The sequence below is a fragment of the Lactuca saligna genome, chromosome 5, assembly GCF_052625555.1.
Source record: "Lactuca saligna cultivar CGN05327 chromosome 5, ASM5262555v1, whole genome shotgun sequence".
In the NCBI taxonomy this organism is placed as follows: Eukaryota; Viridiplantae; Streptophyta; class Magnoliopsida; order Asterales; family Asteraceae; genus Lactuca; species Lactuca saligna.
In genome coordinates this window covers 293474783-293546871 of record NC_136421.1, presented here as the reverse complement: position 1 = coordinate 293546871, position 72089 = coordinate 293474783, and the positions used below count along the sequence as shown (strand labels likewise).

Here is a 72089-nt window from a genome sequence, read left to right as displayed (position 1 = left end):
AAAAGAGTTTTAAGGATATCCTTTTATCTTCGCTCCTAACTCGCTCAAAAGTGGGTGGATGAAAAAGTATCTATTTTGCTTCCATTTTCCTTACCTTGTCCCTTAGCAATAAAAAACATAATTCCTTTGTGATTTACTTTTATTCATTTACAGTCCGTTATTATTGTATTCGAAAACAAGGTATAAAGGCTTCTTCAACCACATAACATAAAAATAATGATTGTTTAACACCAAAATTATGATTCAACTCCAACCAACCTTTAAAATTGTGTTTTTTAGAGGTTTCTAAATTTGACATTTATATTCATATTTGGTGTTAAAAGAAAGTCAACACAAAAATAGTATTAAATTTGAAAGTTGGTTGGAGGATTTATTGATCTCTAAAACACAAAAAATGTGATAAATGAATGACGTTAAATTTGCTATAAGTAAATGGGTGGTGCATTAAATAAACTAAATATTACAAAACACAAGAGAGTGTATCTAATAGTAATTAATCGTGATTTTGTTTTCATTTATGAAATTCGTATTCTATTTATTTTGTTTAGTAAATTATTATTGTATTTATCTTATTTTTATATATAAATTTTGAAATAGATAGTAAAAAGTGATTATTTCCAATAAAATCTTGATATTTTAGCCAAATTTATGAAAAGTTCCCAAAAAATTATTTTCAAAAAAACACAGAATACTTGTATTTTTTTTTTTTTTTGTTAATTTGGTCAAAATATTGTTATTTTTCTGAAAATTATCTCATTTTTAACTACTAACAAAAATATTAACACTTTTCTAAAAAATACATCCAAAAAAAGATTGGAAGACAATTCAAGAGCATTGTCACAAAGCGGGCAAAGCATAAAACGCAAATCCAAACCTCTCCTATCAAGAATGACTCTACGGGGGAGTTTATCGATCCTTAACTTTCAAGCAAAAGCATTAGTTTTAATTGGAAACTCTTTACTTCAATGAGAAGGATAATTTCAAGCAGGTAACATTTTTTGTAAATAAAATTTAGTTTTAAACCCTTTTATAAATTTAACTAAAAAATTAAGATTTTACTGAAGATTTTCTCTCAAGTGATATGTAAAAAGTAAAACATTCAAATGAATAAAAAGTTCATTTATCATTTTGATAAAACCATAATGAAATTTTTCACTTTTACAAAAAATAAATCTAAGAGGTTATTGTCGGCAAGAAAGTATTAATTAAGCTGATTATATTTTAAGCTAATATTTAAAAAAAAATGTTTTTTTTAATTAACTATTCGATACCACTTAAAAGGTTTTTTTTTCCAAAAAAGTACAATTTCGGTATGGACATCGGGATTTTATTTAAAAAAAAAAATCAAAATTTCAAGAATTGGTTTGAAATCCATAAACAATTCCAGAAATTCAAGAATAATCAAGGACAAAACCAGCATTTTTGCAAAAAAAAAAAAAAAAAAAAAGAACTTTTTGATTTTTGTTAAGAAGTCATTTTAATTATTAGTTTACTCAATCTCCCTAAAAAAATCCGAGAGGTTATTAAATTATATACAATAAATTACATGAATGGTACTTGTAGTTTAGGGTATTTTGCAATTAATCCATAACTTTTATTTTAATTCGGAGCATCCCCAAATTTGGTTTTGTTTCGTGTTTAGTCCCTAGCAAACATAAAATGATTGTAAATTATTTTCTTGTTTTTTAGATTTTTTTTTAATTATTGGTTGTAATTTTTAGAAAAATATACAAATTTATGGAATATTTAAGTAATTTGAGAAAATATTATCCCTAAAATCAACTCCATAGAACCATCAATTGATTCCTCCTCTACTTTAATAACTACTGACACACCAAATCCATCATCATCGGCAGCTTCAGCCCACCTTAAAGCTTCCCCACCTCCTCGTCAATGCTTGCGAGATCATAGCATTACCGAAAAGCTCTCTTCATCCTCGCCAGATTTCAAGCCAAAAGCCTCTCTTCATCGCTATTTGACATTTTCTTCATTCCCATCAAAGCCACCTCGTAGAGACCCTCTGAATTGAAGCCACCACCACCACTATTGCCTTCTATTTCTTACCATTTGATGTGAATCGGGTCCTCCATCACCACCACTGTTGCATGCCTTGATTTTTTTTTATAACCTCGAAAATCATTGCAGAAACCTCATAAATACGAGACATCGCCACCATGGACATGTCACCACAAATCGTTTCTAAAACCAGTGGCTGTTTTAGAAACTCCACATTTGAGTTTTGTTTTGTTTTCATACATGGTTGGTCTATTCATGTACTGGATTTTGAAATGAGATTTTGGTTTTGGTTTTATTTTATTTTCATCATGTTTGGTTTCGATTTTCTTGGTTCATCATGTTTGATTTTGATTCTCATGAGGGTTTGATTTTGGTTTTCCTGATTTCATGAGGTTTGGTTTTGATTTTCAACAGGTTTGTTTATGATTTTCATTGGTTGGTTTTGATTATGATCAACTTTGATTTGGTTTTGGTTTTTTATTATAGATATCAACTTTCAAGTTTGATTTTTTATTCCAGGTTCGTTTTTGGTTCTTGTTTTGTTTTGATTTGGTGTTGGCAATGGCAAACTGTGGTTCCCTTTGTCGGAAATCTCTCCTCCCACACCGCTGGTAATAACTTGACAATGAAGACGATCCTCGTCCAAGTGTTCAAGGCGGATGAGAGGATCGTATGAAGAAATAATGGGAAGGGAAGGGGGTGATGTCATTATTTCAGAAATTTGTATAAAAAAGAATAATATTATAATATTAAAAAAAAAAATAGATAAAAAAGAGGACATCCACTTAAGAAGTTGCACCCAGATCTAACACTCTGAACAAAATGGACTGATACAAAACTTATACTGGTCCTTCTTTACAGACACATGGTCCTCACATAAGGTGTCGCACCTTTGCTAATACACAGGAATCTATAAGAAAAGCTAAAGTAGCTTTATCGACTACATAAAGCTCCTTTCACTCACGTATGCATACTTTTTGTCAGAGTATCAAACCGAAAACAAATATATATATATATATATATATATATATATATATATATATATATATATATATATATATATATATATATATATATATATTAAAATAAAAATTATAGTAATCTTCTTTTTTGTACATAATAAATACATATAAAAACACAGAATAATGTTGTATTTTCAGTCCAAGTTCTATTGTGTATTGTGATATGTAATATTATCATTTACATCTTTTACAATAACAGTTGTTTGTTTATAACAAACAAAAGGTTCAAAAAGTCATCAATCAACCACTTTACATTACTAGACTCTACGGGTAACCCGAGTAACATGGAACCATTATTAAACTTCACATATGTTTTGCATTATTGACTATATACACAGTTCCGATGTCACCGTAAGAGTTTCAGTTCCAATATATAACGGTTTCAATGCAGAGTAATAAGCCCGATTCACGGTTTGAAACTATTTTTACCGATGGTTATTATTTAAACATTTACCCTATAAAGGACTCAAAATATGAGCCTAAATGGGTAAAGGTTCTCGATGCCTCATGTATGAGTATTTGTCTAGTCAGTGGGAAATGCGACCCAACAGTTTTAAGATAAAAGTATCTGTATACCTAAACGAATGAGACAATAAATAACAGAATGTGTAAATAATTGGAAAAAAACAAATAAAAGTCACAGAAAAGCTTAATTTCTTTGCTGTTTCTTGATAAACGATAATCAGCTACCTTTTTTTTCTTTTGTTTTTATTATACGTAAATGAAGTGGAAATAGTTTATGTGTTTAATTCGATTTACTTGGGGACAGAAAATGGGTCGCAAATTTCAGCAACTTTAGGTAGTGTCGCAATCTTTAACCTGCAACAAGTACATTTTATGACATCTGTATTGAATGAGAGCTTGGACTTGTGGTGTACTCGTTTCAATTCAATTATCACAGCATTAAATTGTCAGAAAAAATGCAAGAAACTGAATGAAATTGAGATGATGATGATGATGATGATATGTTAATGTAGAACAGAAATGAACTCAAATTAACGAACTACAAAATCTCCATAGAACGAAGGGAAATCTAGAGGCGTGTTTGTTTTTTTTGTTTTAAAACGAAACGCCCTTAATTTAGATTTTGTAGCAGAAGACTAACCTTTCTTTGAATTGATTCATCAAGTTCTTGGACTCGATTGGCTATTTTTCTCCAGCTTGAATCCATCAAGAATGAAAGATTTCAATCTGGAACCCAATTTATTTACATGTTTTTTACCTCGAATTTGAATGTTTTAACAGAAGATCCGATTTAAATGAACTTTGACTCCATTATCGATTCCCATGGTACTCAAATTCCATTGTTTTGGAACAAGATCCATCTAAAATAAGCTATGATACTGAACACTGATTCTAAACCTGGAATTTACCATCTGGACATACCATTCTGTTCGTCTAAAATCCAAGTTCTACTTCTTCTCCTGGTCATTCTACCGAAAACAGAAGTGGACAAACTCCGGCTTCTAGCCATTGATGCACCACCGGAGTTGGTGGTTGAATTTGAAGATGGCCGTAGCCTCCCGAAAAACGAGAACATGTTGCGGAACGCTCTTCCTATCCCACTTTCTCCACCTGCACTGTTCCTTCTTGATTCCCACATAATCCTCCTTGGAGTACCAGAATTATTGTTAAATCCACCGTCCATTTCCGTGTATACAACAGGAAGCTCCCTCTCACCGCCGCCGACGCCGGCTCTTCTACCGCCAGAGAACCTCCCAACTGCAAATCCGCCACCAGGTAATCTCCATATCGTTAATCCAACTGCTGATGATTCTTCCTCGGTTGGTTCAGAGCGTTCTAGATTGCTGGAATTTGAATCTGTTGAATCCGTTGGGAGTTCGTGCCGGCAAACCGGGCACGAGTTTCGGAGAGTAAGCCATGGGAGGATACAATCGGAGTGATAGATGTGTTTACAGGGCATCTCACGAGCTTCAGCTCTGATCACAAACGCTTCTTTGCAAACAGCACAGTGTGACTCCGTGCTAACGTGTACCTCTGAGATCTCGATCGTCGGCATCGATTCAATAGCTGCTTTTGAAGCCGGAGGATGACCTGCCCGACCTAACCCGTTCATCTCGATCTGCGACAACTGATCGAGCAATCGAGCAAACCCTGACCCCATCAGAAACTCCGACATCGTCGGCGGCAACGGTTGTAGACCCGACCCTGCTCCGTCGTCGTAGTACAACTCAAAACCTCTCTCTCCAACCCCCGAATCATCCACAGCGCCGTTTCCTTCTGCAGGACCACGAAGGACGATGACCGGATTGAAAGGAGACCTATCTCCGTTGTTACGCCGGGCACCACGCCGGGAGCGTAGATCTGATCGATCGTTGTTTCCAAGCATGTACATCGCCGTGGCCGGAAACCGCCGGCGTGTACCCAGCGGTGGAGGCTCGCTGGCTTCCACGGCTTCCACGAATCCTCCCTCACAGTGTGGACATAAAACGGTGTCTTCCGCCGATACTCTGACGAAGCGCGTGCATCGGTAACACCAATAAGACGCCGCCGTCGTCCTGGACATATTCTTCACGAAGGCAAGGCAAAAAAAAATGGATGATGACCTAAAACGAGCTAGTTGACTAGTAGGTAACGATTGAATTTGTCAGATCCGGTGAATCAAGAAGAAAACAAATCAGAAATGTTAAGAGGATGAGATTCTGGGAGGGGGTGAAATATGAATTGGTTCAAAAAGGCTCTGCTTTTGGAATACAGACAGGCGTGATGATGCGGTTTATTGGTCCATGTTCCGGGCGCAACTCCTATGTTAATTTCATACCGCGTATGTATTTATTTTTGTGCGATAATTTATTTTGGGTTCAGCTATTTGGATCCTTTTTACTTTCTCAAAGGATCGTTAATAATTACTTTAATAATTACTTTAATTTTTTTTAAATAAACTAATCATTACCAAATAATTATTTTTTTATTAATTATCATTGCATAATATTAAACCTTCATAATTATTTTATATTCTACTTTAAATAAAACTAATCATTACATAATAAAATAACTCAATATAAAGATTTGTTTATGGAAAAAAAATATTATTTTTATAAAAAAGTATTAAAATAACCATATATTTTTTTTTCAAATATATAAAATAAAATATTGTAAACAAAAAAATTTAATTTATTTTTGGTTTTTTAATGCAATTTATTAAAATCATTTTTATATGTAAGCATAATAATAAGTGACTTTAAATACGATATAATAATAATACTTAGTTTTCATTTAAATATTTAATATCATTTTATTTTTATTTTTTGATTTATATAAATATTAAAATATATAGAAACCGTTGATATGTTTGTATTATTATTTGATTATAAAAAAGTAAAATATATAATAAATAAAAAGTTTATAGGAATTAAATGATAAGTACGAGTTTCAAAAAAAATTAACTTTTAGTAATCATAAAAGTTATTGATATTATACATGTACGGAATTTTATGCTTAAAAAGTCATTAATGAGGGATCCTTTAAGAAAATCTGGGGTCAATTAGTAGGATCCTATTTTTTTTAAATCAATGTCGATTTTTAGAAAAAATTAAAATACTAACATTTAGGTTAATGATATCGTAACCCCATAAACTTTTGGTTCCGTCTTTTATTTAATCATCGGCTTTTTGATGTATTATAAGTTTTTAAACTCTCATTTATAGGTCCTGTTCAATTGACTAAATTAGGCCCTAAGCTATTCAATTCTAAAATATAGAAAATTTTCATGTACCTCTACGTTTTTGACTTTCTTCCATAGCTTTTCATAAAAAGTAAAAGATCTTAAAATTTGCAAGACCAACATAATATGTGACAACTCTAGAAAATATTTCAACTATTGGGAGATATGAATGAAAAAATTGATCACTAATGTTTCATGTGCGCTTTCACTCAAATGTGAAATCAAGAACCAAAAATATCCAACAACAATGAAGTGAGTATCATGAACTTATTGGAAGAAAGGGAAAAATAGAGTGCGAACTTATCGCATTACAAATTTACGACTAATATTTTATAAGCTTTTGCCCAATAACTATAAAGCATATTATAATTTAATATCCTAATTTTTGAAAAAATGAACACTAATATTCATTAGCTTTTGGCCAGTAACTATAAACCAACACTTTGCAGAATCATCAATCTTACTAAAAATACCCTGATAATTAATATTTATGCAAAAATCAAACCAAGTTATACAATAAAAAGCTTTCATTAATAGATTGTCCAAAATATAAGATTCTTCAACACCTATGGAAAAAAAACTAAATCAAAAGTTAAAAGCAATGATAGAAAATAATACAATATAATTGTAGTTTACTGGGTGGAAAAAAAAAAAAAAAAAAAACATTTGGGTTTAAATATTGCATCATTCCCATTCAAGTGTCATTTACAACCTCTTAGACTCTATCCAATATACTTTCTTATGTGATCTAAAAAGTTTTTGTACATAACTGATTGAAGGAGGCATCTGGCATATAAAATCACATAAAAAGTTACATCTAATTATGATTATAAGTCATCCAAATTTAATAAGGAATAACATAAAAATCTATGTACATGTTATTGATATAGAAGAACTAAAGTTGATAGGTGAACCCATCATTTGATTTTTTGCATTTTATCGCTTGCATATCCGCTTATGATCGAGAACCGAGGCTAGAAGGATACAAAACATCTTTATTTCATCGTTGTTGTAGTGCTATGACATGTCTATAAACCACTCCTTAATTTGATTAACCTAAAAACATTTTGGTCCTCTAACATGCTAAGGCTAAAGGGTATGGTGACCACATCGCACCATCTTCACTACATGTTTACTATCATTTGAAAGTGGTTACCACTCCATATCTTTATATTTTTTATACTTATTTTAACATTAAATTAAATTTAAAATCATAATTTTAAACTTAAATAATCATTTTACTAATAAAAGACTTAAATAAACATATTGCTAATTTTTAAAATTAAATAAACATGTATAGCTATATAGTTAAGGGTTTAACTTAATTCAAAGACAAGTGGAAAGATACAATGAGATTACGGAAAATACCGGCAATAGTAAAAATATGGGAGGTATTTTCAAATTTTAAACATGAAAATGAACATTTCCAAGTATAGACACTACCTCCGCGGAGCTCCGCGGAATCTACTGTAGCTCCGTGGAATGGAAAAATCGTAATTTATTTACAATTTTTCCATTCCGTGGAGCTACAATAGATTCTGTGGAGCTCCGTGGAATCCATGTTTATATCCAAAAATCCAATTTTTTGTGACTATATTTTAAAAATACCCCCCAATTTTTACTATTGTCGGTATTTTCCCATGATATTAAGAGGCTCAATATCAGGGACCATACGTGTAACTTCAGTTTAAAAACAAAATGAATTATTCTTTTAAAACCATTTTCATTCTTACGGGTCATTGGCCATTACCAAAATTCAAAGGTTCAATCTACCCCTTTTTAAACCATTTAATTAAATCTAAACTCTCTCCACCCAATACATTCAACGATTAAATACTCACACCCAATCAAATGGTCTGTGTACGTTCGTGAGTAACCCCACTCCACAGCACAACTACGCCCCAAGGGGGCAGTGTTCACACGTAGGAAAGGCATCCAACTTAGATTTCACGCGTAGGAAATGTCTCCATATCGTATGTCTAATATCAACGTTTTTTTTAAGAAAATGAACCCTTAAAACAAAGTGGTCATGTTCTTGTGTACCTTTTGAACTTTCTTTGGCCGACTTTGGTTAAACTAATTACACTCTTGGTACTTTTACTATAAAGAATAAGAATTACATGAAAGAATGAAAACAAAATTGTAGCAGATAATAAAGGTACAAAAAAAAATGTTGTAAAAAAGATAATTGATTTTACTGTTTTGTATAATAGAGAATTACATGAAAGAGGGCGTTGTTTTGCCCTGAGCACATGTCGTCTGAGCAGGCATGCATGAGTCGGTACTTGAGCATTTTGAGGAGGGACATCCGGGAGTTCGTGGCGAACTCGACTTATCGGATATTTGTTGAGCTCCAAGCAAATGCCCGAAAGAGGGAGATTGAGCTAGAGACGCAGGCCATGGAGGAGGCTGAGTCTCAGGGGAAGCACAGGCAGCCGGTACAATCTCAGCCAACAGTCAAGCGAGCCAAGCCCGCCGATTCAAGATCTGGAGGCAAGAAGGTTCGCACTTGTGGGAAGTGCGGCAAGGGGCATGATGGAGTATGCCGATCGGGTGCTTGCTACAAATGTGGCAAGGAGGGGCATATAGCCAAGGACTGCCCCAAAGGATTTATGGTTTGCTTTCATTGCAACCAGACGGGCCATCGGATGGTCGAGTGCCAGCAGCTGTTACAGGGATCTGCCCTTGCTGCTACACGAGCTTCTGAGAGTCGGCCAGTGAAGGCTGAAGCACCGAAGGCATGAGGGAGAGCCTTCAAGTTGAAAGCGGAGGAGGTTCACGCAGCGCCCGACGTTGTGGTTGGTATGTATTCTTTCATTTATTTATGTTGAGTTGAGATATTGTGCTTATTTTATGATATGTGTAGGTACTTTTCTTGTGAATTATGTGCCTGCTGTGGTGTTATTTGACTCGAGTGCGAGTAGATCATTTAACTCCTTAGCATTTAGTCAGCACATCGGTATTCAATAAGAGGCGTTGAGTCGGCCTTTACGAGTTTCCATAGCTGACGAGCGAGCAGTATATGCTACTGATGTGATTCGAGGATGTATTCTTGAGATCTTCGGCGTCGAGTCTCCGATAGATCTAGCCCCGATTACGATGAGGGACGCTTTGTGTTATAGTGGGCATGGATTGGTTGAGCCGATTTGGGGCGGTCATAGACTGTGAGCGGAAGATAGTGATGATACGAGACCCTAGTGGGGAGTGCTTGATATGTGCATATTTAGTGTGTATTAAGTATAGTTTTTATTCATATATTAGCTAAATTATCGCATATTATGGACAAAAGGTACTTAAAAGTGTTAAATTATGTTTTTCAGTCCGAAGATGAAGCTCGAAAGCAAAAGGAAGCAGGAGAAGCGGTTAAGAGCTCGAGAATGGAATAAAGAAGAAAAACACTAAAAAAAGGCTTCTACTCGTCGAGTCATATAGCCTACTCGACGAGTCCGGTCGAGGAATCAGATGGATAATGACTCGGAATTCCAGATAGTTATCGCAATACATGTTATGTGAGAGGGACTCGACGAGTCACCACTTGACTCGACGTGTCGGATCGCTTATTTAAAGATAACTTCACAGATCGATTAGGGAGAATTCTGGGACGATTCAGAAGTGTTTTGCTGCGATTAAGAAGCCAGAAGAACCCTAGAAGTCGACAAAGAAAGCTAGAATTCAATTCCGGAAGTAATTAAGGCACAATTTCATCATTCTACTTATTCTTTTGTTTATTCAATATGATTAAGCAACTTGAACTTGTTTGTTTGTTGTTATTTACTTTAATTATGAACTAAAATCTTTAGACTTCTGTTTGGGGATACAAAGTTGACAATATGGTTTGATTGATTGGTAGGATTAATTCCAAGTTGGTGAATTTTTGTTATTTTAGCTTGCTAAAGAACCTTATGTGTTAACAATAACTATTCTTCTGTTAATAAATTAGTAATTAAGTTGTATGAACATCTCTTAGTTATTAATTTCATATGATTTATTGTGACCACATAGTTGTATGTCTACGAAATAACGAATGTGAAACTAGAATTAACTAGAAGATAGGTAAGTTAATGTGTGAGATTGTTTGATGAACATCATCAAGAGGTTAATTGAAGGGCAATTTAATTAACCATTACAAGTCTTATTTAACCCGAATCAATAACTAGGAAATTCGTTAATTTAGATAACTGGCCACTGCTTGAGTTAATTTGTTTCCTAAGGATTAGTAATAGCAAACGTGAAACTAATCATCTTAGTCGGTAGCCAATGAAGAATTAATCCGATACATTGAAATCATCCATGGGAACAAATGAGTCGAACCTAAACAGAAGTCCTCTTTATTATTGAATTTAGTTGATTTTTATTTGCTTAGCTCTTAGTTTCTTAGTTTAAGTTTTAATTAATTGTTTAAGTTTCTAGTCTTGCAAAACTAGAGAAAACCCCCTTTCTATTATTTGTTTTATTTAGATAATATTAGCATTTATTTTAATTGTTTACCGTTCCCTGTGTTCGATACCCTACTTGCTTGAACTATATTACTAATTGATATGTACACTGCCTTTCGTGTGTTTATTTTGTGTCTAAGTTAGTAGGATTAAAACTAGTTGGTTTTACACACATCAAGTTTTTGGCGCCGTTGCCGGGGAACGGTTCTAAATAGTTAATTTTATTTGCTAATTGTTATTATTATTTTTTGTTGATTAATGTTTTTTATTTAGTTTGATTTTTTTATTTTTATTTTTATTTATTATGTATTTTCCAAATCTCGATGATTTTGATGCTTTTCTTGAGGAAGTAGTACAGGAAATTGAGCAAGGAGATGAGGAGTATGACTCAGATGAAAATTTGAAGAAATTTGGAAGATGGTTAGATAACATCTTGCCCCACACAGAAGGGATATCTGAGTTACAAGATAAAGAATTTAATCCAGAACAAGAACAAGCTGAATTGCTAGCAGAAGGGTCAGATGAAGAACAAGAACAAGCTGAATTGCAGGAACCAAGTTGTGATTTGACCATTACCACGACGTGGCCCCCTGTTCTTCCAGTTTGTGTTTCGAAGCATGGGGTGACGACTCCAACTTTGGAGAAAGTTCTGAGGCACGATCCATTTTTGATTAGTATCCAACCGGTTCCAACCCTTGTCAAGATTGTTGGGTTTCATGAATTCGAGCTTGTTTGGCCAATTTTAGAAGTAAAGAGCCAAATTTTACAAATTGGTCCACCAAAGAAAATATTTAATGCAACGGATGGATTGACATTGAATTTATTAGAAGTTTATTAAGTTGGGAGCCCAGCTAAAGACTCGCACAAAAAGAAGCGCTTGCGGGAGGCAACCCGTCATTAGAGTTTGCTTTTCTTTTTCTTTCTAAACTTCTAGTATTTAGAGATAATTTAGGATTTTTATTTTGATTTATTTTTATTATTACTTGGTATTTGTTTTTGATCTTTTCAGAATATATGGTGAGGGATAGAATGAACGAATAAAGCGTGAGGAAATAAAGTGAGTGGTCGAGTCATAGACGAGAAGATTAGAAGATTTGAGTGATTTTATAAGTCCGATGGTTTTAATGGTTAAAAAGAAGTTGTCATTGAAGAATATAAGGAGGTCTATTATCTTAATACCCTCTTTGACCTCAAAATCAAACCTGAAGCAGAAAGAAGAATTTGCACGATCAGAGCCGAAAACTCGTCGAGTGCACCCTTATAACTCGACGAGTTCCAACGAAAATACACGATTTTTGCACATATGACGATTCAACTCGACGAGTCTCCACATAAAACTTGACGAGTTGCTCATTTTTTTTATCTTTGAGTCGACAATTTGATTCAATTCAAGGCGGCAATTGGCTATATTTTTGAAGACCATTTCTAGGCGATTCCAAATGCTTTTTCCACATATTTGGAGCTGTCAACCGCACGAGACGGATGACACCCAAGGCATGGATGAGTTGTTCCCATGTCTAAAGTCAGCTGAAGATGGAGCTTTAAATAAAGAAGATCAACCTCACCACTACTATCCCAGGGGAGTTTGTTCCAATTCTCTCCTTATTTTTATTGTTCTTTATCATGCATAATATGCAATGGGGACATTGCATAAATTAAGTGTGGGGTAGGGGTTGGTTGGTTACACTAGTTAATTTTTAAAGTTTTGCATAAAATTTGCTAGGATAATTTAGAATATTTTGGTAAAGCAATTAGGGATCATGCTAATATTATATTTGATGATTGCATGAAAACCCAAATGTTTAGTTGAGCTTATATACGTTCTAGTGCATTTGTGGCTTCCTTATTCCAGTGAAATCATGGGACAAAAACACGACCTCGCTTAGTTTGAAGGATGCAATATGTTTAGCATCGTGTACCAGAAATGTATCCAGAAAAATTATTATCTTTAGTCAATAAATGTTGAAGTTGGGCGCCCCTGCTTAAGCATGTAGGGTTTTAAGTGGAAAAAAAGTGAGTTACATAAGAGAGAGAGAATTACAAGAAAAAGTTTGAAGAATTTACGGAGCATCAAAGTTAAGTATGAAATTAGAAGTTCGAAAATTCTGAAGAAATTTAAAAAGTTGAAGATACCAAAAATCAAACAACAAGGTGGTGAATTCAAAGAAATCAAAGATCAAATGTCAAAGAAGTGAAGAATTCCAAAGAGCTCCAATGTGGTATCATAAATTGTAATTGTCTAGATTATGTATGCTTGGGTTGCTCAACCAAAAATACCTTGAGGTTAAGAGGTTTTTTGAGGATGGATTCGGAGGGATGCATAAAATGAGCATTGTTCAGAAAAAGTGGGCGAATGTTTATGAGGATTGTGAGTATTTGGAGTATGGGGGGTTCTTTAGGAAAAATTTTAGACACAAATGCATGCGCAGCGGTCTTGGCATAATGGTTGGGTTCGATAGGGATTGTCTTATGTAATATTAGTGTACTAAAATTCAATTTTGCTTGGGGGCAAGCAAAAGTCAAGTGTGGGGTGTTTTGATATGGGCATATTTAGTTATCAAATTTATGCATGATCTTAATACTTTAAGTTGTTTTTGTCTCATTTAATGAACAAAATGTGCTTAATTAGTTTATAATTTCATTTTTTAGCAATGATGACATGCGCGGGTGGAAAAGGAAGCGGAACTAACGATTGGAGGCTTGGATCTTGGATTTTGAAGAAAGAAGGAGGTTGCTGGACAGCTTGACCCCTCGCCAGTGTTTTGGCCGTATCTCATGAACCGTAACTCCGATTGACGAGATTCAAAATGTTTTGAAAAAGTAGACACAATTTCGGACGACTTTCGTGTTTTGAGAAAATGCTGATTCCAAACGTACTCGGCGAGTAGGGTCGATTACTCGCCGAGTTGGTCAGAAGTTTCGCGATTCTGGACGCGCTGACTTGCCGTACACGGGTTTTAAGTGATGGACTTGCCGAGTAGGTCACTGGACTCGCCGAGTAGCCCCTGTTTTGTGAAAATCTATATAAAGGGACTTTCAGATCGATACCCTAGCATATAGATGAACCCTTGGAGGCCAATTGTCGACTAAAGGTGCTGCTGGAGCGTGGGAAGCAAGGGAATCAACCCTACATTCAATTTTAAGGAGAATCAAGTCAAAATCAAGTTTACTCTTACCTAATATCTTGTTTGAACTATGTTTTTACCAATTGATTTCGTTTTTGTGCTTGTTTCTGCTGTAATCATGAGCTAAAAACTCATAACTTCTGTTTAGGTAGATGAATTTGTGAACATGGATTGATTATTTGATTAGGATTAATTTTAATTGGTGATTATGTTTTATTAAGCTTGTTAAAGAACCTTATGTGTTAACAATAACTATTCTTCTGTTAATAAATTATTAATTTCATATGATTTATCGCATATTATGGACAAAAGATACTTAAAAGTGTTAAATTATGTTTTCCAGTCCGAACATGAAGCTCGGAAGCAAAAGGAAGCAGAAGAAGCGGTTAGGAGCTCGAGAATGGAATAAAGAAGAAAAACACTAAAAAAAGGCTTCTACTTGTCGAGTCATATAGCCTACTCAACGAGTCCGGTCGAGGAATCAGATGGATAATGACTCGGAATCCAGATAGTTATCGCAATACGTGTTATGTGAGAAGGACTCGACGAGTAACCACTTGACTCGACGAGTCGGGTCGCTTATTTAAAGATAACTTCACAGATCGATTAGGGAGAATTCTGGGACGATTCAGAAGTGTTTTGCTGCGATTAAGAAGCCAGAAGAACCCTAGAAGTCGACAAAGAAAGCTAGAATTCAATTCTGGAAGTAATTAAGGCACAATTTCATCATTCTACTTATTCTTTTGTTTATTCAATATGATTAAGCAACTTGAACTTGTTTGTTTGCTGTTATTTAATTTAATTATGAACTAAAATCTTTAGACTTCTGTTTGGGGATACAAAGTTGACAATATGGTTTGATTGATTGGTAGGATTAATTCCAAGTTGGTGAATTTTTGTTATTTTAGCTTGCTAAAGAACCTTGTGTATGAATAATAATTAATTTTCTGTTAATAGGAAGATAATTGATTAGCATGAACATCTATTGATTATCAACCTCATATGATATGCGGCCACTATACCATATGTCTAGGATTAATGAATATGAAACTAGAATTAATAAGAAAATTGAGTAAATTCATGTGCAAGCTTATAAGATGACCATCAAACAAGAGGTTAATTAAGAATAATAAATTAATTAGCTATTGCAAGTCTAACTTAACCCGAATAATTAATCTAGTAAATATAATTAAATTAAGCAATTGGCCACTGGTTGAGTTAGTTTATTTGCTAAGGATTAGGGTAGTGAACATGAACCTAATCACTTGAATCGGTAACCAACGAAAGAATTAATCCATTGCACTATTACCTTGAAATCAACCATAGAGTTAACCGAGTTGAACTAAACAGAAGTTCCTTTCCAATTATTGAATCTAGTTAAATTGTTATTTTCTAGTCTTAAATTAGTTATAGTTAGTAATTTTCTAGTCTTGTAAAACTAGAGAAAAACCCCTATTTCTTAATCAACTTAGATAGAATTAGTTTTTAATTTAATTTGTCGTTCCCTGTGTTCGATACCCTGCTTATTTAGCTATACCACAATTGATAGGTTCACTGCCTTTTGTGTGTTATTTGATAATTAAAGTAGGTTTAAAACTAAGTGAGTTTTACACACATCAGTGTTGATGGTATATGGCGAGGGTACCAAATGTGGGTCTGCATTTTGTTCGGCTGCTAAAGCGAGACAGAGTTTACAGCAGGGTTGCAGTGGGTTTGTAGCTTATGTGATGGATACGCGAGTGGTCGCAGAGAGGCCGAGTTCAGTTGATAATGTTCCGATAGTGCGTGAGTTCCCGGATGTTTTTCCCGAGGAATTGTCAGGTATGCCTCCCAAGAGGCAGGTAGAGTTTCGCATCGATTTGGTTCCGGGAGCGGCACTTATCGCCAAGGCGCCCTATCGCCTGGCGCCACCAGATATGCAGGAGTTATCTTCACAACTTCAAGAGATGTTGGGAAAAGGATTTATCAGACCGAGTAGCTCACCTTTGTAACATACCGAAATTCAGGTAAAGCTATTTAACCCTTCCCTTTTGTCAAGTTGTCAAGATTAGTCCCTTGAGTGAGTTCTTGTAGCAAGTGAGTACACTGAGCGTACTGGGGCATACGTTGTGCGTACTCATGCGCTTAAGTTGGACGCGAACTCGCCTGGGTACGCTGGGCGTAGCGGGCCCAGATGCAAACTCTAATATTTGGCTTGTGCACTATATAAAGGGTGCTAACTCTCATTTCTCAGCCTCCATATCAGAGAGTGAAACCCAAAGAGAGCCTTCCATCGTCCTTAGCTTGAGTGTGAGTGTTTTGGAGCTAAAAGTGCCTTGGTGTGTTAGTGAAGAAGAATGAGATGAGCTTGTGGAGGCTGGGGCTTGAAGTGAAAGTTTGGATCTGAGATCTTCAAAGGAAGGAGCTTCATCTAGAGGTATAAAGTTCAAAACTTTTCTCTTTATTTGGTTTGATGTTGCATGGACCATTTCTAGGGTTAAAAGTCCCAAAGGTGGAGACTTTATGAGTGTAATGGACTCCATGGACCTAGATCTGTCCCATTTCAGTGATATTTGTGTTGTAGATCCATAAAAATCCCAACATGGTCGTTGTTATGGGGTCATGCTTGAGTTATAAGCTTACTAGGGTTGGGAGTAGAATGTTATGGGTGTTAGTGACTTGTCCAGCCATGCAAAGTCTTAAAGTCACCAACTTTATGGAGTAAGAGGCTTAGGGGTGGTCAGATCTGAAAGTTGGACGTGTGTCTTAATTGTTTAAGACCCCAATAGCTAGAGAGTTTGAAACGAGGAGTTATGCAGGGCGTAATCCCAGTACGCACGGCGTAAGGGGTCGTGTACCCTGTTTTTGTGAGGACACCAGGTACGCCCAGTGTACATGTTTGGTACGCGCAACGTAACCCGGAGAGTTGACTTTTGTTAACTTTTAGGGTTTGGTCAACTTTAGGGTCTTTGAGCCGTGAGAAGGGTAAAATGGTCTTTTACCCTTCTAAGAGTACTAAGAGAGGGAATAGTCTAGCCTTGAGAGATGTATTGATTAAGAGTGTTTATTTCGTATGATTAGGCGGAGGCTATATTAGATTTTTACAGAGTTCGAGATTACCAAGTCACCCGAGGTGAGTCTTCTCACAATACTTTACCTAGAGTGGTAATTAGAGTTATATGACAGAGTATCTTGTATGTTATTTATGTGATTGTGATGCACTGCATTATTTCTATGTGATTTATGTTGTGTATGTTCCAGAGTTTACAGAGTTAGAACTGGAAGGTTCACAGAGTTAGGACTAGAGGGTCCACAGAGTTATAGCCTCGAGTGGCTAATATGTGTTATATATGGTATTTTGGGGAACTCACTAAGCATTTATGCTTACAATGTTATGTTATGTGTTTCGGGTACCAGTGAGGATCGCGGGAAGACGCCGGCATGATCAGTACACACGTGAGGAGTTTTTATACATTATGATCTTGGGTTGTGTTTCTATGGTTGATATATGATACAATGACATTTTTATAATATTTATGAATGAAAGTATGTTTTTGAAAATGTAAAAAATGTTTGACAAATTTGGGTGTTACAATTTGTTATCAGAGCCTTGGTTTGATGGATTCGGGTGCACCTTCGAGAGTATCTGAACTCAAACTGAGGATTTGAGAGATTTTCAAACAAAATTCACAAAATTTTCTCAAGGAGTAAAAAGTTTTTTTTAAAGAGCAAAGCAGAGCAGTGTGTACGATCAGCCAGCGCACGAACGGTGATTTCCCAAAATACCCTTACATTATGAGTTATGAGAAATGTTATGATATGATATGCATGCTAGAATAGGCTAAGTATTCTTATTAGGATTAGAGTGGCCTGATTTCTGATGCCTTAGCCTAGGGGATTTTCTAAGATATGCTTGAGAGCGAGTAGATTATGAGAAATTTGCTAGAGAGTAGACTATGTATAGTAAGAGTAGAGTACTTGGGATTTGTGATCCTAGGAGGAGGACTTGGGATGAATATTGATGCAGTGTGGACGGTAGTATTGGGCCCGTACTATTGAAGACATTGGAGCAGTGCGCAGCCCAAGTAAGAATCCTTGGGGTACCAGGGAACGAGTAGGGTCGAGTTATTGAGTGCAAGTATGTTCGAGCGAGTCTCTGATATGTTTTATGTTGTATTTTAGAGACATCATGGTTGGGACACGCCACAGACCAGGGACCAGCGGGGTGAGCGATGAGGAGCTCCACTAGCTGATGCATGAGGAGGTGGTTGTGGCTATCCGTGCAGAGATTCCAGAGATGTTTGGGTCTATTAAGACCACTCTGATTGAGACTTTTGATGAGAGATACACGGCGGTTACTAAGGCTGCAACTACTGCAGTTGTTGCTGCTACCAGACCTCAGGGTGGCGATTCGTTGCTGTTCCGGGAGTTCAGCAACACGAAGCCACCAGAGTTTAATGGGACGCAGGATCCGATTGTTGCAATGAGATGGTTTTCTGATATTAAGGGATGCTTCTATACGTGTTCATTTCCAGAGCATCTGAGGGTCCGGTTCATGCTGAACCAGCTTCGCTTGGGAGCGAAGGACTGATGGAAGTTTGTGACGGCGCACTTTTCGTCTGCTGAGCTTATCGCAGTGACTCGGGAGAGGTCCACCGTTATGTTTCGTGATGAGTACGTTCCCCCGGTGGAGAGGGAAAGTTTGTCCCAGGAGTTTCTGACCCTCAAGCGGGGTACTGAGTCTCTTACTGTGATCACCAGGATGTTCCATGAGACGGCAATGTTCTGCCCTGAGCACGTGTCTACCAAGCAGGCACGTATGATTTAGTATTTGAGTATTATGAGGAGGGACACACGGGAGTTTGTAGCAAACTCATCATACCAAACATTTTCCGAGCTTCAGGCAAATGCTCGGAAGAGGGAGATAGAGATGGAGACTCAGGTTAGGGAGGAGGCGAAGTCTCAGGGGAGGGATCGGCGACCGGCTCAGTCCCAGCCGACAGCCAAGCGGGCCAAGCCTGGCGATTCGAAATCAGGTAACCATAAGGCCCGTACTTGTGGCAAGTGAGGCAAGGATCATGAGGGACTATGTAGAGCAGGATCTTGCTACAAGTGTGGCAAGGAGGGGCATATGGCCTAGGATTGCCCCAAGGGATTTGCAGTCTGTTTTCACTGCAACCAGACCGGACACCGGAAGGCCGAGTGTCCGCAGCTGCAGGGATCTACCCCTGCTGCTATTCGAGCTACCAAGAGCCGGCCGGTGAAGGTCGAGGCACCGAAGGCACGAAGGAGAGCCTTCCAGTTGATCGCGGAGGAGGTCCGCACGGCGCCCGATGTTGTGGCTGGTATGTATTCTTTCACGTATTTACTATGATGTTTGAGATATGGTGTTTATATTATGTTATGCGTAGGTACTTTCCTTGTGTGTCATGTGCCTGCTTTGGTGTTATTTGACTCGGGTGCGAGTCGGTCTTTTGTGTCGTTAGCCTTTAGTCAGCACATTAGTATTCATCGAGAGGCGTTGAGTCAACCTTTGCGAGTTTCCATAGCTAACAAGAGAGCAGTGTATGCCACGGATGTGATTCGAGGATGTGCACTCGAGATCTTCGGCATTGAGTTTCCGATTAATTTGGTCTCGATTGCTATGCAAGATGTCTATGTCATTGTGGACATGGGCTGGTTGAGTAGATTTGGAGCGGTTATCGACTGCGAGCGACAACTGGTGACCATACGAGACCTTAGTGGGGGAGTTCTTACGGTTTATGGCGAGGGTACCCGTTCTGGGTCAGCATTTTGTTCAGCCGCAAGAGCGAGGCAGAGTCTAAAACAAGTCTTTAGTAGGTTTGTGGCTTATGTGGTGGATACGAGAGTAGGTGCAGAGAGACCGAGGTCGGTTGATGAGGTCCCAATAGTGCATGAGTTCCCGGATGTTTTCCCCGAGGAGTTTCCGGGTGTGCCTCCCGAGAGGTAGGTGGAGTTCCGTATCGATTTGGTTCTGGGGGCAGCGCCTATCGCCAAAGCGCCCTATCGCCTTACACCTCCAGAGATGCAGGAGTTATCCTCGCAGCTTCAGGAGCTGCTAGGAAAGGGGTTTATATGGCCGAATAGCTCGCTGTGGGGAGCGTCGATCCTTTTTGTCAAGAAAAAGGATGGTTCACACCGGATGTGCATTGATTACCGGGAGTTGAACAAGCTGACGGTCAAGAACCGTTACCCCTTACCGAGGATCAACGATTTGTTCGATCAATTGTACGGAGCGTCTTGGTTCTCGAAGATTGATTTGAGGTCTGGATATCATCAGATGAGGATGCGTGATGAGGATATCCAGAAAACAGTGTTCAGGACTCGTTATGGGAATTACAAGTTTGTGGTGATGCCTTTCGGGCTCACCAATGCACTGGCGACGTTCATGGACCTCATGAACAGAGTGTGCAGGCCGATGTTGGATTGTTCGGTAATCGTGTTCATTGATGATATATTGGTGTATTCGAGATCTTGAGAGCAGCATGAGGAGCATTTGAGGGAGATCCTCGGAGTCCTGAGATCGGAGAGGCTTTACGCCAAATTCTCCAAGTGCGATTTCTAGTTATGAGAGGTCTAGTTTCTAGGACACCTCATCAACCAGAACGGGATATTGGTAGATCCGGCCAAGATCGAGGCGGTGATGAGTTGGGAGGTGCCGAGATCCCCCTCAGAGATCAGGAGTTTTCTGGGGTTGGCCGGCTGTTATCAGTGTTTTATCAAAGATTTCTCCAAGATTGCGATTCCTCTCACCAGGTTGACCCTGAAAGGCGTAGCATTCAGTTGGGGCCTAGAGCAGCAGGCCTCATTCGAGACACTTCGCCAGAGATTATGCGAAGCCCCGGTATTGGCCCTTCCGGAGGGAATGGAGGACTTTGTGGTATATTGTGACATGTCGATATCGGGACTGAGTGTGGTGCTGATGCAGAGAGGGCATGTGATAACATACGCATCGAGGCAGTTGAAGCCTCATGAGTCGAGGTATCATACCCACGATCTGGAGTTAGGGGCTGTGGTTGTTGCCCTTAAGATCTGGCGTCACTATTTGTATGGGGTTCGATGTACTATATATACGGACCACAAGAGCTTGAAGTATCTGATGGATCAGCCCAACCTGAACATGCGTCAGAGGAGATGGTTGGATGTGGTAAAGGATTATGAGTGTGAGATCCTGTACCACCCGGGCAAGGCTAACATGGTAGTCGATGCCTTGAGTCGTAGGGCAGAGAGTTCCCCATTACGATATGTTTGTTTGAGGTTGACAGTGATGACTCTGGTGTTGGACACCATTCGGAAGACCCAGGTACAGGCCATGAGACCAGAGAACTGAAAGAGAGAGCAGGTGATCGGACAGATATCTGAGTTCATTGCCGATAGCCAGGGTCTTATGACCTTCCAGGGCCGGATTTGGGTGCCATTTGAAGGCGGGGCATGTGCCATTTTGATGGAGGAGGCGCAGAGGTCGAGGTTTTCGATCCATCCCGGGGTCACTAAGATGTATTTGGACATGAAAAGAGACTATTGGTGGCCCTGTATTGTGACATCCCCAATTTCATGGCCAGAAAAGACCGATTTGTTTATGCTTTGTTTTTAAAATCAGAGTAATCGTTTAAAGAAAATGGTTGCGGAATTTGTTCCCAAAACAAGATATGATAAAAACTTATCAAAACATTTCTCAAAGATAATGTATTTTCATTAAATAATAAAACCTCGGGATGTCATGTTCCGATACATACACATAAGCATAAACAGAACATACATTCATTTACTCTAGTGATTTACATCTTCTTTAATCTCTCAGTGCAAAGCAACTTCGTATCGATACCTGTGATACAATTAAATTGAGTGGGTCAGGCTTGGGAGCCTGGTGAGCATATAGGGTTTTCAACCCACAATATTATATCATATATATTAAATCATCAAACAATCAACCCAATTACCCATCCTCGTTATCTCCATTTATTTCTTAAGTACCTTTCCTAAGGAATTATCCTAAGGGTCATCTCCTACATCGTATTTACCTCTCATCTCCTTACATCACATTTCCTTGTATGTTTGTTCCTAAGGAATTTTTCCTAAGGATCATCGCATGAATACGTAGTCACAACATCGCCTGGACTAGTAAGTCATAATAAGGGTTAGACTATCATTGCATGAATACGTAGCCACAACATCGCCTGGACTCGTAATTCATAGTAAGGGTTAGTCTATCATCGCATGAATACGTAGCCACAACATCGCCTGGACTCGTAATTCATAGTAAGGGTTAGAGTATCATCGCATGAATACGTATCCACAACATCTCCTGGACTTGTAATTCATCACCTACAGGTTATGAGCCTGCTGGTGTTTCCACGGGGTCATCTAGAATAGTCCGTGATCGCCATCTATACTCTGGTAGATGACTACATCGCCAAATTGCCACATCGCCAGTCAAGGTTATGGTATCTCCTATCATCTCACATCACCTATTTATCATCACCTATCTATCATCACCTTTCTATCATCACCTATTTCTCATCACCTAGTTATCATCACCTATTTCTCATCACCTAATTATCATCACCTATTTCTCATCACCTAATTATCATCACACATCATCTAATTCATCTACCCATGTTCTACCCGACATATTTGTAGATATAAGATACAAATACATATTAACTCGTTTAACACCTATATAAAACATTCATTCCACACTCATATCAAATAAACAACAATATATAAACACATAGCACGTATTTCATAGCAAATACTTAATATTTATGTGTTAAAAGAAAGTGACCACACACTCACACGTATAAACAACAATATATATACACATAGCACGTAATTTATTAAATACTTCATATCTATGTGTAAGATGAAAGTGACTACACACTCACTTGATCAGAAGATGATCGGACAGCACTACGACTTGTAGAAGTAGTATTCTTCGGTGAAACCGGGATCACTTCACACACCGGGTTTCTCGCGGGCAGAGCTTCGACTCGAAAACTCTTTTCTTCTCGGGATCTTCGGGTTTCGGGCCTTGATTCGGGTCTCCGGGTTGATATCGGGGCTTCGGGGGTACTTCTTTGCATGTAAATCGATGTAATATGGGAGAGAGAAGAGAGATTTGGCAACCACAAACGGTTGGCCCTTCAAATCTATTTATAGGGCAAAACTGGCCCTTGCCACATCGTGGAACCTTTTGCCACGTCGTGGGCTTGATTGTCACTGCATGCGTCATCCCAAGTTGCATATGGGGGACTCCCGGAGGTGTCAGGAGACTTGCCACGTCGTGGCACTGCTTGCCACGTCATGGTCTCTGACAGTTTTGGGGTTTCGCGCCCCGAACTTCAGAAATTCATAACTCTCGCATACGAACTCGGTTTTCGGCGTTCTTTATATCGACGCGAAGGTGAGATTATGCTCTATAACTCTCGTTTAGACTCCATTGGCTAATTTTGACTTTATTTTTAATATTATATTACTTATATATTATTTTTAGTAGGTCGGGACAGGAAAACTCCGTTATAAACTCATAACCCCTTCATCTGAACTCCGTTTTCGTCTGTCTTTTTATAGTTGGACTACTATCGATGAGATATTCAATTCTCATTTAGATTGTTTTGGATAAATATCGCTCTAACGTAAATTCATTATTTACGTCACGTTGTGTCGTGCCGATTCTGTCGCGAGACTTCGACAGGTCATAACTTCTTCGTTATAACTCGGATTTCGACATTATATATATATATATTCGAAAACCTCATAACATATAATATAACTTAGTTAAGATTAATCCTTCTAAATAATCTTCCATCAAAAAGTCATTTTTTGATGCTTATCGTCTCTAAATTGACTAGCCATAATCTACGTCATTTTTTGATGCTTATCGTCTCTAAATTGACTAGTCATTTTTTGATGCTTATCGTCTCTAAAATGACTTTTTGATGGAAGATTATTTAGAAGGATTAATCTTAACTAAATTCATTATTTACGTCACGTTGTGTCGTGCCGATTCTGTCACGAAACTTCGACAGGTCATAACTTCTTCGTTATAACTCGGATTTCGACATTATATATATATATATATATATATATATATATATATATATATATATATATTCAGAAACCTCATAACATATAATATAACTTAGTTAAGATTAATCCTTCTAAATAATCCTCCATCAAAAAGTCATTTTTTGATGCTTATCGTCTCTAAATTGACTAGCCATAATCTACGGGCGTTACATGTATGAAGAGGGATGTGATGTGATTTGTAGAGAGGTGTTTGACCTGTCGCAGGGTTAAGGTCGAGCACCAGTGTCCACATGGCAAGTTGCAGCAACTTGAGGTTCCCAAGTGGAAGTGGGAACAGATTTCCATGGATTTTATTACCAAATTATCGAGGACTGTGAGAGGCGTCGATGCAATTTCGGTGATCGTCGACCGGCTGACAAAGAGCACTCATTTTCATGCTATCAGTGAGATCTGTTCCACAGAGAGGCTAGCAGAGATGTATGTGAGGGAGGTGGTATCGCAGCATGGTGTACCGATCTCGATTGTGTTAGATCGAGATGTGCGTTTCACTTCCAGGTTCTGGAAGAAGTTCCATTAGGAGTTGGGTACTAGGCTGCATTTCAGTACCGCTTACCACCCACAGACGGACGGACAGAGTGAGCAGACGATTCAGACGCTCGAGGACATGCTTCGGGCATGTGTGTTGGACTTCGGAGGGAGTTGGTACACGTATCTGCCTTTGGCTGAGTTTTCTTATAACAACAGCCACCATTCGAGCATTAGTATGCCTCCCTTCGAGTTGTTATATGGGAGGAGGTACCGAACTCCCATATGTTGGGGAGAGGTATGGAAGCGAGTGATGGGCAACACCGATATAGTGCTTTAGACGACTGAGTAGATTTAGCAGGTCACACAAAGGTTGCTGACGGCCCAGAGTCGTCAGAAGAGTTACACGGATAGGCGACGATCTGAGCTCGAGTTTCAGGTTGCAGATCTTGTACTCCTGAAAGTGTCTCCTTGGAAGGGAGTGATCCGATTCAGGAAAATGGGTAAGTTGGGGCCCCGGTACATTGTACCGTTTAGGGTGATCACGAGGGTGGGCAGGGTAGCATATCGTTTGGACCTACCTGCACAACTGAGCCAGATCTATGATACCTTCCACATGTCTCAGCTGAGGAAGTGTATAGACGACGAGTCGGCAGTGGTACCGTTGGCGGATATCCAGGTGGACGCGAATCTAAATTATGTTGAGAGACCGATCGTGATCTTGGACCGAAAGGTTAAGGTTCTGAGAAACAAGGAGGTGCCACTGCTTCAGGTCCAGTGGCAACATCGGAAGGGGTCCGAGCTAACTTGGAAGCCGGAGTCAGAGATGCGGGAGCAGCATCCGGAGTTGTTTTCGGCATGAGACTTCTAGGGAGAAGTCTGGTTCTAGTGGGGGAGAATTGTGACATCCCGAATTCAAGTAAATCTATTTAACCCTTCCTTTTTGTCAAGTTGTCAAGATTAGTCCCTTGAGTGAGTTCTTGTAGCAAGTGAGTACGTTGAGCGTACTGGGGCATACGTGGCATGTACTCATGCGCTTAAGTTGGACACAGACTCGCCTAGGTACATTGGGCGTACACAGGGCTATGTTGGGCGTAGCGGGCCCAGATGCAAACCCTAATATTTGGCTTGTGCACTATATAAGGGATGCTAAGGCTCATTTCTCAGCCTCCATATCAGAGAGTGAAACCCTAAGAGAGCCTTCCATCGTCCTTAGCTTGAGTGTGAGTGTTTTGGAGCTAAAATTGCCTTGATGTGTTAATGAAGAAGAAGGAGAGGAGCTTGTGGAGGCTAGGGCTTGAAGTGCAAGTTTGGATCTGAGATCTTCAGAGGAAAGAGCTTCATCTAGAGGTATAAAGTTCAAAACTTTCCTCTTTATTTGGTTTGATGTTGCATGGACCATTTCTAGGGTTAAAAGTCCCAAAGGTAGAGACTTTCTGAGTGTAATGGACTCCATGGACCTAGATCTGTCCCATATCAGTGATATTTGTGTTGTAGATCCATAAAAATCCCAACCTGGTCGTTGTGATGGGGTCATGCTTGAGTTATAAGCTTTCTAGGGTTGGGAATGGAATGTTATGGGTGTTAGTGACTTGTCCAGTCATGCAAAGGCTTAAAGTCACCAACTTTATGGATTAAGAGGCTTAAGGGTGGTCAGATCTGAAAGTTGGATGTGTATCTTAACTGTTTAAGACCCCAATAGCTACAGAGTCTGAAACAGGGAGTTACGCGGGGAGTAATCCTAGTACGCGTGGCGTAAGGGGTCGCGTACCCCGTTTCTGTGAGGACGTCGGGTACGCCCAGCGTACATGTTTGGTACGCCCAGTGTAACCCGAAGAGTTGACTTTTGTTGACTTTTAGGTTTTGGTGAACTTTAGGGTCTCTGAGTCGTGAGAGGGGTAAAATGGTCTTTTACCCTTCTGAGAGTACTAAGAGAGGGAATAGTCTAGCCTTGAGAGATGTATTGGTTAAGAGTGTTTATTTTGTATGATTAGGCGGAGGCTAGATAAGATTTTACAGAGTTCGAGATTACTGAGTCACCCGAGGTGAGCTTTCTCATAATACTTTACCTAGATTGGTAATTAGAGTTATATGACAGAGTATCTTGTATGCTATTTATGTGATTGTGATGCACTGCATTATTTCTATGTGATTTATGTTGTGTATGTTCCAGAGTTTATAGAGTTAGAATCGGAAGGTTCACAGAGTTAGGACTAGAGGGTCCATAGAGTTATAGCCTCGAGTGGCTAATATGTGTTATATGTGGTATTTTAGGGAACTCACTAAGCATTTATGCTTATTTTAAATCAGAGTCTATTTTGTAAATACGAAATTTATCCCATGAAAGTGTTTTTCGAATATGTTTTCCATTAATTATTAAAAACTTGAAATGACATAACTGATACAAGAAACACAAACATAAATGTAGTCATTACATACATTACAACGTCTTTTATACTATGACCTATATTTCCTCGAATCTCTCATCGGATCTAAACATCGTTATCATTGTATTGATTCATGTGATACAAAGAACCTGAATGAGTCAGATCGGGAAACTTGGTGAGTACATAGGTTTTCAACCTATAATAATATATTTAACTTTTGTTTAATTTTCTATTTCACATCAAACAATTAACTAATTACACATCCCTGTTTTCTTCTATATTCATATCTAAGGATCTATCTTATAGATCATAGTCAACATCGTATTTTCTTATATAGTTCAGGACCTCTCATAAGGATCATCACTAACATCGCATAAACAACACTACTTCAGAGATTCCTCCACAATATATGTTAGTAGAGTACATCTCATGAACCGTAGTTTATCACCTACAAGTTGTAAACCTACTAGTGTTCCACTATACCGTCTGAAATAGTCTATAGTCATCATCTATAGTTTGTTAGATGACTACATAGAAATCATCACTGGTAAAGTCATGACATCTCATAATCATCTCTCATCTCCCATCTCCCATTGCCCATCATCACCTGATATATATATATATATATATATATATATATATATATATATATATATATATTACAACCCCACCTAAACTTAGATACTAAACCTATAAACTATGTCATATTGACTTAGTAAATATACCGGATTCAATTTTCACTTTATAAATATACCATCCCCATAACATTTCTTTCCTCCGTTATCCTTTAATTCACGAACGATAAGTATTTCGTTATAATTCACTCTGTACACAACAATGAGTAATGAGAAAAAAAAACTTTTGGAAAAAAAATTATTTTTGTAAACCACATAGTGTTTTAGGAAGGATATGATTTTTCACATGCTCTAGAAAAATCCTTAGTTAATAAAATGACGTAGTTTCATGAGGTTTAATACCTAAACTTAGGTCAGGATGTAATGTATATTCACTCCCCCCCCACCCCCACCCCACAACACACACACACACACACACATATATATATATATATATATTGAATTTAATCATCTAAATACTTTATATCTATGTGTAAAATGAAAGTAACTATACAATCAATTGTTAAAGTGGATAACTAATGAATTTGGCAACGCTCCACCTAGCACCTTGACTTTTCCTTTGATGTGACCTAGGTACGCATGTCACTAAGTATTTAGTCATATATTCACAGTGACTAATGATAGTATAGATTCCTTAATAATCATAATTTTTACATCAAGATCTATCAAGTAAGGAGCAACTATGTAAGATTATATCGAAGGTATGGTCCGTTTGGTATAAAAGCATAGTGTTTGGAAATATCACTTTAAACACCTCACTAAATCTAACATATACATCACCCACGTAAGTAGATCAATAAGTATTTTGACATGAAATTATTAAAAAATCTTATTTATAAATTCATAATAACGACTATGAATATAAATAGAAGTTACACTGAAAGAAATAAAAATATAGCTTAACTTACATAGATTTTCCGGACAAAAGTCCAAAAATAACACTGACATCACTCTTTCCTGATAGCTTTTAATTGACCGGCTGTCAGTCCAAGGCTTCACTAAAACTTCTAGAAAATTGTTGATTTTTTTCAATTGAATCCTCCTCATCCTCCTCTCTCTCTCTCTCTCTCTATATATATATATATATATATATATATATATATATATATATATATATATACATACCTTAATCAACATTTAGCATGTTTTGCTGAATTTTAAGAGGTACACTCTATAAAATAACATTTACAACACCTTTATGCAACAAAAAAATCTTATCGATCAAAAAGTTGAATCAGTCAAAATTGAACTATAATTCATAACTTCCAACCAATTGAATTGGTCAACATACATCATAAACAATCTTGCTGGTTCTTTGACCCATTCCCCATTCCTTATCCTGTCCAACAACCTCCCCGTCGTGTCGCCATTTCTTCCGCACTGTAATCTTCACCTCTTTAATCTTCCTGACCATTTATATAACCATCATATACTTTTCTCAACTGCATGCTCCTCTACTCTGTATTCAATTGCCGATCACTTCCCACCTACCCTTCACCTCCAACGTCACGGACCACTCCCACCATCTGCTATCGTTACATCGACCTAAATCGACACCAATCACCACCTCAACCACCAAACAATGGACCTCGCACCTTAAACCACCGTGTCGATCACACCACTCACCACCACTGCTCCACTTATCACACTTCTGATAAACCTAGATCCAACATCGCATAACGCTACCATCACCAACTAACCAGTATCTTGGAACTCCCTCCCTCATTGCCTTCAACCACCATCATAGAACAACCCCACCACAATCGCAGTTTTTCTCTTTGTAACTTCAACATCTTCATTATTCTAATTTTTGGTTTGCAAGATTCTTGAGTTGACGTTTTGGCGTATCCCCCATGAAACAGGTTCAATTGTTAGACCGGTGGATGGAACTTTATTATAATTCAACACCTAAATGTAAGATTTCCCCCTCTCTCTGACTATCAATCTTAGAGTCTCTCACCATAAACAGATTTGGCCAGATTTATGAGGAGGATTCTCTCATCTTACAATGCTTGTGCGGGAAAACTTCAAGTTAGGTCTTCATGTCAAGAATTATTGGTTGCTATTCTTATTTTTTAATTTTATTTAATGTTATTTTTAACATGTATTATATGATCTATTGCTTAATGGTTTCACTCTTCTGATGTAGGATGCTTCATTTTTAATTTCTTCAGGAAAATTAAATTGTTTGATAACAAATGGTATCGACGAGGGATGCAATTATCTTGCTATCTGGAAATTCAAGTACCAAGTATGAAGTTTTATGTTTAAAAGTAAAGCATTAGAAAAGGTTGAGATCTGGAAATTTAATATTGGATGCGGTAAAATTTGATTAGGTTGTCGGGGGTAAATGTGTAAACTTAATTTGTTTCCAGCGAAGATTATCATGACACTAAAATATAAAGATTTTACTATGTGGCATATTTATCTCTTATTTTTCGCTTTGTCTATGGGTCGTTAAAATGGTAATAATCAAGTTGTTAAATAAATGAAAATTATACGAAAAAATGGCAGCTCACTTTCTTTATTATTTGAAAATGGATATCAACTAATTTAGAAGCCAATTTAAGGCAATTTTGTAGCCTACAATATGTGTTGGCTGCAACCTAAACTTTAGATACCTATAAGAGAATCACATTGTGAATCAACACCAAAATTCAATTGAAGGAGTTTGTCAACATAATTATAGTTTCAACACAACAAACTTTTAATTTTGCCTAAATGATTATACTGTCGCAGCACCGTATATATACCTACACCGAAAAACAAACCCACCGAAAGGAGCCAACAGTAACCACTAGAATCACCATCAAGGATCATCAACACCACCTTTGCACCCGAAGTTTGGTGCGGGTAAACGACTAATATATATATATATATATATATATATATATATATATATATATATATATATATATATATATATATATATATATATATATATATATATATGGGAAAAGTGAATATACCCTTAAGGGTATATAAGTTTACGTACCCAAACCCATCATAACATGTCATTTTGTTTGATATATTCATTATAATTTTCTTAAACATGAATCCTAACTTGATTTACTTTCAAGATTTTCAAAATTTCACTATTATCTTCCTCTTATATCACATTTTTTTGCCGAACACCTATTAGGTTATATATATTATAGTTTAAAATGAAAATTATATGAGGAAGATAAATGTGAAATTATAAAACTTTTGGAAGTACATCAAGTTAGAAGTTTAAATATAAGAACATTGGACAATTACAATGTATATATATATATATATATGATACAAAATGACATAGGATAGTGAGTTTGGGTACCTAAGCTTATATACCCTTATGGGTATATTCACTTTTCCCTATATATATATATATATATATATATATATATATATATATATATATATATATATATATATATGCTATGGGAAAATGAATATACCCTTAATGGTATATAAGCTTAGGTACTCAAACTCACTATAATACGTCGTTTTCTTTAATATATTGATTACAATGTTCTTAAACTTCAATCCCTAACTTGAAAGTTAAAATTATGTAAGAGGAAGATAAATATGAAATTTATAAAAACCTTGGAATTAAATCAAGTTAGAAGTTGAATTATAAGAATATTGGACAATTGCAATGTATATATATGATATAAAACGATGTAGTATGGTGAGTTTGGGTACCTAAGCTTATATACCTTTAAGGGTATATTCACTTTTCCCTATATATATATATATATATATATATATATATATATATATATATATATATATATATATATATATATATATATATATATATATATATATATATATATATATACACACTAGTTTATAACCCGTAACTACCACGGTTACAAAATTGATTAAACTTTATAGTAAAACCTCAAAACTATTAATTAATTATTTTAAATAAATTATTAATTAGAAGATATTTTTTAATTATATAAAATTATAATTGTTGATTTAAATAAATACGTGTCCTTATAGTCTATATTAATTTTATTTTAATTTTTATTCTAATGTTATTTAATTTAATTTAATTAGAGTGGGAAATTTAAATTTTGATATTTAAAATGTATAATCAATAGATTAACATGTGGCATTACATTAATTACAATACCTAATAAGGTGACATATGACAAAAAGAAAATCAACTTATTCTTTTATTAGAATATATATATATATATATATATATATATATATATATATATATATATATATATATATATATATATATATATATATATAACATTCCAAAAATATAAGCCAAAAATTCCGTTTTTAGAATCGTTAAACAAACATAATGTTATCACCATGAGATAAAATATGTATCTCAAAATCTCATAAAAACTGTTTATAAATAATTGTCTCATATAAAATATCAAAGTGAGCACCCAGGCTAATAAAATTGTGGTGTGTGTCATGCCATCAACTCGAGCCCTTCCATTTACTAGTTGAAGTACCTGAAACCAAAACTGAAAACTGTAAGCACGATGCTTAGTGAGCTTCCTCAAACTACCACATACCATACAAAACACATATAACAAATAACATAACTCTGGAACTACTCCCAACTGCATCGGGACGAATACCGACATCGGACTCGTGTCCGGCATCAGGCTAATCCCGGCATGCGGCCGCACCGGGCATCCGGCTCACCCCGGCATCAGGCTTACCTCGTCACATAAATAACATAATTACATAATCTGCATCGGGCTTGCCCCGGCATCGAACCGAAGCCCGAAACAAATAACGTGTAACACATAAATTAGCATACATCGTGCTTGCCCCGAAATACATAATACATGGCATAATGACTAACATACATCGGGCTTGCCTCGATATCGGGCTTACCCCGAAACAGTTAACACATAACATATAACATATAACATATAACATATAACATATATTGTAACGACCCAATTTTCACGTCCGAAAATTTCGTTTTAAAACATTACTTTAGGAAACATTAATAATTAAAAACATTGTTTGATTACACAATAACACAACGTAAACCATGTTTAAAAGCCAAACCATACAACCCATCAAAATATCAGAGTACAAATCCCAGTGAATCTCGTAAATGCGGAAACCAGAGTGTGTGCATGATGTGCCGCTACCGCGCCAGCTCCTTCCCCCTTCGAAGAAGAGGTACCTGAAACCAAAACTGTAAAACGTAAGCACAAAGCTTAGTGAGTTCCCCCACTGTACCACATACCACATAATCACATAACATACGTAAATTTGTCAGGCATATCTGGGTGCCTGACCTACCCCTTCGGTCCTCTCGACCGGATACTGCCTAGCATATCTGGGTGTTGGCCTCCCCTTCGGTCCTCTCGACCGGATACTGCCTAGCATATCTGGGTGTTGGCCTCCCCTTCGGTCCTCTCGACCGGATACTGGGGACTAATTCACCCCCTACTACTACCACATAACACATATATCACATAGTCTATCTAGCATGGCTGGGCATGACCGCCCCTTCGGCCCTATCGACCGGTATTCTGGGGGACTATCTCCCCCTACTGTCACTAACACATAACATAACACAATAGTAACAACCCTAGATGAATATCACAAAGACAATCATCTAATCACACATCTCCTACTGGTGGGCCGGCATTATGGCCTTAGACCCACCGCTACTGGAAGGTAACTCACCTCAAAGTAGCTGCTGAACTGATCGGGAACTGACTGACTGCTGCTACTGCTCCGGAAATCCTCCGACTGCAATTCCCACAACATACTCAATCATACACTGCTAACTGTCCTTTGGGTAAAATCACCATTTTACCCCTGGTCAATCCCTAAGTCAAAGTCAGAGTCAACTTTCAGTTGACCCGACTCGCCGAGTTGGCTCTCCAACTCGCTGAGTTCCTATCCAGACGATTGTCCTGAGTCCCTACTTCAACTTGTCGGTTTAGGCTATGACTCGACGATTTCTTCTTCTAAACTGACATTGAAGTTCTTCATCCTACTCGCCGAGTTGTATGAACAACTCGTCGAGTTCATCTTCATCCGATGAACACTGATGCTTAGACTCGCCGAGTTGTATGAACAACTCGCCGAGTCTGTTCTTGATCTATGAAGATTGCCTTGGACTCGCCGAGCCAGGCCATGACTCGCCGAGTCCTACCATGGGTGAGTTCAGCTTCCAACTCACCAAGTCACACTCTATGACTCACTGCTCAAACTCGATACAACAAAAAGGGACAATTTCGGTGACTCGCGAGCAGACTCGCCGAGTCATATGAACGACTCGCCGAGTCGGTGCCATGCATCCATTAATTACACCGATTTGTTCGATTCCAGTCCATGCCATTCATAGATCTGGGCTTCTAGGACACGAATCACACGTAAAGTTTCCAACTTTACGTGTAGATATTCACCAATATGGATTTTAGGGTTCAAAGTGCCTCAAAATGGTAGATCTAGGGTGAACAAGCCACATGGGTCCATAAAGCTAACAGATCTGAGCTCCTGGAGCTCAATCTTGCCTAGATATAGAGTCAATCAACTTATTACGAAACATTATGCACATACTAGCTTGGGGAATGGCTCAAGAATGTCTTAAATGAAGCCTTAAGCATAGAAACAGGGGGAAAATGGGGTATACCTCAATGCAACTGCTGAAAAACACAATGATGCTTGGATGGCTCTCCTTCCTCTTGATTTACTTCTCCTTCTTGCCTCAAAGCCTTCAAGAACACACACAATAGTCTCAAACTCTCAAGGAACAAGCTTAGAACGAGGGTTGGGAGCTCTGGGGGTGAATGGGGGCTGGCATGGGGCGGATATGAGGTTTAAATAGGGTGCAAACCCCTGAAACTTAGGGTTTCATCCAACAGTGGTGACTCGCCGAGTCCAGGATATGGACTTGCCGAGTCGCCAACTTAAACGTATCCTGGGTCTTGTCCCTACTCGGCGAGTCGGACCTATGACTCGCCGAGTCCAAGGCTAAAAATGGAAAATACTTAAATAAGATTTACATACCAGGAACTAGGTGTTACATATATTGCATCAGGCTTCCCGCTATCGGGCCGAAGCCCGAAACATATAACACATAACACATAAATATGCATGAATCACAACGACATCAAGCATACACAACTACTTCTCGAGACCGCCCGACATCGGCCCAAAGTTCTGTTGGTTTTTATACAAACAATCCTATGTGTGCATGCAACCCTAGAATTGGATCTATGTTTTCACTATTAGATACACAACATTATGAACACATAAAGAAACCCTAATTCTAACATATAAGTAATCATATTAACATAAGAGTAGGTTTATAATATTACCTTGATTGTTATGTAGCAATAACAATCCCAAATCTCCTTGTATTGACTTTGGAAGGCTTAGAGTCACAAGTGTCACTCCTCTAATGGCTTACAAACACCAAGAGCAAATGGAGAAGGTATAAAGAGAGAGGAGAGAGGTTAGAATTCATCCTTAGGACTTCTTGGGAACAAGTACACGAATTCTAAGGCCTTAGGGTCTTTATATAGGTGTAGAGATAGGGTTTCAGTCATTATCCTTATCTAGTTGCTTATCCACAAAGCAACCATAAGATAAGCCTTGAAAACCCTTATCCTTTATCCTTTGGATGATTTCAAGGATCCTTATCTCCTTGAATTCGTTGAACCCATATTTAGGATAACCATTACCATATTTTGTAACTATCACATAATTACAATTCAGCCCCTCTAGTTTAATTAATTACATTTGATCACAAAATTAATTCTTAATTAATTATTGACCAATATTAATTAAACAAATATGATTTCTCCTTTAATATATTATTCTTATAACATATTAATAAATCATAATATCCTCTCTCTCTATATATATTTCTCCAATCAAGTTGCTTTGGTGAAGGCAACCCAAAAGGACCATGCACCATCGGGTCAAGTACAGACCATAATAGTTATGGACTTAGACACTAATCCAACAGTCACCCACTTGGATAAGTCTAATAACTATTCTGCGTACGACTTCAGATCCCGATCTGCAATCGTAACTTTCCAAAGCCGCTGTCAACTCTAATCCTATCAGATAGGCGTGTCCTTAGATAAGGGATCATATATTCCTCCATTCTAGATATCGTATGAGATATGATTTCTAATCATTCTCTTTGTACTACTTCTTGATTTCTGATTTATGACGACAGACTAATTGAACAAATCAAATTAGCCCTAGCCCGGCCGAGCATTTACGTATGTCATCACTAAACCATCGAGGGGCCCAAAGATATCGCTCTTATCCTAATTTGGATAAAAGGAACGGATAAACTTTGATACAATGCTCGCTTCCACTCACTCACCGAATTACACACAACAATATGTTTTATAACACCAAGTTACTAATGCGTTTACATATTATCAATGTGCAACCGATTCGCAAGATACAACTCACACATCTCGGTTTCAAGAATATAAGATGTTATCGTCTCACAAATCACTCGTGATACAATTCATGGAGCGATCCAAGTGAGCGTGGGTTTAATCCAATGCTCAAATCATATTCATAAGCACTCATGAACGTTGCAGCAAACATTTGCTTATGTCTAATACTTTTCTAGACAATCCACACACCAATTCATGACTGTCTTCATTCATATCTACTTCCAACATATGAACGACTGTGGCCCGTTCGAATAATTCGATTATTCTTAATAAACTCAATTATTCTGGAAGTCAAAACATGCAAGGTGAAACACAAGAATAATACTAATCCCACATGGCCTCAAACCTTTGAGTATAAACAAAACACGTTTTATTTATCACCATATCGATTACTCATTATTTGTCGTTTCGGGTAATCAACTTCTTACTTGAATTATTACACTTGTCCCATGCTCCTAGCATGCACACAATGTTTACCTATGGTTCTTACTTTGTGAAATAGATCAATTTGAACACATTTCCAATCATTCTCATTTTACAACTCCAAATCCTTTTTCATAAGTGTAAGAATATCAAATTCTTGCTACTTATAGAATATGCTAGATTCTAACACTTTACGCAACGAACCTTTCGTAATGTCACTGCACCATAAGTCACAAAGACTATTGCCAATGATATTATAAAGTCCTCTATCGGAGATTGTTACAAGACAATTCCTTAGATATGATGTCTCTCTCTCAAAGTACATTCCTTTGAACATCCTTTTGCATAAAAGTTTCTAATCTGGACATAGATTTTCAATATTCAATTCCTAATATGGACACGCTTCCATATTTTCCATATGACAACTTATTCTTAATAGAATCTTTTCTATTCATAATAATGTCGATATGTTCCATCCAATACCATGCTTTCAACTACTCACAAGCAACCAATCCTCGTCGAACTTTAGATTGTCCTTTGATAGTTGTTTAATTATTTTAGTCAAAACCAATTCTAGTCCCTTTTTCCTCTAAATGCGCTAGACATTTGGAAAATTTTAGAATGGTCAAACATTAAAGCATTTGCAATCGATCCTATACCCGAAGCGTATGGGACACGATGCATAATGTTTTATTCGCTATGTTTTAAAAATTCGAATTGTGAAAAGGAATGCCGTAATCATAATCAAAATTTTAAGAACACACTATGTACCTTTGACTAAATTTATTAACATTTCTCAACCTAAGCCTTTAGATTTCAAATGAAGCATAATATTCTCTCCCTTAATTATAGCAAAACAACTATACAACCCTTACGACTTTGCAAGGTATAACTCTTGTTTTCTATAATTAATATTGCCAACTTGCAAAACTTTCGATAATAATCATACAATCATAACTTTTATTCTCCCACTATCATGATGATTACTATAAAACATAACACTTATGCTCCCACTAGCTTCGACATGTATTCATAAACATCTTAACTTTCAGAAAAACAATACCTATTGAATTTCTTAAGTCCATGTTTCTAATACTTAATACTTTGATAATCTTTTATCAAGGCTTCTTGAACTTATACACCTTTGCCTTAGATAGTTCATATGTGTGTCTAAACTATTAAGACTAATTGTCAAACTTCACAATTCAAATCATGGAAAGGGATACCGTAACCATAATTGAATTCGAGAATGCAACTTTACAATCACTATCTTCTTAAAATCTTTCTTAGTGAAAGCATTTCCTCACAATTATTTTCATGAAGGAGGAAATCTTATGACACTTAGATTTAAAGCGGTGTATTTGTTCCTATCCATGTGAATTTGTTAAAACCAAAGTTTACGACAAATTCAAACTCATATGGACCGAACTTTCTTAATCTTGATTTCTTGCCTTATGGTAGCACAGCTGCCCACCACGTCTTCCAAGTAGTTAAGCATCTCATCTTTTCCTATCAATGTACTTTTCATTGATTAAGGTGCTTTGCCTTTTATGTGTTCAAATGAGAACTCATAGAACTCACATGCATAATTAACTCAATTTGAATGGCATAGAAACAAAATAACGTCAACACGATAGGTCGTGAACCTCAACTCGTGTGCTAGTGATGATTGATAAGGTTTATTTGATTTGTTCTTCAAAAAATTTTCAAGACCATTAAGACTCCCACTTACTCCTTGACATATAAGCTTCTTTTGTCAATAAACAATTCTTGACAAACAATTATTCAAGAGTTAGTGTAGTTTTTATCAAAACACTTCATAAATTGGTCCTAGTTGGCCTTTGTCTTATCCAAGACGTTACAACTTTCCACATTTGATGACTGTTATAAACCTTTAATGCTTTTCACTCATTGTCACAATCTTAACTTTAAGACTTGTTATTGGAACGAAGTATGATAGACTTCTTGATTTAACCATTTCTTCAATCCTTGATTCCTCTTCTTAAACATACAATTGTACTAAGACTCACTTAGAGGATCAATTGAGATATGGTTCTTAATCATTAAGACCAATTATAAAGCATAAAAGCTACTCTCCCTTCTTCTTAGAATGGAGAAACTCTTATCTTTCTGCCTACTTGATTCTTCTTATTCGTTTTGCTATTGATCTAAATCCTTTAATCAATTCAAAATTACACCTATTCTTATAAGTATAATCATATTTACTAAACCTTTACTAAATCATGACGAATATCTTTGTTACTCTTATGGTGAACTTAATCAACACGCAACTTTGCGTGCTTGATTTCCTAGTTCTTCACTTGAAACTTTGTCAACGAATTAGTCTAATTTCTAAATATGTAATTTCTCATTCATCATGCAACCAAGTTGCATGATTCCAAATTTCTGTCCAATTGAAACTTTGGGAGATGAGAAACTCTCCCTATTTGGTAAATCCTAGACATTTCCATAACTAAGAATCATATCCATTCGTTGTAGAAATATGCAAACATCAATTTTCATAACGATTTCATTGCAAGGAAATAAACAAATAAATAAATAAGTCAAAATTTATTTTATTTATAAAAGCAGCGGAAAAACATTTGTCCTTACAATGCAAAATCTATTGAAAACTATGTAAAAGGAAAATTTCTAACAACTCTATCATAACTATCTAAGCTCAAAATCCAATCTTCAAGTCCATGCGATCGAGATCCATCTCTTGTGATTAGATTCTTCTTGCTCTCTTATCAAGCCTCCTTTCTTTTCACCGATCCTTCAAAACATTCAAATGCAATCTTATCACATCATGTATTAAGAATCAATGAATAGGAACTTAGCGGAGTTAGATAGTGGATTTTACCTGAAGTGTAGTCATACTTTTGACTCTCCCATCTCTTAGATCTCTTAGGTAAATAGGGCAACTTCATCTCCAATGCCCCTTCTCTTGGCAATAAAAGCAAATTGACTCTTCTGGAACAACACATGGAACTACTTTAGACATCGCCTTTCTCTTATGATCAAAATTTTAGATCATTGCATGTCTTTCATTGCCATTTTCTATATCCATAAAGGTCTTGAAGGCAGATTCACCAATCAACTTTGCTTTTCTATTACGCCAAACCATTGCTGATTCAGCAGCAATAAGCATGTAGGTGAGATCTATAAGTGTTACGTCGTGGTTCATCATATAGTACTCTCTTAGAACTCACTATACGAGTTGGGAAGTGACTGAAGAACCCAATCAACAGCCATCACTTCACTAACAACGGATCCCATCATTCTTAGTCTATCAATGTGCGACTTCAACCCTAGGACCTGTGCACACACCGACTTTCCTTCTTTATGTTTACTTGCCAAAAGGGCTTGAGTGATATTGAACCTTTCAATTTTACAATTTTGTGGGTTAGGGAGAATAATTGGAGGAGGAGGAGGAAGTGAAGCATGATTTCTTGTTCCTCGATCGAATCGTGGAATATCATCTTCATGTGGAATACTTGTTCCACGGGATTCGGGAAGATCATAGTTGTCGAACTTTGACATCTACAAAACGGGAGAAAAACGAATTCAAGTTAGTTGATTGATTGAGTCCTTGGTAAATCACCCAAATGAAATACCAAGGCTAGGACCCAACACAATACGCTACAACCTAGAAAAGGGATGCCGTAATCTAGTTGCAGAATATTTGAAGGTAAGTGAATGACGATTCACTAATTTCCACCATGAAAAACGAAAAAGAAATTTAAGTTTTAAATCTATGAAAACTCCTAGATCCTTTGAGATTCATTGAACATTTCAATGGCATGTTTAAATCTCGATATGCCCCTCTAGTTTGTGACTGGGATGCCGAGGATCACAAAGCGGGTGTGAATAACCATGCAAACTTACATGGTGCCCTCACATGTTACAATCACCTATTCGATGTGCCGGTAAACCACACACGCTCCACCGAACTATGACGAACATTGAGTCACCCTTTGCTACCTTTTCTTAGAACCATTTAGTGTGCCGGTAAACCACACACGCTCCACTAACGTCTTCGCAAGGGCACAAAGTGTAATTTCATGGAATTGCATCGACTCACTTTGCCTAAGTAACTAAGATTGGGAATTTTATGAAAACATTTAGTTACTTTAATAATTCATTATACTTGTAATGGAAGGTTTCGTCCTATCCTACCCGTTCGGCTAACGACCCTCCACTAGTCAAGAGTGCGGTGGGTAAGAGTGGATACCCATTCAATCGCCATTTTATAGGCAATTTCCTTAAACACCCCTTATAGACCGGTTTCGTGAATGAGGCCTACTAACGGTAAGACTGACTTTTAGTTATACATATATATAATGTTAGACTTTTAATGTTATATATAGTATAGGGTGTATTTTATAACTTTTAAAATACTATGTGGTTAACTTTAATAATTACACTTTTAATTCAATTAATTTGTTAACCTAAACTTTTATGGATTTATTAAATCTCTTTTAATTATACTCCTTAATTAATTAATAAAACCATAAGGGTGTGAAATGAACTTTTCAAAACATTTGTAGGGTTTTAGAATTTAACATTCCTAATTAACTTTTAATCAACTTTTAAATTCCAAAACTTGAGGGCAAGTTTTGAAACTTTTCAAAACAATTTAGTTTTAATCTCTCTTAAAATTTTCGAATTTATCCCATATACATTAATATTTTAAATATTAAAACTCTTGATTTAATAATTATCTTAAATTAGGCTATTAATTTAATTATTAAATCATAAGGGATTATCTAAATCATGAGGATAATTACCATTTATACATTTAAGATATCCTAATCCCTTAAATATCTCTATAGATTTCGAAAATAAGGATAGGATAATGCAAAATCTATAATTACCATATATAACCATTAAAGGATAATTACAAGATATAGGATAATCCAAATCCCAAAAATTTAGGATCTTATCTTGGGGAGGAGGTTAATCTCAAAAATCAAGGGTTGGATAACCCTAGAATTCGAAAACTTGGTGGCTAAGGAAAGGGTTTAGGAAACCCTAACGAATTTCAAAAATCAGGGTTCAAGAACCCTAATTTCGAAAATCCAAGCTTCCTAGGGTTTATTGGCCACAAACCCTAATTTTTCAAGTTCATACATTTGTATCATGCTAATTGAAAACAAAACCAATGGCTCTGATACCACTGTTGGTTTTTATACAAACAATCCTATGTGTGCATGCAACCCTAGAATTGGATCTATGTTTTCACTATTAGATACACAACATTATGAACACATAAAGAAACCCTAATTCTAACATATAAGTAATCATATTAACATAAGAGTAGGTTTATAATATTACCTTGATTGTTATGTAGCAATAACAATCCCAAATCTCCTTGTATTGATTTTGGAAGGCTTAGAGTCACAAGTGTCACTCCTCTAATGGCTTACAAACACCAAGAGCAAATGGAGAAGGTATAAAGAGAGAGGAAAGAGGTTAGAATTCATCCTTAGGACTTCTTGGGAACAAGTACACGAATTCTAAGGCCTTAGGGTCTTTATATGGGTGTAGAGATAGGGTTTCAGTCATTATCCTTATCTAGTTGCTTATCCACAAAGCAACCATAAGATAAGCCTTGAAAACCCTTATCCTTTATCCTTTGGATGATTTCAAGGATCCTTATCTCCTTGAATTCGTTGAACTCATATTTAGGATAACCATTACCATATTTTGTAACTATCACATAATTACAATTCAGCCCCTCTAGTTTAATTAATTACATTTGATCACAAAATTAATTCTTAATTAATTATTGACCAATATTAATTAAACAACTATGATTTCTCCTTTAATATATTATTCTTATAACATATTAATAAATCATAATATCCTCTCTCTCTCTATATATTTCTCCAATCAAGTTGCTTTGGTGAAGGCAACCCAAAAGGACCATGCACCATCGGGTCAAGTACATACCATAATAGTTATGGACTTAGACACTAATCCAACAAGTTCGACAACATATAAACTGCATCGGGCTAACCCTGACATACTCTACTATTTAAACGGGTCGACATTGGGTTCCAAAACATAACCATAAATACATACTTGGGGGTAAATACTACTTTAACCCTAACTTAGCTTTATTCAAGTCCAAGGCCCAATCCAAAGGCCCAACAGTCAGCTATGAGTCAAAGCCCAACATATGGCCCAATTTTCCAAATTGGGCCCAAACCTTTACAAGGTCTTACCATAAGGCCCAACCATTTAGTCCAGTCTAACATTCAACATTCTAATGACCCAATATCACATAATCATAAAGGCCCAAATTATGGCCCATCTATGGCCGAATTTTCCAAATTGGGCCCAACTCCTTATATGGTCCTTACCTCAAAGCCCATTAATTATCATACTCTAATTGCTTGATCTTGGATGGCCCATTAATAATCCAATCATCAAGGCCCAATAGAAAGGCCCAACAAAAAACCCAAGTGAAATTAGGGTTTCTCATCAAATGACGATTAAGGTTAAGTGTTTCTCACATAACCAATTAAGGACCTAATCCATTAAGTCCATCAATATTCTAAATAACTCACAGTGCGATTGGGCTTAATACACAATTCCATTCTAATGGCCCAAATGTGGGTCCCGATAATTCCAAGCCCATAAATCCAATATTAGGGTTTTCTAAACCCTAATTAGGGTTTCCAATCCCATCTTAGCCAAATAGGCCCAAAACCAAGTCCTTAAGCCCATTAGGGTTTTCCTTAGGTCAACTAGGGTTTATTACACCCATTAGCCACATATTGGGCTTTTGGGTCCATTAGGGCTTAACTGGCCCCATTAGGGTTTTAGTCCACTGTCCAAACATCTAACAAGCAATCCCAACACAACTAAGCACACCGCCACCCGACACGATGGCCGATGGCGGCAGCCACCACCCTACGATGGTGGTTTTGAGTTTTCATTTATTATTCTTGCCACTGTTACAATTTTACAATGCTTAGCTCAAAATAACATAAAAAGAAAATAAAATGCACGAACAGCCATCTTGTGGTGGTTGACGATGGCGAATGGCAGCAGCCACCACCTCACGGTGGTAGCATTGGTGGTTCTCGGTCTTCCAGCTACACCAAACACATATTCATACACTTCACATTTCACTAAACACTTCATCCACCCACATGGTGGCTCATGGAGGCGACAACAACACCAAAATGGCAGTAGCAACAACGGTTGCGACGATAGCCACCACCTCACGGTGGTGGTGGTGGTTTTTCTTTGTACCTAGCCGAGCAAACATACACACACACTCAAAAACAAGAGTGGTAGTGGCGGTGGTTTTTCTTTGTACCCAGCCGAGCAAACATACACACACACTCGAAAACAAGAGTTGGCCACCAAATTACTCCCAACCCAGCCACTACAGTGGCAGGTGCCGATCAGAAACACAAAACCGGTGATCCAAAGCCATTAGCATCCCCTATCGACGAAAACTACTCCAAATCACAGAAAGAACAAAGATAAAGGAATAAATGGGTGGTTTGCGGTGGACTAACCGAGAATTTCAAGTAGTTCATACTCAACAGCCGCATTCACCGCCTCCTTCGTGGGTCTTGGTAGCTCCTCTGGCTTCGTAACGTCTCCGGTGGCAGCTATGTGGTGGTACTCGTCGGTGAGGCAGCAGGCGACGCTCTTGACTTGTCGGAAGAACAAGAAGAAGGTGGAGGCTGAAAGTGTAACACATGGTGGTGGTGGCTGGACAATGGAGGAAGGAAAAGTGATGGTTGAGCATAAATTAGGGTTAGGGTTACTCGGCTTCTCTTCATGAAGCGGGAAAGAGTGAGCAACGGGTCTTAACCCGTGTCCCATCTAAACATTAGACCATTATGCCAAAACTAGTCCCTCCTATAATCTTTTTCAATTTCACTCCAGAATTTACCCCTTTAGCCCCTGCCTTTGAAATCCGTTACAAATTAATTCCAATATTTATCCTTTTGCCCTTGATTCCATAATTCTCTTTCACAATAAGTCCTAAAAATTACCAAACATACCCCCGCCTCTAAGATTCTTCTCAATCAACTCTGTAATTTACTAAACAACCCTCAACTATCAAAATTCGTCACAATTTAGTCCGAGAGTTACATTTATTAATTAATTTATTTATTTATTAATTAAACGGGGTGTTACAACTCTCCCCCACTTAATGTGGATATCGTCCTTGAAATCAACCTTTATAATTTCCTTACATGCCCGCCCACTCAAGTAGCATGGCCATAACCCTGGGCATACCCAAGCCTTCTCAGGGTACCCGTGACCAACCCGTGCAGGGTTCTAGAAATCTGCAGACGAATGAATTCTTTGCAACAAGATCACATCTATTCCGTCTGAAATCTGTTGTCTCGAGATGGTCTGAATCCCAGACAATCCACACATACTAAATCATTATAGATGAACCTTGTGGTGGGTGACTTAGCATTACTCAATAATCGGTTACGCTTACCATACGTGAAATCCTCAAATACCATTATTGCTGGAGACCCAAACTGTCTGAAACATTGATCTGCCTGAAAACACTGAACTGCCTGAAACACTGACTGCCTAAAACACTGAACTGTCTGAACACTGAACTACCTGGAACACTGAAATGCCTGAACATTGAACCGCCCGAGACACTAAACTGCCTGAACATTGAACTACTTGGAACACTGAACTGTCTGAACACTGAACAGCCTGAAACGACATGTTGCTACATGATTGTTTCCAAATTCTATTAAGACCTTCCCGGTCTGAATTCCTTTGTCAGTCATCTGAAATACTGGGTTCCATCCCTATTGTGGAACCAAAGGGCTCCCACTTAGCCACCTCACACGACTTTCGTACAAAATCCTTGTCTGGAACTAGTTGGCACTAGTTATCATGCCACTGTGGTTCTAATAACCTCTTGATCCAACCGATCGGGCCCATGCATTGAATCTTGACGTCACCAAATCCAAGACTAAAAGTGATTGCTACCTAACCAATGGTAGCCTCATACCATAAGCAATCTCATACAGTCCATTGCTTCCCCGATCCCATAATTGTAGTGGCGCTCCTACAGTCTTATCACGGGCTCAACCCAATCTAATCCATATGGGAAATTCCGAAATCCGATTCGTGGATCCCATATCCTTACCGCTGCACCCGAACTAGTGGGTACTACTGTTCCTTCCGCATCCTAACAACGTACTCATGCTATCTACCAACCAAGTGAATGTTATGGCTACACCCGCAGTCTTACAACACCTTATCACTATCTGACTGCTAGCAAATGCTACGACTACACCCGCAAACTAACAACACTCTATCACTATTTGACTGCTAGTGAATGCTACGGCTACACCTGCAGACTTACAACACTCTATCACTTTATGACTGCTAGTGAATGCTACAACTACACCCACAAACTTACAACACTCTATCACTATCTGACTGCTAGTGAATTCTAAGGCTACACCCTCAAACTTACAACACTTTATTACTATTTGACCGCTAGTGAATGCTACGGATACACCCACAGACTTACAACACTCCATCACTATGTGACCACTAGTGAATGCTACGGCTACACCCGCAGACTTACAACACTTTCATTCTGATCGATCCTGCACTCGACCTAACACTCAATTGAATTTCAGTCCTAGCTGGAGCTCTAACCTGGTTCCCAAAACCTGCTACCTGATGCCAAGAAAAACATGAACCAAACATAGGAACGTTTTCTAAACTTCCAACTTACCTAATCCTCCACCTAGACGGCCACTCGACCGCCTTTCCCCCTGACTGGGAATGCGAAACTCATCCTAGTTTCACACCTATTTCTGCTCCTGTACACCTGATCGATCCTCTCCCACTTAGCTTCAACTAACATTCCATAACACACAATACTAGAAGGATTCTCAATCCTTCTTACCACCCATGACCAATCTGCTAGAAACCATACTTACCATTGCTAGTGTTTCAACACCAGCTAATCTAAAAGACTTCTAAGAATCCGAATAAATCTCCGGTAATAACCCGCTAAACCCAGGAGGCTCCGAATCTCAATTGGAGACCTTGGAATCCCCCACTGCATCACGGCCTCTATCTTGGCTGGAAGGACTAGAATACCCTTCTGATTCACAAGGTACCTAAGAAATTGCACCTCGCGCAATCAGAACTCACATTTGGAGTACCTTGCAAAAGGTCTCTCCCTCCTTAAAGTCTCTAGCACCTCCATCAGGTGATTCTCGTGCTGCTCCTCAATCTTGGAATAAACCAAGATGATGTTGTACTCTCCTAATCCCACAATTTGGGAAATGATCTTTCGCTATCCGCTAATAATTATCCGTATGCAATTGGCATATGCCATTTATTGGAAGTATAATTCAAACACAAATAGAGGATAACCAAGAGTCACACTTACCCAAACCCTTGGAACGAAAGGCTCCCTTGTGCAGTTTGTCGCAAGTGTTGCGCCAAATCTGGTCTTGTTGGTCTCTCGAAAGCTAATCCTAAATCTAGGGTCTCCTCCCGAGACCCTTCAATATAAACAACTTATCTGATTCCCTCTTACCAATATGCTCCAAGTCCATATCCAATTCTCAAGCTCTAGAAGTCATATCATTCAGGGTCTTGCACCCCGAGATACTCACGATCTCCCTGCTACCACTCTACAATATGTTTTGATAACTTAATTTCTTCATTTCCTCATTTGTTGCATATTGTGGTACCATATAAGCTCTTTCCCGAGACTTGGCAGTGAGCTTTGCCACAATCTCAGTCGTTTGGTGGAGATCTAACAACTCTTGCGCCAACTACTGCGCCTCAATCGCATGGGCACACTCTGCCCAAAATCTGATCTAAAAGTCATCCAATGACATAGAATCAACTACTTCATAACTTAACTCACTACCAACCTCTTCTTATAAATCTCATGCTCTGTCCCTCCGGAGACAGTAAGTAAGTTGGATCTTGTCTCCTTTCAACACACCGTCTTGTACAAAAAGTATTGGCGACATCTGCCAACCATCTGCTGCTAACAATGGGTTCCCTAGCCCCATGACCATCTGAAGCCTCGCAAACTCTAAATTCCCGAAACATTGTTAGATGCCATTTTATGCATCTTATAGGGTAGTTTTTGTTATCATTTAGGATCATATTTTGTACATTTGCATGTTATTTATTTAGATAACGTTCAGCTCAGGTATTTCGTTAGAATTCCCGTACTGCTCACGTTTGTTATGATTTTTTAGGACTATTTGGAGCACATGGATGATTGCGTAAGTTCGGGATGTGTTCATGGATGCTTACGAGCTTAATTGGAGTCTAGACCAATGAAGGATATCGGGAAATGATCAAGAATTTCTTGGAAGGAGGGACGACGATCAAAATAGCTAACGGAAGCAACTTGCGATCACGACTTCTGTCCTTGCGATCGCAGGTATCCCCTTACGATCGCAAGTTCGATTGCAGGTAGCCTTCGAGGATTTGTCGAGACAAAAAAATGCACCAGTATGAAAAAAAAGAAACTTGCGATCGCAGGTTGGTCAAAAACTATCGAAATAGCAACGTACTTCATTAAAAAATCCCGCGATGAACTTTTGGGTGATACATGCGATCGCAGGTATGCCCCTTGCGATCGCAGGTACGGTGTTTTTGGCGCTTGACATATAAATACAGCCTGATACCCTTCCAGTAACCCTAATTTGACGATTCCAGAGGTTCCAAACGGCGAAAATACGATTTTGGAGGCGTTTCTTCTCCGATTTCATCAATTTCTGAAGATCTGAAGATTGTGGATCATCTCCTACATTTAGTTTAGTAAGATTAGTTGTTTGATGTCTCTTTTTAGTTGTTTTTATCATATTTTGGCCATGTCTGGCTAAACCCTAGTTTCCAGTTCTGCAAAGACAAATACTTTTCATATGATTCATCATTAGATCTGGTTTTTGATTTGTGTTTCTATCTAGATTCTTCAGTTTTGTTCTTAATGAATGTTTGATTTTGATTCTTGTTAGTCTGATCACCTAGCTAGGGTTTTATCATTATAGTTAATCAGTTATAGAATATGTAATTGTTCTTGTCAATTGGTAAATGTAACAAGTATCAGATTGGTTCCGTTTTGGTATTTAACTCTGGTATAAACTGTAAAAATCATATCTTTATGCTTCCAAGCTTGTGAGAAGTATTGGGTATTGCTGCGAATTTTACACAGTTCATAAAGCTTCTTTTCTGATTTAATTAAGAACTTATTTGATTAGACAGTAAAAAGTTAGGGTTAATTCAAAGAACTTGTTTTGATTAACTAAATAAGGTAAAAGAGGAATTACTAGATCTTGTTAGTATTTCTCAGTACCAGCTTAGATAGAACGCATCTCAAATAACCGGATCTGGGTTGATTGCATGATTAGGAAGGTCACAGCAGAGCTGAAATCGTTCTTTATATTGATTTTAGTTTAGTTTAATATCACTACAATTTTAGTTTTTAATTTAATTCAAATCCCCCTTTTATAATTTATGTTTTGACTAGATGTGCCTGATGCAAAAAGGCATTGACTTTTAGGCTGTGTCCCCGAGGATTCGACCCTGCTTCCCTGTGCTATATTTTTAGTGCAACCAGCAGTGATAAATTTATTTTGTTTAATACGTGCGCGACAGCGTGTTCAACAAATTGGCGCCATTGTCGGGGACGCGGTGCTTTCTAATAGTTTTATGCCAATAATTTTTCGTTCAGGTACACCTTTAGTTTTTGATCCAGAAATCGAGCGAACTGCAAGGAAACTGAAGAAAGAAGCAGCAAGAAAAAAACAATCAGCTGGTCTCTTTGGTTCATTATCTTCCATACCCCCCGGAAACCTCCACACCACAAGGCACTCCCTTGTGGAACGAATCAGATCCATTTTTTCCAAAAGTACCCCCATCTTCTCCTCAAAACAACCCATATAAAACTTACTCCCCACCCCCTTCCGTTAAAATTGAAACCACAAACTCTTCAAAAACCGAATCTGAAGACTTAGTTATGAGTGGAGACGAAGTAGAAAAGACCCTTAGAGAGTGGGCCACTCAAGAGATCAACCAATAGCCCCTTTGCATTACGTTTCCAGAAGCCCAGAACTTCGAACTTAAATCTGGGCTGATTCATCTTCTTCACACTTTCATAGGATTGGAAAACGAAGACCCACATAAATTCCTCAAGGAATTTCATGTGGTTTGTTCAGGAATGAAGCCTCATGTTGTCACAGAAGACCAGATAAAGTTAAGGGCATTCCCCTTTTCGCTTCAAGATTATGCAAGAGAATGGTTGTATGAACTCCCATCAGGTTCCATCACCACTTGGACAGAACTCGCAAAGCTATTTTTAGAGAAATACTTTCCAGAAACACGAGTCTCCAGTCTTAGAAGAGAAATCCTTGTTATCAAACAAGGAAAAAGAGAAGCTCTACATACCTACTGGGAGAGGTTCAAAAAGTTGTTGGTCCGTTGCCCCCAACATGGAATTAGTGATTATCAGCTCTATAACTGTTTCTGTGAAGGTCTAACACCCATGGAAAGACGGCTTATAAATGCTTCCAGTGGTGGTTCTTTGGGTGATATGACACCAACTAAAATTAGAGAGTTGATCGAAAAGCTAGCAATCGAGTCTAAACATTCTGGAAATGAAGATGAATGGTATCCAGATCAGCCAAGAGGGGTCAAGGAAGTCAGCAATGTTCATCTGGAAGCTCATATATCTGAGCTCACGAAAGCAGTGTTGTTGTTGACTAAAGAAAAAGCTGTTACGAAGAAACCATGTGGCATATGCTTGAAGACGGAACATCCAACTGATATGTGTCCAATTTTGCAAGAGGATGTTGCTCCAGTTAAGGCTGTTGGAGGCTACCAATAGAATTTTCAAAATAATTATCAGCAAAAACAACAATTTCAGCCTCCACCCGGATTTCAGCAGCAACAAAATTTTCAGCAGCCGGGCTTTCACCAGCAAAATTTCCAGAATCAGAATTATCAGAATCAGAACACCCATCAGCAACCCAGTAGTTCCAGCATGGCCTTAGAAGACATAGTGAAGAGTCTTACCACGAGCACTCAAGCATTCTAGACCGAAACTAGCCAATATCAAGAATCTGGAGCAACAGGTATCTCAACTTGCTACTTCTGTGGATCGTTTGGAGTCTCAAAGAAAGTTACCAGGGCATACTGAAAACAATCCAAAGCATAATGTGAGTGCTATTTTCTTGAGAAGCGGGAAGACATATGAAGGCCCGAGCTCATCTGAACCAGAAAACAAAGAAGCTGAAGAGTTTGAAGAGGTGTTGGTTGAAGAAGAATCTGAAAAGCTAGAAGAAAAAGAAACTCCAACATTACCCAAGCCAATTCTGAAGGAGTACAAGCCACTACCTCCATTCCCATCAAGACTGAAGAGCACGAAACGCGAGCGTGAGGATGAGGACATCATGGACATTTTTCGCAAAGTAGAGGTAAACATCCTGTTACTTGATGTTATAAAACACATTCCTCGTTATGCTAAGTTTTTAAAAGAATTACGTGTTTCAAAGAAACAATTGGAATTTAATGAAACAATTAAAGCTGGTGAAAATATTTCTTTAATTTTGCAAAAAGGTTGGCCTCCAAAGTACAAGGATCCGGGGATTTTCTCAGTTCCTTGTAAATTGGGGAAACTTTATTTTCCAAAAGTCATGCTTGATTTAGGAGCTTCAGTTAATGTCCTTCCCTATTCTATTTTTGAAAAATTAAAAATGGGATCTTTGCAAAAGACCGGGACCATCATCCAGTTGGCGGATCATTCAACAGTACACCCAAACGGTGTACTTGAGGATGTTCTTGTCCAAGTGGGTGGGCTTATTTTTCCCGCTGATTTTTATATTTTGGAAATGGGAAACTTGGACACTTCAGATTCAACTCTATTATTTTGGGAAGACCTTTTATGAAAACTGCAAAAACAAAAATTGATGTTTTTGCTGGTACACTTTCAATGGAGTTTGATGAGGAAGTTGTGAACTTTAAAATTAATAATGATGATTTTCCTTCTGAAAATATTTCTGTTAATTATATGGGTACTAGCAGTCCTTTATTAGAGGATTGCTGTGAGTTTTCTAATGCCTCTGTGCAAGAAATTTTTTTAGACAGGAATTCATCTGATAGTATATCCAAAGAGCTGGCAGAAGATAAGCTTGGGGAGGTGGAAGAAGTTGAGATGACATTTGCTACGGAAGAAGAATCAAATAAAAATCTGAAAAGGAAAATGTTTTTGGACAAAGAAAAGGTGGGAGATGTTATTTCAGATATGAATCTGAAACGAAAAGAATTTGAAGAGAATAATTTTGGGAAGAAGTCTGAAAGTAATTTGAAAGGTATATTTGAAGACAATCTGGATTCTTTTCAGTCAAGTTCCAGATCCACCAATATTGCCATATTTGAAGGGATCTGGAGTTATAAGAAAAAGAGTTGAGCTTCACAGAAGTTCCAACCACACCAGTTAATAATCTGGTTGGGCTAAGTCGAGCCAACGAATTTAAAAAAGGGCGGCTTTCCGGGAGGCAACCCGATGATTAGTTTTTAGTTTTATGCTTTCAATAAAGAGATGGTCGCAGTTCCAAGCAAGCTTGGGGAAATCAGAGGATCTTTAGAGTTGCTGAAATTCAGATTTTTCGCCACATTGTCGTTAAAATCAGATTTCTACCAACTTATCAGGTACATTCTTTCCTAGCTGCACATTTTTGTTTTTATTTGCTTTATTGAGCTGTTCATTCCTCTCTAAGCATTGAGGACAATGCATCATTTTAAGCTTGGGGAGGGAGTTAGTGTAAAATTTTTAATTTTTCAGTTTTTCTTTTAAAATTTTTAAAATTTTATTTTTTTGTTTGCATTTTATTTTTTGCATTGATTTAAAAAATCAAAAACCCAAAAAGATTTTTATTTATAGTATTTTTTTATTTTCTGCATATCAAAAAACCAAAAAAAAAAAAATGAAAATTTTACATGAGATGAGGATATCTTTGTACATTCGATAACTCTGTTAAGATGAAGTGTGATAGTTACCGAAAATGACAGTCTCGTTGCAATTAATAATAAGTATTATCTTTTGAAGTGCTTTAAATGTTTTCAATATGAACCAACACAAGAGTCAGATAATTTTTACAATGGAAGTGTGGGATGGAAAAACGAACAGTGTTTTGAAAATAATTTTCTTGAATGCCTTAAAAAGAACCTAGATTGGATAACCTTTATCATTCCTTGAAGTACTGAACCCTATAGTTTCTGCGCCTTTTGAGGTTAAGAGGGAGCTCTTGTTGTACCCACAATTTATTATCATTTTTGAAGTATTGAAGATATGGTGGGCCTCAAAATAAAATTCGTGCCCGATCTATATATATATATATATATGTGTGTGTGTGTGTGTGTGTGTGTTACAAATGGTACATCAAGAAACTCGAAGAAATCTGCAATTCAAAGTCAAATACAAGTCAAGTTCAAGTCGAAATCAAGAAGAAAACAAGTTAAATATGAATAGTTGATCAAGACAAAGAAGACATGTGGTATAATGAGATTGATCCCTCGATAGTGAAATCATAGGGGTAAGCTTGGATTTTTTGTCCATAATGGAACTTACCGCGTCTACTGGACGAGTTCGGAAACAAAGGAGGGGTTGGTCAAGCTAAGTTTTTATAAACGGATTTTTGTGAAATTATTTTTAAAAATACACTGTTTTCACAAATTTAATTCGGCATAAAAATTATTTGCTCGAGCTTGGTTTAACTCATTAAATATGAGATATGAATCATTAATATAAGTATTGAGACTGTTGTCTAGGTAGTGATTTCATTGGAGCTTACTTGTTGTGAAATCTGATCATGTGAACAAAAAAAAAAGAGTGAAATGTTTTGATAAAGTTTAAAATTTTAGTTTCCTTAATCTTGCTATATTTTTATTCTAAGTTCCTTTCTATGTCATCTACATCTTTCCATTTAGTTATAATGTTTTATCTTATTCTTACTTGAGGGCAAGTAAGGTTCAAGCTTGGGGATATTTGTTAGATGCCATTTTATGCATCTTATAGGGTAGTTTTTGTTATCATTTAGGATCATATTTTGTACATTTGCATGTCATTTATTTAGATAACGTCCAGCTCATGTATTTCGTTAGAATTCCCGTACTGCTCACGTTTGTTATGATTTTTCAGGACTATTTGGAGCAAATGGATGATTGCGTAAGTTCGGGATGCGTTCGTGGATGCTTAGGAGCTTAATTGGAGTCTAGACCAAGAAAGGATACCGGGAAATGATCAAGAATTGCTCGGAAGGAGGAACGACGATCAAAATAGCTAACGGAAGCAACTTGCGATCACGACTTCTGTCCTTGCGATCGCAGGTAGCCTTCGAGAATTTGTCGAGCCAAAAAAATGCACCAGTATGAAAAAAAAAGAAACTTGCGATCGCAGGTTGGTCAAAAACTGTCGAAATAGCAACGTACTTCATTAAAAAATCCCGCGACGAACTTTTGGGTGATACATGCGATCGCAGGTATGCCCCTTGCGATCGCAGGTACGGTATTTTTGGCACCTGACGTATAAATACAGCCTGATACCCTTCCAGTAACCCTAATTTGACGATTCCAGAGGTTCCACATGGCGAAAATATGATTTTGGAGGCGTTTCTTCTCCGATTTCATCAATTTCTGAAGATCTGAAGACTGTGGATCATCTCCTACATTTAGTTTAGTAAGATTAGTTGTTTGATATCTCTTTTTAGTTGTTTTTATCAGATTTTGGCCATGTCTGGCTAAACCCTAGTTTTCAGTTCTGCAAAGACAAATACTTTTCATGTGATTAATCATTAGATATGGTTTTTGATTTGTGTTTCTATCTAGATTCTTCAGTTTTGTTCTTAATGAATGTTTGATTTTGATTCTTGTTAGTCTAATCACCTAGCTAGGGTTTTATCATTCCAGTTAATCAGTTATAGAATACATGATATGGGCATATTTAGTTATAAAATTTATGCATGATCTTAATACTTTATGTTGATTTTGCCTCATTTAATGAACAAAATGTGCTTAATTAGTTTATAATTTCATTTTTCAGCAACAATGACATGCTTGGATGGAAAAGGAAGCGGAACTAGCATTTGGAAGCTTGGATCTTGGATTTTGAAGAAAGAAGGATGTTGTTGGACAGCTTGACCCCTCGTCAGTTTTTTGGCCATATCTCATGAACCGTAACTCCAATTGACAAGATTCAAAATGTTCTGAAAACTAAACACAATTTCAGACGACTTTTGTGTTTTGAGAAAATGCTGATTCCAAATGGACTCGGTGAGTAGGCCATCAACTCGCCGAGTTGGTCAGAAGTTTCGCGATTCTTGACTTTGCCTTGCCGTACACGGGATTTTAAGTGATGGAATCGCCGAGTAGGTCACTGTACTTGCCGAGTAGCCCATGTTTTCATAAAATATATATAGAAATGCTTCTCATTTGAACCCTAACGAATGGGGGAAGTTTAGGACGATTTTTGGAGGCCAAAAGGGTTCTTAGAAGCTGTGGCTTTCAAGATTTCAACTTAGATATCAATTTGGAAGAAGTTCAAAGGCAATAACACACTACTTTTATCTTAAGATTTTGCATAAACCATGTTTCAATCATTAGATTATGTTTTTAGTTTGTTATTTGCTGTAGATATGAGCTAAAAACTCATAACTTCTGTTTAGGTAGATGAATTTGTGAACATGGATTGATTATTTGATTAGGATTAATTTTAATTGGTGATTATGTTTTATTAAGCTTGTTAAAGAACCTTATGTGTTAACAATAACTATTATTCTGTTAATAAATCAGTAATTAAGTTGTATGAACATCTCTTAGTTGCTAATTTCATATGATTTACGTGACCACATAGTTGTATGTCTAGGAATAACGAATGTGAAACTATAATTACCTAGAAGATAGGTAAGTTAATGTGTGAGCTTGTGTGATACACCATCAATAAGAGGTTAATTGAATAACCAATTTGATTAGCTAATTACAAGTCTTTCTAAACCCGAATCAACAAACTAGGAAATTCATTAATTTAGACAACTGGTCATTGCTTGAATTAATCTGTTTTCTAAGGATTAGCTATAGCGAATGTGAATCTAATCACTTTAGTCGGTAACCAATGAAGAATTAATTCGATATATTTACCATAAAATCATCCATGGGAACAAATGATTCGAACCTAAATAGAAGGCCTTTTTAATCATTGAATTTAGTTGATCTTTGTTTTCTTAGCCGTTAGTTGCTTAGTTTGTGTGTTAGTAAAGTATTTAAGTTTCTAGTCTTGTAAAATTAGAGAAAACCTCTTTTTACTTGTTTATTTAGATAATATTAGCATTTATTTTAATTGTTTACCGTTCCCTGTGTTCAATACCCTACTTACCTTAACTAAATTGCTAATCGATAGATACACTGCCTTTCGTTTGTTTGTCTTTGTGTTTAAGTTAGTAGGATTAAAACTAGTTTGTTTCACACACATCAATACGTAATTGTTCTTGTCAATTGGTAAAAGTAACAAGAATCAGATTGGTTCCGTTTTGGGATTTAACTCTGTTATAAACTGTAAAAATCATATCTTTACGATTCCGAGCTTGTGAGAAGTATTGGGTATTGCTGGGAATTTTACACAGTTCATAAAGCTTCTTTTCTGATTTAATTAAGAGCTTATTTGATTAGACAGTAAAAAGTTAGGGTTAATTCAAATAACTTGTTTTGATTAACTAAATAAGGTAAAAGAGAAATTACTAGAGCTTGTTAGTATTTCTCAGTACCAGCTTAGATAGAACACATCTCAAATAACTAGATCTGGGTTGATTGCATTATTAGGAAAGTCACAGCAGAGCTGAAATATTTTTTTTATATTGATTTTAGTTTAGTTTAATATCACTACAATTTTAGTTTTTAGTTTAATTCAAATCCCCCTTTTATAATTTATGTTTTGACTAGATGTGCCTGATGCAAAAAGGCATTGACTTTTAGGCTGTGTCCCCGAGACCCTGCTTCCCTGTGCTATATTTTTAGTGCAACCAACAGTGATAAATTTATTTTGTTTAATACGTGCGCGACAGCGTGTTCAACAAACATCAACGTATGGGTCCCTATCATGACTGTTATCTCAGTGTAGATTGCACTCGGCCTCTCATTACAAATCGTTATAATGCCCTCCTTGACCATACCGGGGATCACAAGAGTCTGGTCAATGATGTTGCGCGTAATCTCAGATGAAATGAACCCCCTAATCTGATCATCGAGCTTCCTAGCTACAAAGTCCGAGCCTGGTCCATCGTTGACACCATAACTACCATCTGTTCTACCACGTAATGTTACTATACTTAGTAATATACCATCACTAACATCACAATACTCATCAAAACTCGAGGGATCTCACACACTACAAGTTCATTGGTCTTATCTCAGCCTTCCTTGATTCAAGTACGGATCATCTGCTTTCAGTAGTAGGGGCCCATACCACCTACCACATATATCTGTACTTTCCTCAAGAACTGGCTTGACTCCACCAAGTCCCTTCTACTGCTACTGTTCTCTACTACTTTCACCCTAGGCTTTCCCCAGGGTAATCACCAAATCACTTTTCGCCATTAGTTGCATAAGAAGTCCCTGCTTTCTTCCCCTAACTAGCTCGCGAATACTATTACATATTACTCAGACTAGATGATTCTTCGAATGAGAGATCCTACCCTACAACGGTTGGACTCAAACAAGAGCTGCGAAATAGAGCTAGACCTAACCTTTTGAAATTATTTAGTCCTTGCAATATGTAACTTAACATATTCATTTACTAGTTAGTGAGAGACAACAAGAACTCCTAAAAGCACAAAGCAAGCAACAATCGGGCATTGAGTACACATAATCAAGCATATACTACTAAGGCTATCATCCTGACTACTCTGTACTAGCATGCATTTCTCATAAAGCTGAAACACATAACAGACACATAAGGCATCCTTCCTAAATCCTTAGTCCTAATCTAGCATGTTGTTATAGTAAAGCTGATAATCATAACATTTGATTATTCAGCCATTATTACAATTTTACAATGCTTAGCTCAAAATAACATAAAAACAAAATAAAATGCACGAACAGCCACCTCGTGGTGGCCGACGACGACAAATGGCGGTAGCCACCACCTCACGGTGGTGGCAGGGGTGGTTCTCGGTTTTATAGCTACACTAAACACACATTCACACACTTCATGTTGCACCAAACACTTTAGCCACCCACATGGCGGCTCATAGGGGCGACAACAGTAGCAAAACGGCAGTAGCAGCAGCGGTTGCGACGATAGCCACCACCTCACGGTGGTGGCAGTGGTTTTTCTTTGTCCCCATCCGAGCAAACATACACACATACACACACACGAAAACAAGAGTTGGGCACTGAATTACTCCCAACCCAGCCACTACAGTGGCAGGTGCCGATCGGAAACACAAAAACGGTGATCCAAAGCCACTGGCAACCCCTATTGGCAAAAACTACTCCAACTCACAGAAAGAACGAAGAGAAAGGAATAGATGGGTGGTATGCGGTGGATCAATCGAGAGTTTCAAGTCGTTCAAACTCAACAGCAACATTCACCGCCTCCTTCGTGGGTCTTGGTAGCTCTCCGGCTTCCTAACGTCTCCGGTGGCAGCTATGTGGTGGTACACGTCGGTGAGGCAGCATGCGACGCTCTTGACTAGTCGAAAGAACAAAAAGAAGGTGGCCGCTGAAAGTGTAACACATGGTGGTGGCGGCTGGACAATGGAGGAAGGAAAAGTGACGGCTGAGCATAAATTAGGGTTAGGGTTACTCGGCTTCTCTTCATGAAGCAGGAAAGAATGAGCAACGGGTCTTAACCCGTGTCCCATCCAAACATTCGACCATTATGCCAAAACTAGTCCCTCCTCACATGTCACACTATCATTGATTTAGCCACATGTCACTTTGTGGTTATTTTCAATTAATTTTTTTCCACATGACATTTTATGTTTTTTTTTTAAAATTTTTTTAATTTCTACAAAATATTTAAATTTAATAATTGCAATAAATGTAATAATAATAAATGCATATCAATTTCATTAATTGATTTCCTTCTAATTTCAAATTTTTTGAATTAAAGTTTTATTAGTTTTCTTTTTTTATTTGTCTAAATTATTTGTTAAATTTAAAAGAAAAACAGACAATTTAATTTTAATAATTTAATAATTTTCTATTTTTTTTTCTTAGAAATTCAACTCCTGAAATGTTTAGAATTCTATATTTTTTTCTTTAAAATTAACCCATATAATACATGGGCCTTACACCTAATATATATATATATATATATATATATATATATATATATATATATGTATGTGTGTGTATTATTTTATATGTATGTTAGTATGTATTATGAAAAATTAGACAAAAATTGACATTCATACGCCCACCAAAAGAAAAAAGAAACTCCTAAATATGACAACTTCCTTCCTACTAATAATGCTCAAAATTTGGTATGAACTAAGAAGTTTTCAGAAATCACATAAACAACTTTGGATATTTTTGGCATTTCAGTCTATACACATGTTTACTACCAATTACCACATTTATTTATTTATTTATTTTTTTTTCAGTTTTAGGAAGTGTGTGGCTCAACATAGCATTGGGGCAGAGTCTTTGCATCCTTCCCTTCATCGTCGAATCTAAAGAATTCATGTGGCAATTTCTTCAAAATTTTCGTTTTTATATATACATACAAACATCACTTTCTTTCTCTGTCTCTCTCTTAAACCGTATCAAACTAGAAATATGAAACTTTATAAATTATTATATATAAATTTTCATGTAAACAAGTATCATCCATTATATTTACATGAATGAGTTACTTTCTTCAGATTTCGTAAAATAGATAAAAGAAAAAACAATACGTTTGACATTTATTGGAAATACTTATTCATTGTTGTAATATTGTCACATTTATTTAAATATAACTAGTTACAAAATATCAAGGCTCTACGATAAATCAAGTGGTGTTGGTTACTGGTTGGGGGAAATTTTGATTCTCTTACCCCAAAAATAGAAACCCAAGATTTACTTGATTTTCTCAACGAAATTTAGCGAAGTTACTGTGTTGAGTCATTCTTACAATAAGCAGTTGAAAACAAAACCCTAAAAAGGGTTCTCAGTAAGAACCAATTCGCCGCCTGATTAACCTCTTCTCCCCCACTCTTACCTTTCTTGATACATATAACTCGAACAAACCCTCATCACTATCACTCTTCTTTCGCCTCTATCTCTCTTCGTTTCTTGGAAACCCTTTCTTTTATACTCGCTGTTCTTGCAATCTAATGTGAAAACAGTGATAAAAAGTTGCCAAAATTACGCTTAATGTATCTTCTGTCTGTAACTCTTTAATTTTTATTTTTGTTCGTTGTTTGACGATCGAGTATCGTGCCTGTAGATTATAAACGGGTGACCATGTTTCTGGGGTTCTCTTGATCAAAGTTTTGATATTTACGGGTTTCAAGAACTGATTCTTAGGTTTTTAGATCATAGTCAAGCTCAAATTTTTATTTTTGTTGTAGGGTTTTTAGGGTTTGCCTGTTTTTCTTACGTTGTTGATCAAAGACTCGATTTTTATTAGCTAAATCCACAAATTTCCTTATATTCTCATCCGGGTTATGATTGTTTAGGGTATATTACCATTTCTTTTATCTGGGTATATTTCTTTTTAGTTTTATAGGTTTAATTGGGGTATGCGCGTATAGTTTTCATCCTTGAAGATGTTATCTGAATTGAATAGGAGACCCATGATCGGCACAAATGATGGTTCATTTGGAGACGAGTTGGAGAACGAGTTAGGATTGTTGCTTCACGAACACAGGCGAGAGGCTGATGATCATGAAAAGGAGTTAAACATGTATAGAAGTGGCTCAGCGCCACCTACTGTGGAGGGTTCTTTGAGCGCTGTCGGTGGTTTATTTGGTAATAACAATGGAAGCAATAATAATAACAATCATTTAGCATTCTCTGAGTTTGCTGGTGGCAACGGATTTATGTCGGAAGATGAACTTAGGGCTGATCCCGCTTATTTATCTTACTATTACTCAAACGTTAATTTAAACCCTAGGTTGCCGCCACCATTGCTGTCAAAAGAGGACTGGCGGTTTTCCCAAAGAATGCAAAGTGGTGGTGGTGGTGGTGGGGTGGGTTTAGGAGGGATTGGGGATAGGAGGAAATCCAACCGGACTGATGGTGGTGGTGGCGGCAGTGGTGGTGGTGGGGTGTCTCTTTTTTCGATGCCGCCTGGTTTTAACTCAAAGAAACAAGAGGCTGAGATTTCTGAGGCTGAGAAAGTTAAGGTTTCAGCTGAGTGGGGTGGTGATGGATTGATTGGGTTGCCTGGTTTAGGGCTAGGTAGCAAACAGAAGAGCCTTGCTGAGATTTTCCAGGTGATCTTTTTCATTTTCTGCTTCCATTTCTATGAAATTTATTGATTATTGATTTAACTTCTGATTTCTATTTGATGCGTTTGAAGCGATTGTTTAATGTCAAGATTTAAGTGATGTTTGGATGTGTGTTTAAACTGATATTGTTTTGACTAATCTTGATAAATGTTGATTATGATTATTTAATCAAAAAATAATTCGATTTGGAGAAGCAGTAAAAAGTTGCTTCAAGAAAAAATTGGTTAGACTGATTACTTGTTCTGATTGCTCAAGTTGCAATAATTGCTTTCAAAACAAACATACAATATCAAAAAGTGTTTACTTGCTTGTTATGTTGACTTTTTTTTTTTTTTTTTTTTTTTTTTTTTAATCTTTCAGATTCAAGCTTATATCGTCTTCTTTCATGAATTTTCAAAAAATGTTATTTTTAGGTTTATCACTCATTTTCTGATTATGTGATATTAATAGAGTGATCAGAATCAGCTAATCAACTGTAATAAAAAAACACAGTTTGATGTTGTGACAAATTCTGATTATTCAAAGAAGCAATAGATAAATGAAGGGTAAATAAGTAGTTTGACTCTCCCTTTTGGGTCAAACGCAATATACTGATCATATGATATACGAAACATGCAGGATGATTTGACCCGTTCGACTCCACCATCCGGGCACCCATCTCGACCCGCAAGCCGCAACACTTTTGAAAACAATGATGACAACAACACACTCCCAACATCATACTCTTACGCTGCAGCATTAGCAGCTTCTTTATCAAGAAGCGGGACCCCCGACCCGCAACACATCGCCCGGGTTCCAAGCCCGGTCCCGACTCCAATCGGAGGCGGGCGGGTCGAAAAAAGAAATCTAAACGGTCAAAACAATCTCTTCAATGGCGGGTCATCTTCAAAAGAGTCAGAAGATCTGGTAACTGCATTATCTGGCATGAACTTGTCAAATGGAAGCATGAGTGAAGCCAAGAATCGGGCCCACTTTGATCAGAATCAAGATTACCATGATGCTTATCCATCCAATAACAACAACAACAGTAATAACAATAATAATAATAATAGTAATAGTAATAGTAGTATTAATAATCTGTATGTTGATGGATCCTCTAATAACATCTATGGAGGCTGGGATCCAGCGTATTCCAATTATGGTACGACCGCATACACCACCAATTCGCCACAAATGGTGTCCGGTCAAGTCGGCAATTTGAACCTGCCGCCACTTTTCGAGAACGCTGCCGCGGCGGCCTCTGCCATGGCTTTCCCAGGAATGGAATCGAGGTTCGGAATGGAATCACAGAGCAGAATCGGGGGAAACACGCCTTTTATCGACCCGATGTATCTTCAGTATCTGAGAACAACCGAATATGCAGCTCAGATAGCTGCTCTGAATGATCCGGGCCTCGATAGAAACAGTTATTTAGGGAACAATTCGTATACAGATTTGCTTCAAAAAGCATATCTTGGAAGCTTATCATCACCACAGAAATCACAGTATCCGTTTGGTGGAAAGTCTGCAAGTCCAAACCACCATGGGTATTATGGGAATCACGGGTATGGAATGGGATTATCGTATCCCGGGAGTCCATTGATAAGCCCGGTTCCAAACTCACCTCGGGGACCGGGTAGCCCGATTCGACTCGGTGAACTCAATGCACGATTCTCCCCTCAGATGAGGAACTTAGGTGGTGGTGGTGGTGGTGTTATGGGGCCTTGGCATCTTGATGGTGCTGATAATAGCTTTGCTTCTTCTTTGCTTGAAGAGTTTAAGAGCAATAAAACTAAGTCCTTTGAGCTTTCTGAAATCACTGGGCATGTAGTTGAATTCAGGTATATATATATATGTAAGTTTATAAATGACTAGATGTTTTTAAATTTTATATTGAAAGTTGATCTTGTTTTTAATGAGCAGTGCGGATCAGTATGGGAGTCGTTTCATTCAACAGAAACTTGAAACTGCAACTACAGAAGAAAAAAACATGGTTTTCCAAGAGATCTTTCCACAGGCACTTACACTGATGACTGATGTTTTTGGAAACTATGTGATTCAGAAGGTATAATTTATATCGTTCAAGATGGGACCCACAAAACAGAGTTGACTTTTTTCTATTTTTGGATTGATTTTTGTTATTGCAGTTCTTTGAGCATGGAATGCCAACCCAAAGAAGAGAATTGGCTGGAAAGCTTTTAGGGCATGTGTTGACACTCAGCCTTCAGATGTATGGTTGTCGTGTAATCCAGAAGGTAAATTATCGTTTTCATTTGGTAAATGGTAATTACATGAGTTTTTATCCATGAATTTGTCTAAATGTTGACTTTTTTAGGCAATTGAGGTTGTTGACTTGGATCAAAAGATCAAAATGGTGGAAGAACTTGATGGACATATCATGCGATGTGTACGTGATCAGAATGGAAACCATGTTATTCAAAAGTGCATTGAATGTGTTCCTGAACAACATATTCAATTCATCATCACCACTTTCTTTGATCAAGTTGTCACCCTTTCCACCCATCCATACGGGTGTCGTGTCATCCAGGTTCATATTTTTCTCTTCTTTTAGCTGTTTCACTTGAACTTCTTAAAGGCTAAATACAAATAAAAAGAAAAGCATACACTCTTATCTATGTTTTTGCAGAGGGTACTTGAGCATTGTGAGGATCAAGAAACACAAAGCAAGGTGATGACTGAGATTCTCGCATGTGTAAGCATGCTTGCACAAGATCAGTATGGAAATTATGTTGTACAGGTGCAGAATACAAAATACAAAATAGCTCTTATTTTGATTTTAATATTTCATTTTGTTTATAAAATGTATGGTTTTTGTGTGTTTGGAGCACAGCATGTACTGGAACATGGAAAGCCAGATGAGCGTTCGATTATAATCCATGAGTTGGCTGGAAAGATTGTTCAGATGAGTCAACAGAAGTTTGCATCAAATGTTGTTGAGAAATGTTTGACTTTTGGTGATGCTAGTGAACGCCAACTCCTTGTGAATGAGATGCTTGGCACTACTGATGAGAATGAGCCTCTTCAGGTTTGTTTTCTTAATAACTTTTTACAAATTTGTCATCTCTTTCATTTCTCCCACGTGTGTTGTCATTTATCTTTTATATCTTTGTATATTCAGGCGATGATGAAAGATCAGTTTGCAAATTACGTGGTGCAAAAGGTACTGGAAACATGTAGTGATCAAGAACGTGAGCACATACTGACAAGAATCAAAGTTCATCTGAATGCACTGAAGAAATACACGTATGGGAAACATATCGTTGCTCGTGTGGAGAAGCTTGTTGCTGCTGGAGGTATGTTAGGTTATGTTTTCATGTGTAAAAGTCAAAATGTTGACCTAAAACTTTTTGGAATTATTTAAAATGTTTGGTGAAATTGAGAATTGCAGAAAGGAGGATTGCAGCTCAGTTGTCGCATGGTGCTTAGGAGCATTCCATTCCATGTAGGAGGTGGAGATGTACAGCTAACTGAGAGGCTAGTTTGAGAGCTATACACCTTTCTGTCTGAAAATAGTGGTTGGTTGAGGCTGTGAGCCTAGATTTGCAAATGTACTAGAAGAAACTGTAAATGCTGTAGTTTTATACATAGTCGAGGGGGCTACACGGGTTTTCCTGAATTTATAAGGGTGTAAAAAATGAGTGTTACACACTGTGACGTGACGTGACTGTACAAAAATGTTGCCCGTGGTCGTTTATGTTTCTAGGCAGAGAGTTGGATTGTATCCTATCCTATCGTATCGTATTTAAAACAGTTTTCTTATTCAGTCAAAAATGTCACTTTGAACCTCTCTCTCTCTCTCTCTCTCTCTCTCTCTCTCTCTCTCTTCATGCTTCTTGTATTTTGTGTTGGTAGTAGTATTCTCAATTTCTCTCTCTTACTTTATATGCTAGTAATTCTAGGACCAGAGTGGTCCAAACGTTTGATATGTAGGACCAATTGTCTGTTCCTAGTTAGTTATTATGTATTTACACATTTGGTTTACGAGTCGTTCATGTTGTATATAAAATTATTTTACATTTTTTTACTACATTTTCCAGAAACCAGATTTCCGTTCAAGATTTTTTTGTAAATATTTTCTTTGTTCTAGGTAATGAAATCAGACAGCCATTAACTTTTTTATTTTTCAAGCTTAAATGACATTGCTTGATGTTTTGCATAATCCGGACAAAACTGCAAATTTGGTTCTTGTGGTTTGTTAAAATCTTTGGATGGGGTCCAAAAAGTTTCTAACTTGTATTAAAGGTTCAAAATCAAGGTTTTCATGGGTTTTTAGTCCATTCCGTCATTATCTGTTTGTTTGGAGCTGTTAATGCCATCACGTGCCCTCCATGTGAGTGCATTTTGGTCATTTTAGGTCCTAGCCTCCGATGATGCCACTTCAATTAATAAGATTGCAGACTGTACTTCACTCCGTCTTTTAATCATACCTCAATTAGCCAGACGCAAAAACCCTAACGATTGTCTGAGAATTGGCTTGTGTTCATGCTTTTAAAAATGTGGGGACTTAGAAATGTTGGAGAGAATGTTAACATTCAAGAAGTTTATGGTAAGATTCAAACTTTAAAAAAACTTAGAAAAACTCTGTATTTGATGATCAAGCTTCAAACTTTGAAAAACTCCAACAATCGTCTCTTTTTGTTTTGAAGATGGTTACCCCAACATATTCTCTATAGAACTTCATCACGGAGGGAGTTTCACAAAGTTTCCAAATATCAGGTATATTAATGCCAAGTAAGATACTTTGATGTTGTCGACATTGATGAATTTGTTCATGAACTAGACTTGATGATGAGAGAATTAGGGTATCATGGTAGTGAAATCATGTATTACCATTTCCGTTTGCCTAATGAAGGATTTGACTTTGGACTCCGAGCATTAGGTAACGATGATGATGTGCATAATCTCTCACGGTATGTTACCCATAACAAAATGATTAAAGTGTACACAGAGCATGGTCAAACGAACCTGGTTACATATTTTATGTCCCCAACTGGTCCAAGAAGGGTTATAATAGAAGACATGGACAATCAGGATCCTCTTAGATCCTTATCACCTGTCGTTGCTCATGAAGTGGTAACTCCAATCCAAAATGATGTTGGTGAGGGTGATTTAGGGTTAGCATTAACCTTATACAAATCAGTAACACCTGAAGTTAGTAGGTCTAAAGGTTGGAAACATGGTAAAGGGGCATCGTCTTGTAGTAGAAAGCTTAACTTTGATTGGGAAGGTGGTGAAAAAACAATGGCAAGTGGTGAAGTTGATAAAGGTAAGGATGTTGAGCCAATTGTGACATCCCCAAAATCTCGGCCAGAAAAAACCGATTTTCATTTATGCTTTTAAAATAATTTCAGAGTAAATCCTTTTGATTTGAAAGAGTTGCGGAATTTGTTCCAAAAACAAAACGTGATAAAACAATGTTTACCAAAGCATTTCATAAAAGAAATGTATTTTCATTATATAATCAAAACTCGGGATGTCATGTTTCGATACAGACCATAAAGCATAAACGATAACATTACAAGTCATTCAACAAATATATACATATACAGACTTGTAAACAAAACAACTTGATGGTTCATCTATCTTATGCCCTTGCGCCACTTCCTGTAATACAAATAAAACCGAGTGGGTCAGGGTTGAGAGCCTGGTGAGCATATAGGGTTTTCAACCCACAATAAATAATTGTATTTAATTCCACCAATCAACAATAACCCAATTACCCATTCCCGTTATTCTCATTTTACGTCCCTAAAACAACTAACACAAGGGACCTAGTCTTAGAATATTTCATCGGGGTGACAACACATGCTTCGGGGGTTCCTCAGCAATATAAGTCAAATAAGACAACCATGAGGGGGATGGAATACAGCGAATGAACACCCAAGTTCATTAACACCTACAGGTTATGAGCCTACTAGCGTTCCACTGGACTGTCTAGAAAAGTTTGTGGTCATCATCTAAATTCCGCTAGATGACTAGATCAAAACAACATCGAGGCCTCTCATCTGTTTATTACACACCAACTATCTACCCATGTTCTATCCAACATATTAGTAGATAAAACATACATTTTTATACATAGTTTCAAAACCTGTATAGCATGCTCAATCAATACATTTTCCACATAACAGATGAGACACACACACATAACACGTATTTCATAGAGAAATAATGAGATCTATAAGATAGAAGAAAGTGAATATACATTCACACACATAATAACAAAATATACACAAAACACGTATTTTGTATAAAATACTTCATAATTATGCGTTAGAAGAAAGTAACTACACACTCACTTGATTAGAAGATGATCGGACAGCACTACGGCCTGCAGAAGTAGTAATCCTCAGCAGATCTGGAAGATCTCTACAACAATCGAACTTTTCGCGGGCAGAGCTTCGGCTCGGGAATCGCACTTCTCGGGATCTTCGGGGCTTCGAAACATGCTTTGGGGCTCGGGATATTACCGGGGCTTCGGGGTACTTCTGGCACGCAAATCAAGGTAAAATGGGAGAGAGAAGAGAGAAAAAGAGCAAATGAGTCGGCTGCCCTCGCATCCTATTTATAGGAGGCTGAGCCTCGCACGTACGCTGGGCGTACGCCTGTACGCGGGGCGTAAGCCTCCGAAATTGTCACTTCATGCATCATCTGAAGAACTCGAGTGCGAAGGACGTCACGCTTCTCTGTACGTTGGGCATACATCGGATAGGCTCGGTGACACCCCTTCGGATAATACCGGATTTTAAAATTAAATTTTAATATTAATTATTTAATAAACTTTTAAAATTCATATCTTCTTCATACGAACTCCGTTTTTGATGTTTTTTATTTCCACGCGTAGGTGAGACTATGCTCTACAACTTTCGTTTAGACTCCGTCGGCTAATTTTGACTTTATTTTTATTAATAATTTTTAATAGGCCCGGACAGGAAAACTTCGTTATAAATTCATAACTTCTTTGTTTGACGTCCATTCTCGCCTAACTTTTCATCGCTTTGATACCAACAATGAGATCTTCGATTCTCGTTTAGATTGCTTCGGCTAAAAACCGCTCGATCTCAAATCGAGTATTTCGGGCTGCATACCGCTAAGTCGAAACTTCAATAAATCATAACTTCCTCATACGAAGTCAGATTTTGGCGTTCTTTTTATGCACGCTCTCGGTTTAATGAACTCTACGACTTTCGTTTTGATCACTAAGGCTAAATATCGCTCTAACGTAAATTTCACTTTTTACGTCATTCAGCGTTGCCGGTTCTGTCGCGAAACTTCGACAGGTCATAACTTCTTCGTTATAACTCGGATTTCGGCATTCTTTATATCTTCGGAATCCTTGTTTCGACCACTACATCTATATGCAAGGATATTAGGATTATCACACACTTCAAATTTGACGCTTATTTTTATTCTTAATTAATCAAACCACATAATTAAGCAATTAAGCACAAAACACATAATACTCAAATAATACGCTCTTATTATTTCAAAACGGGTTACAAAGGTTAACCTAGACTATTTCATCAACGAAAATGCCTAGCCTAGAAACGCGGGCGTTACACCAATCTATCATGAATTTGTGCATCCTGAATTTGTTGTAGTTGATGCAGAAAAAGAGTTAAACAAAGAGATTGATGTGAATGAAGAACTTGACATGAACAAATCCAATGGTGAGGGTGTAGAAGGATTTGCATATGAGGGGTATAGAGTTGTCATGAATAATGATCCTCAAGGAGTCGATGAATTTTCAGCTAACATCAACATAGATGATGATTTAATGAGAAACTTTCAACCTTTTGAAGGGTTTGAAGACCAAGATAGCATCCCATTTAATGGGTTTGAAGGCCAAGATAATATTCCTTTCAATGATGAGTGGAGCAAGAGAATCAAAACAATGAAAATGAAGATAGTGACTTTATGATTGATGAGGACAACATAATTGAAGATGTTGAAGTTGACATGGAGGATTTCAATCTAAATATTGATACAAAAGCAGAGTTTAATGGATGTTAAAGTTTGGGTGGTCAAAGAAATGAAGAGAAATGATCAAAGAGTTGGGGAAACAAACATTATGTTCTACTGGTGAGGTACACAATGTAGCTTTTTATATTGGGCAGAAATATAAAGCCAAGAAAGAATTGAAAGATAAAGTCGACCTGCATGCTTTAGAGACAAGGAGGAATATCTCATTCGCAAAAAATGACAAGAGTAGATTAACAGTTTTTTGTGATGGAACTGTAGTTGTAAATGCAAGTGGGGTAGGTTGATCTACCTCTGGGAAAAAGGTAAAGGGTAAAGATGTAAACTCAGATAAAGTTAAATGCACATGGAAACTTCATGCTTCTAGGTCAAGTGAACAAGACTATTGGTTTATTAAGACCTATAATTAGAAACACATTTGCCTCCAAACACTAAAATTCAGATTTTGCACAACAACATTTCTTTCCAAACATATTATGGGTCATATTGAAGCTAATCTTAGCCTGCCTGTACGTGCCCTACAAGAGCAACTCCAATCAACATATGGACTTAGTATTTCAGAAGAGAAAGCATTTAGGGCAAAATCATTAGCCACCAAAAATGTTGCAGGAGATTACGTAAAGCAATATGCAGCTTTGAGAGAGTATGTACTAGAGCTACAAAAGACAAATGAAGGTACAACTGTAAAGATTGATGTGGTTTCTGAACCTGTGGTTTCATCCCCAACCAGGCAATTCAAAAGGATATACGTATGTTTAGGTACTTTAAAGAAAGGATTTAAGGCAGGTTTGAGAGAATTTTTAGGCTTAGATGGAGCCTTCATGAAGGGACCTTTCCCAGGTCAAATACCAAGTGCAGTTGGTGTTGATTCCAACAATGGAACCTACCCATTGGCATATGCTGTTGTTGAAAGTGAAAACACTTCAAGTTGGAAATGGTTTGTTTAGTGTCTTGCAGAAGATCTTGACTTGTATTCAAATTCCAACTTCACCTTTATCAGTGATAGACAGAAGGTAATATAGTTACATTTAATATTGCATACTAGGTTTCATTACAGAATAATGTTAATTACTTATTTTGTATCATGCAAGATGGAATGGGGGACAAAAGTATCAGGTTAAAGGTCCATGGAATGATCAACATGGAGAAAAGGGAGTGTAGTTGTAGAAAGTGGGAGCTTACTGGAATTCCTTGCAAGCATGCAATTGCAAGCCTAAATGAAATGGCAGACAATAATGAAAAGGTGGGAGAACTATACACCTATGTGCATAAGGTGTATTGGATTGATACATGGAAATAGATGTACTCCTTCAAAGTGGAGCCTATCAAAGGTAGAGCCATGTGGCCTAAGAGTGACTGCCCAACAAATCTTGTGCCTCCACCACAAAACAAAGCTATAAGCAGGCCAAAAAAGAAAAGGAGGATTACAAGAGAGGAAAGGATTGAAATCCAACAACGTAAGAGGCAAGCAAATAGTCAAAGTCAAAATGATAATGAAACTCAATCACTGAGCACGAAGTTTTTGACTGTGACATGTAGTAAGTGTAAGCAAAAGGGTCACAATGCCAGGACCTGCAAGGCCAAATATGGGAATTGATGTTTAAGTACTTATGTTTTTTTATGTTTGTGTAGACTTGATAATGCACTTTAATTAGTTGGTACTTTGATGCCTTTTTTTGTTTCCCTTTTGATAATGTACTTTGATGCCCTTTTATGGAACAATGTACACCAATGTTTTGTTAATGTACTTTAATGCCCTTTGTTGGTAATGATTGTGTTTTGGCATTAATCTGTTATGGTGCCCTTTTGGTAATGTAGTTTGTTATTGATTTATTTTGTATTGTCAAAGCATGAGGATATTATGGCAATGCACTTAATATATGCATGTAAAACCATTACAATTGCATATTCAAGCGTAGAGAAAAACCATTACACTTGCATATCATGTCAAGATCAAACCTTTATAATTTTATATTCATAAAAGATAAAACCATTACACTTCCCATTGTCATAAAAGCATTACATATCCAATGATCCAAAAGACAACACTTACAACATATATAAACCACAATTAAACCTTATTACCAACAAAAAACCCTAAACTCTAATTCCTAACTCCAAAACAGCACAAACAACAGAAACAAGAACCATGAGGCAAGAAAACACATCTTGAGCTGACCTACTTCAACCTCATACCTATTCATTGTTCTCAATAGTCCTGGTATGATAACATTTGATCTTTGACACATAGGGGGATCGACCCACCCAAAAAATCCACATATGGATCCCTACAAGAATACATTAAAATAGAAGAGTTATTGCATAACTACCGAAATATCATAACCTAATATGAGTTTGCTTACCATTTTAGGGCATGCATAGAAACGAAGACCAAGGTTTCGTGAGGTCCATGAGGTTCGCACAACAACAACATTCCTACAAAAGCAGAGCATCATTTTTGAAGCTCGTAGCAGTAGAAGTAGATGAGTGACGAAGAAGAAGACCTTTGTTGTTGCTTCTCTGTAAATCAAAATGAAGAAGAAGAAAGGGATTGCGTATGAGTATGTATATAAAGGAGAAATATGTTATTATTTAAAATAACAACCTAAAATGACCAAAATGCCCTCACATGGAGGGCATGTGATGGCATTAACGGCTACAAACAAACGAACAATGAAAAATGGACTAAAAACCCATGCAAACCTTGATTTTGGACATTTGGGGCAAGCTGAAAACTTTTTGGACTCCATCCAAAGGTTTTGGCAAACCACAAGAACCAAATTTGCAGTTTTGTCCTTTTGTAGCATCTATTATGTTTTGATGTTGATCTAGACACAATTTGACTTTTTTAAGCCGTGACCATAATTCTTGTACAATTGAAGACATAAAATCACATAGACATTAATTGGCATGTCACGTAGATTTTA

General features: G+C 37.2%; 3 protein-coding genes across 3 annotated transcripts; 2 read left to right on the top strand and 1 right to left on the bottom strand.

The window, feature by feature from the left end:
* Positions 1-4117: 4117 nt before the first annotated feature.
* Positions 4118-5806, bottom strand: LOC145048235 (E3 ubiquitin-protein ligase RDUF2-like). Its single transcript, XM_078996677.1, has one exon. It carries the CDS (start codon positions 5563-5565, stop codon positions 4408-4410), a length of 1158 nt encoding a protein of 385 aa, XP_078852803.1. The 5' UTR covers positions 5566-5806; the 3' UTR covers positions 4118-4407.
* Positions 5807-49913: 44107 nt separating this feature from the next.
* Positions 49914-51639, top strand: LOC145046877 (uncharacterized). The gene is made up of 2 exons (XM_078995136.1): positions 49914-50561; positions 50827-51639. The coding sequence occupies exons 1-2, from the start codon at positions 49914-49916 to the stop codon at positions 51637-51639; spliced, it is 1461 nt and encodes a 486-aa protein (XP_078851262.1).
* An 8212-nt stretch (positions 51640-59851) lies between these two features.
* On the top strand, positions 59852-64967 carry LOC145048234 (pumilio homolog 1-like). The gene is made up of 9 exons (XM_078996676.1): positions 59852-61167; positions 61801-63002; positions 63085-63226; positions 63309-63416; positions 63497-63709; positions 63809-63919; positions 64013-64207; positions 64301-64475; positions 64571-64967. Exons 1-9 carry the CDS (start codon positions 60499-60501, stop codon positions 64606-64608), a joined length of 2853 nt encoding a protein of 950 aa, XP_078852802.1. The 5' UTR covers positions 59852-60498; the 3' UTR covers positions 64609-64967.
* Positions 64968-72089: the final 7122 nt, after the last annotated feature.

What these genes read in the sequence shown, in the direction of transcription:
- LOC145048234 (XM_078996676.1), top strand. Translation starts at nt 60,499, where the DNA reads ATGTTATCTGAATTGAATAGGAGACCCATGATCGGCACAAATGATGGT. An exon ending in GTTGTCGTGTAATCCAGAAG is followed by an intron (nt 63,417 to 63,496) that starts GTAAATTATCGT and finishes TGACTTTTTTAG; the next exon opens with GCAATTGAGGTTGTTGACTT. An exon ending in ATGGAAATTATGTTGTACAG is followed by an intron (nt 63,920 to 64,012) that starts GTGCAGAATACA and finishes TTTGGAGCACAG; the next exon opens with CATGTACTGGAACATGGAAA.
- LOC145046877 (XM_078995136.1), top strand. Translation starts at nt 49,914, where the DNA reads ATGAAGCCTCATGTTGTCACAGAAGACCAGATAAAGTTAAGGGCATTC. An exon ending in ATGTTGCTCCAGTTAAGGCT is followed by an intron (nt 50,562 to 50,826) that starts GTTGGAGGCTAC and finishes CTGGAGCAACAG; the next exon opens with GTATCTCAACTTGCTACTTC.
- LOC145048235 (XM_078996677.1), bottom strand. Translation starts at nt 5,565, where the DNA reads ATGTCCAGGACGACGGCGGCGTCTTATTGGTGTTACCGATGCACGCGC.